The sequence below is a fragment of the Gigantopelta aegis genome, chromosome 8 (assembly GCF_016097555.1).
Source record: "Gigantopelta aegis isolate Gae_Host chromosome 8, Gae_host_genome, whole genome shotgun sequence".
Classification (NCBI taxonomy): domain Eukaryota; kingdom Metazoa; phylum Mollusca; class Gastropoda; order Neomphalida; family Peltospiridae; genus Gigantopelta; species Gigantopelta aegis.
This window is the reverse complement of record NC_054706.1, coordinates 52,963,419-53,024,366: the sequence shown is the minus strand read 5'-3', so window position 1 is coordinate 53,024,366 and position 60,948 is coordinate 52,963,419. Positions and strand designations below refer to the sequence as shown.

General features: G+C 39.0%; 3 protein-coding genes across 3 annotated transcripts; all 3 read left to right on the top strand.

Annotated features, from left to right (window-relative positions):
- Positions 1-588: 588 nt before the first annotated feature.
- Positions 589-14,046, top strand: LOC121378877. Its single transcript, XM_041507231.1, has 5 exons — positions 589-697; positions 3,003-3,264; positions 3,884-3,945; positions 11,444-11,569; positions 12,848-14,046. The coding sequence occupies exons 1-5, from the start codon at positions 650-652 to the stop codon at positions 14,012-14,014; spliced, it is 1,665 nt and encodes a 554-aa protein (XP_041363165.1). The 5' UTR covers positions 589-649; the 3' UTR covers positions 14,015-14,046.
- A 7,706-nt stretch (positions 14,047-21,752) lies between these two features.
- Positions 21,753-35,780, top strand: LOC121380115 (UPF0489 protein C5orf22 homolog). Its single transcript, XM_041508887.1, has 4 exons — positions 21,753-21,992; positions 26,289-26,350; positions 30,173-30,298; positions 34,613-35,780. The coding sequence occupies exons 1-4, from the start codon at positions 21,794-21,796 to the stop codon at positions 35,753-35,755; spliced, it is 1,530 nt and encodes a 509-aa protein (XP_041364821.1). The 5' UTR covers positions 21,753-21,793; the 3' UTR covers positions 35,756-35,780.
- Positions 35,781-44,557: 8,777 nt separating this feature from the next.
- Positions 44,558-60,138, top strand: LOC121379881 (UPF0489 protein C5orf22 homolog). The gene is made up of 4 exons (XM_041508546.1): positions 44,558-44,874; positions 48,076-48,137; positions 53,397-53,522; positions 58,691-60,138. Exons 1-4 carry the CDS (start codon positions 44,676-44,678, stop codon positions 59,837-59,839), a joined length of 1,536 nt encoding a protein of 511 aa, XP_041364480.1. The 5' UTR covers positions 44,558-44,675; the 3' UTR covers positions 59,840-60,138.
- Positions 60,139-60,948: the final 810 nt, after the last annotated feature.

Below are 60,948 nucleotides of genomic sequence, written 5' to 3'. Positions count from 1 at the left end.
TAAACTACTTTTGCTAAGTTCGTAGCTTAGCTTCACTTGAACACCAGACAGGATTTACTGGATAATGATGTTGAATTTGCTGCGTTATTTTGACTGTTTATCTGCTGCTGTAAATAAATCTGAAATGATGTTTTCTGCCATTCCTGACTTGTTCCTTTTATTCGCCGTTATGCTTGCAATACAGTATCGTTTGAAACGAGGAAGCAGATGATAGTGGTAAAGCGCTCGCTTAATGTGCGGTCGATCTACGATCGATCCCCATCGGTGGGCCCATTGGGCTATTTCTCGTAGCTCGTGCACCACGACTGGTATATCAAAGGTCATGGTATGTGCTATCCTGTCTGCGGGATAATGCATATAAAATATACCTTGCTAATAATGGAACAAATGTAGCGGGTGTCATCTCTAAGACTATATATGTCAAAGTTACCAAATGGTTGACATCCAATAGCCGATGATAAATACATCAATATGCTCTAGTGGTTTCGTTAAACAAAACAGACGTTATTGATTTCATTCAATATAACAAAAGCCCAAGCCCAAGGTGATAGATCCTTGATGCAGAGGTGTTGATTTGTCACGTGACAACCGGAACATGAGGAGCATGTATCAGCTGGTTGAGTATAATTACAGTTGATGTTTTTCTGTGATGACCGATCATATGCCAGTAACTTGTATAGGCAGAGTCAAACACGGGGTAAGTGTGTTGATCTTTTTAATATAATAATATATACCATACGAGTAGTGACAGTGATGCTCAAACGTCAGGGAGCATAACACAACTAACATGTCTCCTTAAATATATAAATATATTTCACATAATGTATATGTATGTGTATGTATATGTATATGTGTATGTGTATGTGTATGTATATGTATATGTATATGTATATGTATATGTATATGTATATATCTTTATTATACAACATCTAGTGAAATATCTTAAAATATCAGTAAAATAAAAGTGTTATCAGTCACTAAAATGTGTTATCGTCACTGTAAAAGGCATTTAAAAAATAAAGGTAAATTGCCAAAAGTTATATAATAAATAGAAAATTTCATGTTTGTGAAGTTTGCAATCATATCACACTCGTCGCGTCGTGAGATATGATTGCTAACTTCACTCGATGAGATATAAATCATATTTGACAAAAAACATGAACTATCCTCAATGTATATGTATATGTCACATTGTATGTGTGTGTGTGTGTATGTATGTGTGTATGTGTGTATGTATGTATGTGTGTGTGTGTGTGTGTATGTGTATGTGTGTGTGTGTGTATGTGTATGTCTATGTCTATGTATATGTATGCACATGTCTTTGTTTTTCATATATATTATTATGTATATATAGTGTGATCTGTAAATATGGTAATTCATGAAATACATATAAAAATAAATGTCTCTGATGATAGTGGATCATAATTTCACTATTATTATTACTAATAAGAGAAGAACAATTGATACGATCTAATTTGTTAAAGGTTTTGGGGTTTTTTTAAACATGAAAAACAACAAATAACTTAAAGGGACATACCCTAGTTTTTAAACACCAAGGCATATTTTTTACTATTGGAGCTGTTTTTGATAACGGAAATCATACTTTACATAGATTTTATTGTTTAGATTATCGATTTCCGTACATTCGAAGTGCTTTTGGTCATCCCGGTGTTTTTAATATCACAAAATGCATTTCTCATATTTTTAAAAACGCACGTGCGTCTGAGACAACAGTTATGGAATCGAGTTTTAGTCTAATTTTAGAGGGTATTTCCCCATTTCAAAGTCGCAGACTCATGTTTCACTCAGTTGTAACTTTATCCAAATATGTTACACGTTTGTAGATTAACTAAACGTAGTGTTAATTTTCACATGTTGAAACTAGGGTATATCCCCTTAAAAGAGATATAGCAATAATATAATATTACGTAATGTGTATACCACAAGGACTTAGATCACCCCAACTATATTCTAGAAATTAGAATTTTTGCGAAATGTTATAATTTTGTGACATTATTGTGGGGCGAGGCAGGGTGGGGTGGTGGCATTTTAAGTATCGGTTAATATAAGAGTGAAGAAAATGTATTTTAAATGCAAATAATTCTAAATTGTTTTTATGGAAGGACCTTCTTTAGGCACTGTCACTAACCCTAACCCTAACTCTGTTTATTGTAAGTATTTATAATGTTCTTTTATACGTGACAGTGCCAAAGGAAAGTTCTACCGTTTTTATTGTTGTTTCTGCCCAGCACCACTAACATTATAATCACTCATAAACAAGTCAAAACAGACCTTGTAAATCATTTCATCACTTTAGGAGGCACGTTGTACTGAAGGTAATATTGCTGCGTTCATTGGAAGTCTTGAATATCAGATATCAAAAGTTGTGAAGAGTGTTCGTTTGGCTTGTGAACTGGCGTAAGATTTTCTGTCTCAATCTTCACAACTCAATGACAAAATGGTGGTACAAACACATATCATTCGTGCAGTTATTAGTTGGGGTCTTTGCGATTGGAGTGACAGTGCAGATTGTCTATAAATTACATGAACACTCTCCCCTTGGTGAAGTCGTTTTGACAATTTGGAACTTGAGAATTCACGATCTTCACGAGCATCAAATGAAAGCTCTCCAATTGGTGAAGTCGTTTTGACAATTTGGAACTTGAGAATTCACGATATTCACGAGCACCAAATGAACGCTCTCCAATTGGTGAAGTTGTTTTGACAATTTGGAACTTGAGAATTCGCAATATTCACGAGCACGAAATGAACGCTCTCCAATTGGTGAAGTCATTTTAACAATTTGGAACTTGATATTTCATAATATCACTAGCACCAAATGAACGCTCTCCAATTGGTGAAGTCGTTTTCACAATTTGGAACTTGAGATTTCACGATCTTCACGAGCATCAAATGAACGCAGCAGACGTGTATGTCTGTTAATTATACCATCCCATTCTAATGAGACTCTACACGTGATTCGTCTACTTTGCAAACTGTAGATCTCTAACTGTCTTGGCCTGTGTGACAAGAAGATGAAGATTCGCAGTATCAGGATGGTGGAACTCTTTCTTATCGTTGTCCTATTATGGGCAGCTTCTTGGCTCTTCGTGCGGTGGAGACAGACGCCCAGCCCCTGTCCCGGTTCGTCTTCCGCCAATCTGCCTGTGGCTGGACAGTCACGTGTGGAAGATTTCCACGTAAAACAAGACAGCGGCGCCGAGCTGGAGATCCCAGTGTACATTGTGGAGGAACACCATGAGGGTGAGTTGTTTGTTTTTTTGGAATATTCGAGCTGTACATAAACAAAAGACATTTTTCACTAAAGGAGCCGGATTTAGCCCAGTCGGTTGATTGCTCGCTTGAGGTTCTTGCGTCGCAGGATCGAACCACCTCAGTGGATCCATTCAATTGATTGTTTTTTTCTCGTTCCAACCAGTGCATCACAACTGGTCAAACGCAGTGGTATGCGCTTTCCTGTCTGTGAGAAAGTACATATAAAAGATCCCTTGCTGTGTTAGGAAAAATGTAGCAGGTTTCCTTTGATGACTACGAGTCTGAATTACCAAATGTTTGACATCCAATAGCCGATGACTAATTAATCAATATGCTTTAGTGGTGTCGTTAAACAAAGCAAACACATTTTCCGCTGAATTAATAACCAATAGAGTCGGTATTTTTTCAACATTCATACTGAATAACACCTTGAATACTGGAATACCAAGTAATATTGGAATTTCAGTCTTCCTAAAGACACGCATCTGATAGTAGATCATGAATGCAATCATGACTTTGTCTAACGTTTTTTCTTGTGCATGGATACGATTTTGATCATGGAATACGGTTTTGTCATTCAGATTTATATTTGCCTTGTTTCTTTTAGTGATAAAGTACTGGTTTAATGCTGCTAATAAAGGTTACATTAAGAAGAAAGGAAACGTTCTGGTAAGTGTTAATTGCTACCAAGTATTCACAATGGCCGACTTAAACAAAATATCGCGTGATTGGTTCATTAATTAGCAAGTGAGTTTGAAAAGGTGCTCTTTACAAACAGGTAAAAAATGAAATTTTATGTAGAAGAAACATAATCGAAATGTCCTTTATATATATATATATTTGTTACACAAGATGCGTCTTAGGGGTGGGACGTAGTCCAGTGGTAAAGCGCTCGCTTGATGCGCGGTCGGTTTGGGATCGACCCCCGTCGGTGGGCCCATTGAGCTATTTCGTGTAATGTACCACAACTGTTGTAATGTACCACAACTGGTATATCAAATACCGTGGTATGTACTATCCTGTCTGTGGGATGGTGCATATAAAAGATCCCTTGCTACTAATGAACAAAAATGACCATATGTGTGACCATATATTTGACATCCAATAGCCGATGATTAATAAATCAATGTGCTCTAGTGGTGTCGTTAAACAAAACAAACTTCTTCAAGATGCTCTTTGGAACAGGTGTCTTTATATATACCTCTCATAGCAAACTTGATCTTTTAAAATAGGGAGAGGGACGTATCCCAGTGGTAAAGGGCTTGCCTGATGCGCCGTCGGTCTAAGATCGACCCCCGTCGGTGAGCCCATTGATCTATTTCTCATTCCAGTCAGTACACCACGACTGATATAGCAAAGGCCGTGGTATGTGATAGCATGGTTGTGGGATGGTGCATATTTTTTTTTAAACCCATCCTTTGCTATTAATGGAAAAATGTAGCGGGTTTCCTCTCCAAGACTACATTTTGTCATCCAATAGCCGATGGTTAATAAATCAATGTGCTCTAGTGGTGTCGTTAAAACAAAACAAACTTTAAGTTTTTTTACTTTTAAAATGAGACGAGGGGAGCGAACATGAGGTGAACGAGATGGGTTTGCTGTGGTTGGCACAACAGTACAGTGGACCAGAGTTGTATCAAATCTGACCTTTGACATGCAGTGTATCACTGTCCTACGTTTGTTGCCCTAACAGGACTTTTATTCAATAATAATAATGATATTGCCATATTTCGAAGACAAGATACACTAAACCAATAAAACTATTTTAAAAATTAATTATGTTGACGCTTTGCACATTTCAACAAGACAATGCATAACACAACAAACAATCCGATGTGTCCATTCATTGTCATCATTCAACTATCTTGTTATTCTAATAGACTAACTTGGGACGCCCAAGCTGTCAAACATTTGCAGGTAGGAAATGTCTTTGTCTCAGGTATCGTGTAACAACTAACTAAGACAGACCAAATATTACCATTGTGCAATTCAGCATAAGACGTGTCCTAAATGTACTGGGCACGAATCTTCTTGTGTATAAAATGGCAATGTGTACGAAACGTCCAGGGACAAAACTAAATGGGTACGAAACGTTCAGGGACAAAATTAAATGGGTACGAAACGTCCAGGGACAAAACTAAATGGGTACGAAACGTCCCGTGAAAGATAGCCATAAAAGATAATTCTATCATTCAGCTGATCCAAAACTGTCATCGGGTGTTAGGGAGAAAGTGTAAACACATGATGTTAGGATTTGCATGGCATATTAGTGTTCGAAATAAGCACATGTCCATTTGTCCTGACAAGTGAAAATGTGCTTGGACAAACGTATTTCATCCAGTCCCTAGTTCCATCCAGCGAAAATAAATTATAATTTGGTTAATCTACAAACCTGTAACACACTTAGATCACGTTTTTATCAAATGGGGTGAAAAAGCAGGTTTTATATCGATAAATATCATGGGAATCCCCATGTCCCATTTGCTTGAAATAATTTTGAAAGATAGTATTCTGATGTCACCGATAGATGTCGCTCGAAGCACAACAATGCCTACGTCACGACAAATTTCACAGTGGGCACAGACTTGGGGTGCGTTCTTTTCACCTCTCCTGGACACATTTATTGGTTTTAAGGGTTTGTAACGTTTTGTATTGAGACACTTACTTGTCTGAACTTTATTGTTACTGAAAATGTTCACGAACTGTGAAGAAAAATCTCACAAATGAACAACAACAAATCGGATGTTGATTGCGCGAACCGTGCACGAGAAAACAAACCGAACCAAAATGGCCTCAGACCACAATTAATTTCGCTATATGTTTCTATATAGCCTTAGTGGCTATAACATTTTTATTAATATCAGCAGGCCCGTGAAGTTTTGTATGTACCTTTGCCTGCATGGGGGACACATACCCTGAAAAGGACAACCCCTGTTGTCCAGCTCTTTCTCCCAGCATATTGGTTTAAACAGACACACCCTCTAAACCAGGCCGGAGTACACCCATTTTACACAAAAAGCACTACTTTTGCATGGGCCGGAATTACCACAAACAAGTCTTCAATGTCAGCAAGTTACACATGTTTACAAACTACATGCTATCCCCTGTCACTTCAGTCAAATAGTTGCCACTTCATAGCTGTCTGCCATGAAATAATCACAGTCAAACAGCAGACTACTTGCGCGGTGAAACTTCCGGAAACAACCAAATGGGAAGATAACTGTAATCTGAGGCCAAATGATAACGGTCACGTGGTATACCAACGTCTGTGACATTGAAATGGAAATATCCCGTCTAAAAATAGATTAGACCTTGTCTGCTAAACGTTTTTTTCTCAAAGATGCGTGCGTTTTTAAGAAATAAGAAAAATGCATTTTGTGGTATTACAAAAACCAGGATTACCAGGATTACCAAAAAACACTTCAGGTGAATGGAAATGTATATTCTAAATAATAAACGGTAAGTAAAGTGCAATTTTATTTGTGAAAAAATGGGTTTAATAGCGAAAAACAACGCCGTAATGGTTAACAACTAGCCGTAACTAGGGTGTGTCCCTTTAATGGTTGTCCTATGGTTGTAAAATGTTCAGTGCAGTTTCAGTTTAGCAGTAAAAAAACGTCATCCTTGCACTTGAATGAAGCAGATAACTTATTTGGAAAAGTAAAAATATTGGCAGAGAAGTAGATTTCTAGATGTACTTCTCTGGTGGACTAATGAACAGTTTTGCTTATTTCTATCACTGCATATGTACGCACTGTACATATAATAAAAAATAAATAATAAAACTTACCAATACCTTTCAGTTGATAAGGTTTATTATTATTTTATTATTACATGTACTGTGCGTACATATGCAGTATTATACCTTTCAGTTGATAAGGTTTATTATTTATTTTATTATTACATGTGCCGTGCGTACATATGCAGTTATTATACCTTTCATTTGATAAGGTTTATTATTTATTTTCGTATTACATGTACTGTGCGTACATATGCAGTTATTATACCTTTCAGTTGATAAGGTTTATTATTATTTCGTATTACATGTACTGTGCGTACATATGCAGTATTATACCTTTCAGTTGATAAGGTTTATTATTTATTTTGTATTACATGTACTGTGCGTACATATGCAGTTATTATATCTTTCAGTTGATAAGGTTTATTATTTATTTCGTATTACATGTACTGTGCGTACATATGCAGTTATTATACCTTTCAGTTGATAAGGTTTATTATTATTTTGTATTACATGTACTGTGCGTACATATGCAGTTATTATATCTTTCAGTTGATAAGGTTTATTATTTATTTCGTATTACATGTACTGTGCGTACATATGCAGTTATTATACCTTTCAGTTGATAAGGTTTATTATTATTTTCGTATTACATGTACTGTGCGTACATATGCAGTTATTATATCTTTCAGTTGATAAGGTTTATTATTTATTTCGTATTACATGTACTGTGCGTACATATGCAGTTATTATATCTTTCAGTTGATAAGGTTTATTATTATTTTCGTATTACATGTACTGTGCGTACATATGCAGTATTATACCTTTCAGTTGATAAGGTTTATTATTTATTTCGTATTACATGTACTGTGCGTACATATGCAGTTATTATATCTTTCAGTTGATAAGGTTTATTATTATTTTCGTATTACATGTACTGTGCGTACATATGCAGTTATTATACATTTCAGTTGATAAGGTTTATTATTATTTCGTATTACATGTACTGTGCGTACATATGCAGTTATTATACCTTTCAGTTGATAAGGTTTATTATTTATTTTGTATTACATGTACTGTGCGTACATATGCAGTTATTATATCTTTCAGTTGATAAGGTTTATTATTATTTCGTATTACATGTACTGTGCGTACATATGCAGTTATTATATCTTTCAGTTGATAAGGTTTATTATTATTTTCGTATTACATGTACTGTGCGTACATATGCAGTATTATACCTTTCAGTTGATAAGGTTTATTATTATTTTCGTATTACATGTACTGTGCGTACATATGCAGTTATTATATCTTTCAGTTGATAAGGTTTATTATTTATTTCGTATTACATGTACTGTGCGTACATATGCAGTTATTATATCTTTCAGTTGATAAGGTTTATTATTATTTTCGTATTACATGTACTGTGCGTACATATGCAGTTATTATATCTTTCAGTTGATAAGGTTTATTATTTATTTCGTATTACATGTACTGTGCGTACATATGCAGTTATTATACATTTCAGTTGATAAGGTTTATTATTATTTCGTATTACATGTACTGTGCGTACATATGCAGTTATTATATCTTTCAGTTGATAAGGTTTATTATTTATTTTGTATTACATGTACTGTGCGTACATATGCAGTTATTATATCTTTCAGTTGATAAGGTTTATTATTATTTTGTATTACATGTACTGTGCGTACATATGCAGTTATTATATCTTTCAGTTGATAAGGTTTATTATTATTTCGTATTACATGTACTGTGCGTACATATGCAGTTATTATATCTTTCAGTTGATAAGGTTTATTATTATTTTCGTATTACATGTACTGTGCGTACATATGCAGTTATTATATCTTTCAGTTGATAAGGTTTATTATTATTTTCGTATTACATGTACTGTGCGTACATATGCAGTTATTATATCTTTCAGTTGATAAGGTTTATTATTATTTTCGTATTACATGTACTGTGCGTACATATGCAGTTATTATATCTTTCAGTTGATAAGGTTTATTATTATTTCGTATTACATGTACTGTGCGTACATATGCAGTTATTATATCTTTCAGTTGATAAGGTTTATTATTATTTCGTATTACATGTACTGTGCGTACATATGCAGTTATTATATCTTTCAGTTGATAAGGTTTATTATTATTTCGTATTACATGTACTGTGCGTACATATGCAGTTATTATATCTTTCAGTTGATAAGGTTTATTATTATTTTCGTATTACATGTACTGTGCGTACATATGCAGTTATTATATCTTTCAGTTGATAAGGTTTATTATTTATTTCGTATTACATGTACTGTGCGTACATATGCAGTTATTATACCTTTCAGTTGATAAGGTTTATTATTTATTTCGTATTACATGTACTGTGCGTACATATGCAGTTATTATACATTTCAGTTGATAAGGTTTATTATTATTTCGTATTACATGTACTGTGCGTACATATGCAGTTATTATACCTTTCAGTTGATAAGGTTTATTATTATTTCGTATTACATGTACTGTGCGTACATATGCAGTTATTATACCTTTCAGTTGATAAGGTTTATTATTTATTTTGTATTACATGTACTGTGCGTACATATGCAGTTATTATATCTTTCAGTTGATAAGGTTTATTATTTATTTTGTATTACATGTACTGTGCGTACATATGCAGTTATTATACCTTTCAGTTGATAAGGTTTATTATTATTTTCGTATTACATGTACTGTGCGTACATATGCAGTTATTATACCTTTCAGTTGATAAGGTTTATTATTTATTTCGTATTACATGTACTGTGCGTACATATGCAGTTATTATATCTTTCAGTTGATAAGGTTTATTATTATTTTCGTATTACATGTACTGTGCGTACATATGCAGTTATTATATCTTTCAGTTGATAAGGTTTATTATTATTTCGTATTACATGTACTGTGCGTACATATGCAGTTATTATATCTTTCAGTTGATAAGGTTTATTATTTATTTCGTATTACATGTACTGTGCGTACATATGCAGTTATTATATCTTTCAGTTGATAAGGTTTATTATTTATTTCGTATTACATGTACTGTGCGTACATATGCAGTTATTATATCTTTCAGTTGATAAGGTTTATTATTATTTTCGTATTACATGTACTGTGCGTACATATGCAGTTATTATATCTTTCAGTTGATAAGGTTTATTATTTATTTCGTATTACATGTACTGTGCGTACATATGCAGTTATTATATCTTTCAGTTGATAAGGTTTATTATTTATTTTGTATTACATGTACTGTGCGTACATATGCAGTTATTATATCTTTCAGTTGATAAGGTTTATTATTTATTTCGTATTACATGTACTGTGCGTACATATGCAGTTATTATATCTTTCAGTTGATAAGGTTTATTATTATTTTCGTATTACATGTACTGTGCGTACATATGCAGTTATTATATCTTTCAGTTGATAAGGTTTATTATTATTTCGTATTACATGTACTGTGCGTACATATGCAGTTATTATATCTTTCAGTTGATAAGGTTTATTATTTATTTTGTATTACATGTACTGTGCGTACATATGCAGTTATTATATCTTTCAGTTGATAAGGTTTATTATTTATTTCGTATTACATGTACTGTGCGTACATATGCAGTTATTATATCTTTCAGTTGATAAGGTTTATTATTATTTTCGTATTACATGTACTGTGCGTACATATGCAGTTATTATATCTTTCAGTTGATAAGGTTTATTATTATTTCGTATTACATGTACTGTGCGTACATATGCAGTTATTATATCTTTCAGTTGATAAGGTTTATTATTTATTTTGTATTACATGTACTGTGCGTACATATGCAGTTATTATATCTTTCAGTTGATAAGGTTTATTATTTATTTCGTATTACATGTACTGTGCGTACATATGCAGTTATTATATCTTTCAGTTGATAAGGTTTATTATTATTTTCGTATTACATGTACTGTGCGTACATATGCAGTTATTATATCTTTCAGGGGGCAGGGCGTAGCCCAGTGGTAAAGCGCTCGCTTGATGCGCGGTCGGTTTGGGGCCGATTGCCGTCGGTGGGCCCATTGGGCTATTTGTCGTTCCAGCCAGTGCACCACGACTGGTATACCAAAGGCCGTGGTATGTGCTATCATGTCTGTTGAATGATGCATATAAAAGATCCCTTGCTACTAATGAGCGGGTTTCCTCTCTAAGACTATATGTCATAATTACCAAGTGTTTGGCATCCAATAGCCGATGATTAGTGGATCAATGTGCTCTAGTGATATCGTTAAACAAAGCTAACTGGTTGTTTGCATATGTACGCACAGTACATGTAATAATAATAATAATTAAAAAAACCCAAAAAAACTTTACCAATTGGATTATGCCTTTCAGCTTCACATAGACGGACATTCTGACGGTGGACCTCCTGAAAGGTGGATGCTCGGTCCTCTGTTTCGATACCCCGCCAGCAGCGAAGACATTACCGCCATGATGCAGCGAAACGACGTATTCATCTTAGTAAGAAAATGAGTCTCCATATATTATATTATATTACTCCAGTCACTTGGAGTTTTTCTTTCGTTTTGGTGGGTTTTTCTTGTTTCGATTGAAAATATATTTTATTGCATAAATAACAAAATGATTTGACACAAGTTTATCAACTTACTAGTCTCTCTCCTCTCCTATATAATGACGACAATTACTTAATTATAATATAATAGAAATGTATTCATATAAAATGTGTATACAAATGCATTTTAATAACAATCAAATTGAGAAAAAGAGGGTATTATTTTCTTGTTGGTTGTTTGTTTGTTGGTGGTTTTTTTAAATTAATTTATTTTTGTTTGTTTCTTAAAAGAGAGTGGGTTTTTTCTGGGTCGGGGTGGGGATTTTTGTTTCTTGGTAGATATGTGTGTGTGTGTGTGTGTGTGTGTGTGTGTGTGTGTGTGTGTGGTCTTTTGGGGTTTATTTTTCAGTTGTACATGTATATATATTATTTTCTAAATTCTTCAAAGCATTAACACTGGTGTGGTAATTTAAATGTGATACTTGTTCACATTACAGCAGACAAATATGTACGTAATCATGTAAAATTAACTATATGATAGTTGTATATTATGTGTATAAAACGTAGCATATATAATAGATGTTTTGTGGGTTTGTTAGGTCTCATGTACCTTTTGACTGACTTCCCACGAATTGACAGCGCTAGCGTTTAAATTGCAGACACGAGTTTAGAAAATAACAGCTAGCAGCTTAGGTATTAACCCTTTTTTAACCATGTAGACCATTTCCAACCAACAACCTTAACAAAACATAATATACATAGAAATCTAAGGGTGAAGTGGTTAATACCTAAGGCCTAAAGCATTGTGTTTCCGAAAACCTAGCCCTAACTAGAAAAAAGGGCCTACACTTTTCTTTCTTTTAAAATTAATATGTAGGTGAAAAGAATACATACATAACATTTTTGTTGACCCGCAGAGGTGATGCCCGATTTAAGGAAAAGAGGTTTGTCAGTACCTTAATAATAAAACAACCCAAGTCAATGGTAAATCAAAATAATAAAGTGCAATAATATATTTAATTATAGGCTATTGGCGATATATATATATATATATATATATATATATATATATATATATATAGACAACCACACATAAGCAAGTAACCATATAATGTCCGTACATATAACAGACGATTGTATAACAATATTTTTGTTTGTTTTGTTTAACGACACCACTAGAGCACATTTAATAACAATACACTAATGATTTTATTTATCTACCCCAGGCTGCTGTTCTGACGGGTTTAATCAACCGCTTCATCTGGGTGTTCCCCAACTGGAGCAACAGCGGCATGGAGGGATACAACGCAGAAGACTACGGATCCGTTCGGCTCCGCTACGGCTACCTGTACCGCCGGGATAACGACACGGGTCGACTAGGTCTCGAACTCTGTGCTTGTGCCACGTCAGTGGAATTTGAAATTGAAAACTACTGCTTCATGAATAACGCGCAGTTCTCCGAAGACCAGATAAATTCACTGCCAATCAAGGAATCCGAATGTCACATCAAGAACACGGGTCTGGTTGAGATCGTCCGCGAAAGCAAGGCGATATCTCTTATTAAGTCTGGGACCTGGATAACATCCGAGGACAGCGTCCTGTTGGATGTGGATGAGGACTTCTATGGAGTCGAGGCATCAATCAGGCCGCTGCTTGATGCTGGGGTCGGCGAAGTGGAAATAGAGACGATATCCTTCTGGGTGGAACGAATCGTCTGCGCGTTAAATACACATCAAGAAAGGCAGGTTGACTCGTTTTTCAATTACTTGATTCAAACCATTATCGATTTTAAGATCATCTGTTCGATGAGTTTAAAGGATGAAGATAGCATCTGTGTAAATTCTTCAAAGCTGGTCTCAGCCGCGAAAAAACTGCAGCCAGAGTTCATGAAGAATCTCCGAGAGAGAAATCTGGATCAGTATCTATGCGATCCCGTTAGAAGCAAGTTCGCACTGAACCAACTCATTTTAACATTTTGTAACATGAACGTAGATCAGTTGAAAGCATTATCAGAAGTTGGAATCTGCTTAAACGTGAGCCCCAAAACCATGGATTTTAAAAAGATGTGTGGGATGAGGGTCTGCTATGGCTACAACACGCCTAACGATACTATGGTGGAGTTCCATGTCCCGTCCCTAACAGAAATAGATCAAAGGACGGATACTCTGAAGGACATATTAAAACAAAAACAGTTTGTTCCCGGTGCTGTCACAATCTGTAGATCTACAAGAGATGGCTATACACCGAAGAAATATTTTACCAAAATAGAGTCAGACGTTAAACTTGTACTTAGAGACGCTTTCCCCAGGATAAGAGATGATTCGTTTTACTATGACAAGGACCTGTTAGGAGGACCTTCTGGTTGGCATGGGAGACACTATAGTTTTATGTAGACAAATTTTCCGATAATCCAAAAATAAAAATTCAAAGGTTTCAAAAAGAAAGAAAGTATAATAATCGTAACAAGCAACATTATCATTGTCCTGACTTTATGGCCAACGCTTTGTCGAAAAATATGTTTTTAGCTAACGTTACCACATCTTTGTGGACGACCACAGGGACGGATCCAGGAAATATGGGGGGGGGGGGGGGGGGTTATGGAGTAACCGAGTGAAAAAAAATCAGCCCTCCTCCGCCGTCAAAAAAGTAGAGGCATATCTTTCCAGAAATGTAACAAGAAGTGTACCTTTATGTTGCCACATTCATAAACGTGATGGATAGTTCAATTATCCTATCATTAACTTTATCCAGCTCTTTGGGATCGATCTCTTTCCAGCCAGTGCGCCACGATTGGTATATCAAAGGCCGTGGTATGTACTATTCTGTCTGTGAGATAGTGCATATAAAAGATCCCTTGTTACTAATGGAAAAAATGTACCGTGTTTCCTCTATGAGACTATATGTCATAATGACCAAATGTTTGACATCCAATAGCCGATGATTACTAAATTAATATGATCTAGTGGTGTCGTTAAACAAAACAAAACTTTTTTTATCCAGCTCTATTTACATTTTGACAAACGAACACGCATTTACTTTAGTTTAACATCCAATAGCCGATGTATGTTTTGTTCTGGGGTGTCCTTAAGCATTCATTCATTCATACATTCATTCATTCATTCATACATTCATTCATTCAAATGAACTAGGGGCGGGACGTAGCCCAGTAGTAAAGCGGTCGCCTGATGCTCAGTCAGTCCAGGATCGATCCCTGCTGGTGGGCCTAGTGGCCTATTCCTCGTTCCAGCCAGTGCATAGTAGCAAGGAATCTCTTATATGCACTATCCCACAGACAGGATAGCACATACCACGACCGTTGATATACCAGTCGTGGTACACTGAACGCGAAATAGCTCAATAGGCCCATTGACAGGGGTCGATCCCAGAACGACTGGACATCAAGCGAGCGACGCTTCACCACTGGGCTACGTCTCGCCCCGGCTGTAAATAAGTGGCAATAGTAATAGCATCGTATGTGTGGTAATGCAAGGGAAGCCACTCTGAAATGAGAGAAAGAATTTCAAAACTACTACAAAAAAAAAAAAACTGTTTTAAAATTTATTTATTTATTTATTAGATTGAGTAGAAATTTGCTTCAAGGACCACATACTATAAGAAGCAGCAAAGAAACATATGCGCTCAAGGGTCTTGGGTTGGCAACCGCTGTTCTATAGAGTTTTACTACTACAAAATCTCTAAAACGTGTGTCATTTATGGATTTTTTAAGTTAATCTGTCTACGTGTCATAACCTATTCTGTTGAAATTAATGTTCACGCTACTATGGACTCGTACAATAAATTAACATCCATATAGTGCTGTATTAACCGTATATAAATCGTAGAAGGCAGCGCAGATCTTATTCATGTCATGTGTCATATCATAGGGTTTTACGTGCACATTCAGAACAAGCTGTTGTAGCGCACGCCTGTCGTGGGCACAAGAGCCAGCCTTGGCCGGCTTCTCCGTCCATGACAGGAAAGGTGGGGGGGAGGGGAGAGGAGGGACCGCCTGCACTGGCAGGTGCAAGGGAGCACCAGCAGCCCGATCAAATCGGTAGCAGGCGGGTGGGGGTGGTGGTGGTGCTATGGAATTTGAATGGAGCCGTTAAATGCCAAAGAGAAAAGGGTGCGCAATTTTGATTGAGGGAATTTGGCGCAATTTTGAACGGTCGGTCGAAAGGTGAATGGCCGAGTTAATATAGGTTTTGATATTAGTGAATCGAGAGTAGCTCGTTAATTTTAGACCTTTACGATGCTGTGGTGTCTCCCTAGGTTGCCCATATGGCCCTTATAAAGGGCCTGACCGCTTCTGGTCGAGGCATCACCAAGTACCAAGTTATTACCAGCAGCAAGTATTGGGGGTTTGGGTGGGGGAGGCCGATATTCCATAGTAGGCTACTTTTATATGCACCACCCCACATTGTTACAAGGAAACGTTTTAGAAGGAGAACCGCGTTTTGATCGTTGATGGCGGGTTAATAATACATTTTATGTGAGCTAGACTACATTTAAGAATATTATTGAAGACTGGCGTGCCAATTGAAGATGAATAATATGTTTGATCTATACTAAATAGACGGCCTCGATGGAGTCGTGGTTAGGCCATCGGTCTACAGGCTGGTAGGTACTGGGTTCAGATCCCAGTCGAGGCATGGAATTTTTAATCCAGATACCGACTCCAAACCCTGAGTGAGTGCTCCGCAAGGTTCAATGGGCAGGTGTAAACCACTTGCACCGACCAGTGATCCATAACTGGTTGAACAAAGGCCATGGTTTGTGCTATCCTGCCTGTGGGAAGCGCAAATAAAAAATCCCTTGTTGCCTGTCGTAAAAGAGTAGCCTATGTGGCGACAGCAGGTTTCCTCTAAAAAACAGTGTCAGAATGACCATATGTTTGACGTCCAATAGCCGATGATAAGATAAAAAATCAATGTGCTCTAGTGCCGTCGTTAAATAAAACAAACTTTACTATACTAAATAGTTAAATAATATAATTAATATTGCAACTTTAATAAAACCATTGAGATGATTGGAGAGAGAGAGCGAGCGTTGTTGTCACATAAGCTACTTGTGCCGATAAATCTGCAAGGGGTTTATTTTCATATGCCCTTTGTCGTAGATAAGACAACACATACCACGGCTTTTGGTGTTGCACTACTTGGGATGACGTTTGATTCTATGATCCATCGTGCTATAGGTTGGGGCTATACCACCGAACTGCATCCCTGATAGGACTGACGAACTACAGAAGACAAATTTCATGGTGAGACAAGACAGAGTCCAAGGAAATTTTAATAAGGTGGTGACTGCTATGTCATTCCTACGGAAAAGAAAGAAAAATATTTTATTTAACGACGCACTCAACACATTTTATTTACGGTTATATGACGTCAGACGTATGGTTAAGAACCACATAGATATTGAGAGAGGGAACCCGCTGTCGCCACTTCATGGGCTACACTTTTCGATTAGCAGCACGGGATCTTTTATATGCACCATCCCACAGACAAGGTAGTACATACTACGGCCTTTGATATACCAGTTGTGGTGCACTGGCTGGAACGAGAAATAGCCCAATGGGCCCACCGACGGGGATCGATCCCACGCCGATCGCCCCTCATTTCTACGGATGATACGTCTTTCTTACATGTATTGAATTATTGGGACACCAAATCCAGTTTGGGTTACAGATATTAGGACGATCAGAAAAACATTGAATATATATTACAAAATTGTATTGGTCGAAAACTCAGGCAGCAAACTCAGGATTGTAATATTCCTTGTGGCAGTGAAGGATACACATACAATCTACAATCTGCTCATTTGTTTTGATACCTGTGTTGCCTCTATAGTGTCTGTAAAAACGTTTCCTCGGATAACGCCATCTTGAATAACTCACAGGCGTAGGCATACGTGCTAACTTTTTTTGTTGGAGTGCACGCTGGTTTTTTCCCCGAGTTTTAACAAAAATACCCGAATTTAGATAACAACGTTTATTCACATTAGCATATTACTGCCAAACAGCTATATATAGGCTTGCAAACGAATCACGTCTTTTTTCCTTCTATTTTTTGCATGTATTCAACTAATATTGTGGGTAGAATGGTGGAAATAAATGGTGAAAATGTTTCAGGCCAGCTCATTTTGCCCGAATTTGAGGATATGCTTCAGCACTGGGGTTGCTCTCTCATCCACCCCGTCCCCTGTCTCACAGGCTTATTCTCGCCGGGGATTGTCATGCATCAAATATGAATTGACAAGCGTCAGAAACGTTATATATAAACAGTCGTTTCGACTTCGAGCACAAAATAAATGGAAGGGAGGAAATGTTTTATTTAACAACGCACTCAACACATTTTATTTACAGTTATATGGCGTCAGATATATGGTTAAGGGACCACACAGATACAGAGAGAGGAAACCCGCTGTCGCCACTTCATGGGCTACTTTTTCGATTAGCAGCAAGATATGTTATATGCACCATCCCACAGACAGGGTAGAACATACTACGGCTTTTGATATACCAGTCGTGGTGCACTGGCTGGGACGAGAAATAGTCTAATGGGCCCACTGACGGGGATTGATCCCAAACCGACCGCGCATCAAGCGAACGCTTTACCCCAGGTTGGAGTGAGTCGACTACAATCTTAATCAGTGGTGTAGTATGAATCTGTCCCGAAGGCGGAATTAACGTCCGCAAATGGTCACATTTTATTTTAATTTCAAGTTATTTTCGTGCTTATATCCAATTAAGGTTCAAACACGTTGTCCTGGACACACACACACACACACACACACACACACACACACACACACACACCTCAGCTATCTGGGCTGTCTGTCCAGGATACCGGGTTAGTTGAGAGAGAAGAGGGTGTAGTGGTCTTACACCTACCCATAGTAGTTATACCCCTGCTCTGGGTGGGTGCCGGTACCAATCTGATTAAAATTAGCTCTACTGGTCTCACCAGTAGATCTAACAGCATTGCGTGGACTCCCACGGCGACGCGATCGTACAGAAGAAGAGGAGGAGATGGAGGAAGAGGAAAAGCGTGCCAGGAACGGCACGGGGGGGGGGGGGGCAAAACTGGCGGCTCAACCGCCAGCGGCGGTCCCTTCTGCGACGCCGCCCCCAGCCCAGCCTGAGTCGAGGAAACCTGCTACGCCGGAACCGTCGACCACCGAGAGGGACAGACTCAACACTCCATCGCCGACCACTACGTGGCCCAGACAGAACTGGCCGGTATCCCCGGTACTGCCAGTCGTCAAGCCACCGGCCCGATCAGCCGCCGTTGGAAAGAGGAAGGCCGTCGCTCAGCCGAGCGACCAACCTCACAAGGCCCGGCCTCCACCTTCACAAGCACCGTCCCCCTCCGACTCGGAAGCCGTCTGGAAAGTTCAGATCGGGAAAATCAGGTCCGGCTTCCTGAAGTTCGTGCAGGGGGACACCTCGGATCCGGCATCATTGATGGGCGGACTAGTGAAACCAGAACTGAAACAACTGCCTGATGGAAGCGCTTACGAGCTACACACCATCAAATCTACAGCCGGCAAGACGGAGTTGGTACTAACTCAGCGCCGAGAAGGAGTCTACCGACAAGAGGTCCTGGTTAGAGAGATGGATAGCCACACCATCCACAGGATCGTCAAGGCCCTTTTCGGCAACGACTACCGGAGTGTCATACCCATCCTCGCCGACCAGAGATGGAAGCACTTCATCCCCGCCTTTGCCGGTTCTCCGCTCATCGGTTCGCCGTAGGCCAACCTCCAGCGGCCTTAACGAGGCCACTCTGTGGACATATATATCGGACTTTAAACATTTAGTCCTTCGTTCAAAATTTTATTTCGAAATTACTTTTTTTTTTTTAATATTATTAAATAGTCCGATCCTCTCTTCTTTCTCTTATTTATTTTTGGACTGTCCTTCTAAAATGCTCCAAATTATATAAATATTCTATTAAGTTTTTACTAATTGCTATTTCCAAAATTCTGCCCATTTTCAACACTACCCCCCCCCCCCCCCCCCCCCCCCCCCGAGTCCGGCCACAGATCTTATCGGAGGTCAGACTCGGGATGGGCGTGTTCGAAACCCTAGTGGTATATGGGCACGTTAAACTAGTTATCATCATCATCAAATCACTGGCATGATTTTGCAAGTAAGGTTTTCATTGGTCGAATGAAAGGTCAACTGGACATGAGCTCCAACGGGCTGCTGTTAGATCCACATGTAATAGTGGAGCTAATTTTAATTAGATTGCGCCGGTACCGGGTTGCGAACCCTGTACCTACCAGTCCGATGGCTTAACCCACAACACCACCGAGGCCGGTAATGGTTACACACTACTCTGTTATCCTCTAAGTGGCTTTGCACCTGGCACCAATGGGCAGAACAAAACCGTGCCAGCTGCTTGCCTGCTACAATAGCTGATTTTGTATGATGACCGCTCACACGCTTGAAACTTTTATAACCAAAATCAAAACCGGGGTAAGTGTATTAATGTCATTTTGTTACATAGACCTAGAAACACATAAGTATATAAAATAATTTGATACAAGTTCTTATTTTTTAAACTTTTATTTTCACGAGTCCAAACGCGAAAACGAGGTACCGTAAAAACATTGTTATTCTGTTAGATATACATGTAAATATATAATTAGATGTAAAAATTGACACTACAGGTTTTTTCTTCAGCTTTTACAAGTCAAAATCCCCAAACGGATTAAGTGTATTGTTTTTTTTGTTTTTTGTTTTTTTTGTTAATCAACTGAATTTGATGATGTGTTTTGATAAAAGTAAGTATTCCTTTCTTAATATTTATATGTTGCTGTGATTTCGCCTAAACTGTTATAATGTTTGTTAGATTGTATGCAAGATTTACTGTGGTGAGGTAAACCTTCGATAGTATTTTAAAAGAAATTAAAGTGGACCTTCTTTAAAATCTTTATATTCGGGATTCCCTTTCACTAATTATTTCAAATTTTGTTTGGCAGTTTGAAAAACAATACATTTATTATTACGTGTAAAAATACATATTCAGTTACTGCAAACATTCCTATCGGAGGCCGGACTTGGGATAGGCGTGTTCGAAACCCTAGTGACATATGGACACGTTAAACCAGTTACTAAGCTGTAGCAAACATTTGGATATCCAGGAAAGCCTCGAATACTTTAGACGAATATTCACTGTGTAAACAAGAACATTTAAGTTCTTTGACATTACTGGCCGAAAACATGCTACAATGAAATTCATGATATTCCTTTTAATTGAATTACATGTATTTTTGTGCTGGGGTGTCGTTAAACGTTAATTCATTAATTCGTGGCAAAAAAGAGTATTTTTAAAAATCATGATAAGCAGACTACATTGGCCGAAAATATTCTACAATGACTGTAAATTGAATATATTCCTTTTAATTGAATTCATGGCAAAAACGAAAAAAAAAAAAAAAAATCATAATAAGCAGACTATATTGGCCGAAAAAAGGCCACAGTGACTGTAAATTCAAGATGTTCCCTTTAATTGAATTCGTTGCAAAAAAAAGAGGTTTTTTTTTAATCATTACAAATTGGCTGTATTGGACGAAAAAAGGCTACAATGACTTTAAAGGGACATTCCTAAGTTTGCTACAATTTTAAAGATGTTATCGACTAACAGAGACTTTTTAACGATTGTAATTACATATCAAATATATTTTCTGCATAAATTATAAGTGGCTGTTTATTAAACGTGTTTCTGATCGTTCTAACATTTGTATTAGGTTAAAGTTCATTTTATTTCCTAAAAAATATTTTTTTCGTGTATACGAAATTATTTGAAGACAAAATCCAGTTTGGGCTTCTTACAAATATTAAGACGACCGGAAACACATTGAATATACAGACAAGTTTAATCGTAGAAATATTGTATTAGTCGGAAACATTTTACAATGCAGCAAACTCAGGAATGTCCCTTTAAATTCAGGATGTCCCCCTTTTTAATTGAATTCGTGACCACAACCACCCCCCTCCCATAACAACAACAACAGAAACCCCACCAAAAAAAAACCCCAACACCATCATTAACAACAATAACAACTACAAAAACAGTTTCATTGAAATGAATCACTTTCTCTATAAATGTTTTAGATTTCCAACTTTCCACCGTTGTCTCGGATTGTGCATCAACAGCACGATGTTCCGCAAAGTGAGGTACGTTGAGATTACCGTCGCCGTGGTCGTCTTCCTGGCAACGTGCTGGCTGTTCACGTGGCGGATGCGCGACATCGGCAGCTGCTACAGTTCGTCATCGTTCACTAGTCTGGAGAGCAGGCATCTCAACCAGGAACGTGGGCCACCGATTCCTGTGTACATCGTGGAGGAACACCATGAGGGTAACTGAAAGCTATGCATGTTTCCGTGACAGTTTTGTTTAACCAGTATGAATGTTTGTTTTGTTTAACGACACCACTAGAGCACACTGATTTGTTAATCACCGGCCATTGGATGTCAAACATTTGATAATTTTGACATACGGTCTTAGAAAGAAAGAAAGAAAGAAATGTTTTATTTAACGACGCACTCAACACATTTTATTTACGGTTATATGGCGTCAGACATATGGTTAAGAACCACACAGATTTTGAGAGGAAACCCGCTGTCGCCACTACATGGGCTACTCTTCCGATTAGCAGCAAGGGATCTTTTATTTGCGCTTCCCACAGGCAGGATAGCACAACCCATGGCCTTTGTTGAACCAGTTATGGATCACTGGTCGGTGCAAGTGGTTTACACCTACCCATTGAGCCTTGCGGAGCACTCACTCAGGGTTTGGAGTCGATATCTAGATTAAAAATCCCATGCCTCGACTGGGATCCGAACCCAGTACCTACCAGCCTGTAGACCGATGGCCTACCACGACGCCACCGAGGCCGTACGGTCTTAGAAAGGAAACCCGCTACATTTTCAGTAAGTAGCATGGGATCTTTTATATGCACCATCCCACAGACAGGTTTATCAGCACTGAAATCAAACATTACTTATATTTTATTCTTTAGATTATCCATTTCCATAGAACCGAAGTGTTTCTGGTCTTGTGTTTGTAGTACCAAAAATTGCATTTTTGATATTTTTAAAAACGCACGTGCGTCTGAGAAGTAGCGCTTTATTGATTCGAGTTCGCGTCTGAGAAGTAGCGGTTTATTGATTCGAGTTCTAGTCTATTTTTAAGGATATTTCCTGTTTTAACGTCACAGCCTCTTCTTTCACTCTATTGTAACTTTATCCAAATGAGTTACAGGTCTGTAAATTAACTAAACTTAGTGTTCATTTTTCACGGGTTAACACTAGGGTCTGCGCTTTTAATATATATAAAACAATTTTGTAATTCACCGATTTGTTTACAGTCGTACGCTAATGGCGAAATCCATACCTGAAACTTGTTATACGCAAGATGAAGGAACGTAGCCCAGTGGTAAAGCGCTTGCCTGATGCGCGGTCGGTCTAGGATCGATCCCTGAAGGTAGGCCCATTGACCTATATCTCGTTTAGTCATTGCTCCACAGCCGGTGTAACAAAGGCTAAGGTATTTACCATCCCGTCTATGGCATGATGCATGTAAAAGATCCCTCGCTGCTAATCGGAAAGGGCAAGTTACCTCATTGCGTAGCGGCAGCGGGTTTCCTCTCTCATTATCTCTGTGGTCTTTAACCATATGTCCGACGCCATATAACAGTAATGAATATAAACTGTGTTGAGTGCGTTGTTATAAAATATTCCTTCCTTCCTTCCATACGCCAAATCTAGAACACAAAATCTATAACTCAAAATTCAAAGGTACACACACTGCTTTGCACAATCTTTGCACCATACCATCCCGAATCCGCCTAAATATTCACTTATTTCTAACTTATAAGAACTATAAAAAATAGAATGTAAATGACACAGCCAACGCACTTTTTCATCAACTCGGGGCGGGACGTAGCCAAGTGGTAAAGCGCTCGCTCGATGCGCGATCGGTCTGGGATTGATCCCCGTCTGTGGGCCCATTGGGCTATTTCTCGTTCCAGCCAGTGCACCACGACTGGTATACCCTGTCTGTGGGATGGTGCATATAAAAGATCCCTTGCTGCTAATCGAAAAGAGTAGCCCATGACGTGGCGACAGCGGGTTTCCTCTCTCAATATCTGTGTGGTCCTTAACCATATGTCTGACGCCATATAACCGTAAATAAAATGTGTTGAGTGCGTCGTTAAATAAAACATTTCTTTCTTTCTTTCTGAAGACCAAATGTCTGACAATCACTATTTTTCCAAATGCCCGTTCGATTTTGTATTGTGCAGAGATACGACCTAGATCGCGGTTAACGGTTTTTGTAGTTCGGATGATTTATTTTACCAATATGCTCAAGTGGTTTCGTTAAAACAAAAACAAACGCACGGGCGTCGGAAGATGCCAAAAATGGTGTGGGAGGGGCGCGCGCGCGCACACACACACACACACACACACACACAAGCCCGCCCCCCCCCCCCCCCCCCCCCCCCGCGCGTCCCTCGCTTCTACGCCAGTGGAAATGTAACGTTTTAACTTGTATCGATTACAGCATCGGTATTTGACTTATTTATGAAACTGTGACTGACCTTAAAGCTTGCTTGACCAACTTCTAGCAGATGTGAGCTAAGTATGAATTGAGTGGATGTAACAGCAGGTAACTGTGTGTTCAAAACACTGATACAGAAACCACGCCTATAATGACCAGGATAGGCAAATTATGGATTCCCGATAAACACGAAGACGGAATGAATTATCTGTATTGGTAACCGACAACAAAACTGCTTAGTTAATTCTTAACAATGAATATGTTAATTATTTGGAAACACATGTTAACAAAGTCGTTAAAATTAATTTTCTTGCGTTAAATCCTTGAACAAGGTCAAGGATTTATGTCGCCCCGATTTTATGATGCTATTGATCTCAGGCTGTAAAGGGGCCCTCACATATCAGCCGGCGTCCGCCGGGGGATTTAGAGCCCGTGGATGAATCGGGCGAATTTCATGTCTGCGATGTGTGCCCTCACATATTAGACGGGGCCCGGGCGGTGCCCTTTGAACATTGGATCGCATTGGAGACAGTGCGGCCGCCAGGGCGTCGGCCGGACGCCGCTAGATAATCTGGCGGGCGCCGGCTGATCAAAGAACAGGTCGGTAGGCGTCCTGGCGGAGTCCGGCCGGGCGACTGGCGATTGATGTCGGGCTTCCCCCCGGCCTCCGCACCTAGAGTATATATAGATGCGTTGTATAAAGTTGTGGGGGCCGTTTAGAAGCCGCCGGGAGGGGTGGGGGGGGGCTGTTGGGACCAGCGGGGCGCCCGGCCGATGTTGTACAAATCGCCCAGGATCCGTGAGGGGGCCGTGAGGCTATCGTAGGGTGGCCGTGAGGGGGCCGTTAAAATCCCACGGCGCCCGGCGGATTTGTTTTCCGCAATAATTTTCGTCAAAATCTTTAGGCGGTCGCCAGATCACCAGAGGCTGGGGGGAAGCCCGACATCAATCGCCAGTCGCCCGGCCGGGCTCCGCCAGGACGCCTACCGACCTGTTCTTTGATCAGCCGGCGCCCGCCAGATTATCTAGCGGCGTCCGGCCGACGCCCTGGCGGCCGCACTGTCTCCAATGCGATCCAATGTTCAAAGGGCACCGCCCGGGCCCCGTCTAATATGTGAGGGCACACGTCGCATGTTTTTTTTGTTTTGTTTTGTTTTTGTTTTAACGAAACCACTTGAACATATTGGTAAAATAATCATCCGAACTACAAAAACCTTTAACCGCGATCTAGGTCGTATCTCTGCACAATACAAAATCGAACGGGCATTTGTAAAAATAGTGATTGTCAGACATTTGGTCTTCAGAAAGAAAGAAAGAAATGTTTTATTTAACGACGCACTCAACATATTTTATTTACGGTTATTTGGCGTGAGACATATGGTTAAGGACCACACAGATATTGAGAGAGGAAACCCGCTGTCGCCACGTCATGGGCTACTCTTTTCGATTAGCAGCAAGGGATATTTTATATGCACCATCCCACAGGCAGGGTATACCAATCGTGGTGCACTGGCTGGAACGAGAAATAGCCCAATGGGCCCACAGACGGGGATCAATCCCAGACCGATCGCGCTTCGAGCGAGCGCTTTACCACTTGGCTACGTCCCGCCCCGAGTTGATGAAAGAGTGCGTTGGCTGTGTCATCTACATTCTATCTTTTATAGTTCTTATATGCTAGAAATAAGTGAATATTTAGGCGGATTCGGGATGGTGTGGTGCAAAGATTGTGCATATTAAATTAAGTTTCTTATTACCGGACTCGGTGGTGTCGTGGTAAAGTCATCAGACATAACGCTGGTAGGTAATGGGTTCGCATCGCAGTACCGACTCCTACCCAGAGCGAGTTTTAACGAGTTTCAATGGGTAGGTGTAAGACCACTACATCCTCTTCTCCTCTCTCACTAACCACAAACAACTAACAACTAACCACTGTCCTAGACAGCACAGATAGCGGAGGTGTGTACCCAGGACATCGTACTTGAACCGTAATTGGATATAAGTACGAACATAAGTTGAAAGAAAGAAAGAAAGTTTCTTATTTGTTCAAATTGCTATGTTCACATTTCAAATTGTCCGTTTATGTTTATTGTAGTGGTAAAGTACTGGTTTGATGCTGTTCGTCAGGGTTATATTCCGAAAAGAGGTAATGTTTTGGTAAGTACTGACAGCACAGTCATTGTAAAACGTTGTTTAGGCTAATTTAATTCACGAACTAATCACTAACGATTAACTTCCGTACCATGTGTTCATGAGGCCGAGCGCTCACAAGACATTTTGGGAGGCTTATTATGTTAAATGAACGTGATATGATGTCATTTTGGGAGGCTTGTCATATTAAATGAACGTGATATGATGTCATTTTGAGAGGCTTGTCATAGTAAATGAACGTGATATGATGTAATTTTGGGAGGCTTGTCATGTTAAATGAATGTGATAGGATATAATTTTGGGAGGCTTGTCATATTAAAAGAATGTGATAGGATATTATTTTGGGAGGCTTGTCATGTTAAAAGAATGTGATAGGATATTATTTTGGGAGGCTTGTCATATTAATTGAACGTGATATGATGTCATTTTGGGAGGCTTGTCATAGTAAATGAACGTGATAGGATATAATTTTTGGAGGCTTGTCATATTAAAAGAATGTGATAGGATATTATTTTGGGAGGCTTGTCATATTGAATGAATGTGATACGATGTCCTTTTGGGAGGCTTGTCATGTTAAAAGAATGTGATAGGATATTATTTTTGGAGGCATGTCATATTGAATGAATGTGATACGATGTCATTTTGGGAGGCTTGTCATGTTAAAAGAATGTGATAGGATATTATTTTGAGAGGCTTGTCATGTTAAATAAATGTGATTGGATGGCATTTTGGGAGGCTTATCATGTTAAAAGAATGTGACATGATATACATTTGAGAGGCTTGTCATGTTAAATGAATGTGATAGGATATTATTTTGGGAGGTTTGTCATATTACATAAATGTGATACGATGTAATTTTGGGAGGCTTGTCGTGTTAAAAGAATGTGATAGGATATTATTTTGGGAGGCTTGTCATGTTAAACGAATGTGATAGGATATTATTTTGGGAAGCTTGTCATATTGAATGAATGTGATACGATGTCATTTTGGGAGGCGTTTCATGTTAAAAGAATGTGATAGGATATTATTTTGGGAGGCTTGTCATGTTAAAATAATGTGATAGGATATAATTTTGGGAGGCTTGTCATGTTAAATAAATGTGACTGGGTGACATTTTGGGAGACTTGATGTTAAACCAATGTGACTGGATGTCATTAGAGGAGGGGGTGGCTTATTGTTACATGTTTGTGATAGATACCATAGAACAAGATAAAAACCAGTAAAACAGTTCGTGAGCGCTTCCTTCCTTACTCGACACATGTTACTTAAATGTCTGTAAGTTTGTTTTGTTTAATGACACCGCTAGAGCACATTGATTTATTAATGATCGCCTATTGGATGTCAGACATATAGCCTCTATTAGAAACATACTTATCTACCCTTGATTTGCATAGCACTAAGTGGCCCGAATCAGCCCCTACATTTTTTCATTAGTAACAAGGGATCTTTTATATGCACCATCCCACAGACAGGATAGCACATACCACAGCCTTTGATATACCAGTCGTGATACAGTGGTCGGAACGAGAAAGGTCCAAATGGGCCCACCGACAGGTATTGATTCCTGACCGAACGCGCATGAAGCGAATTTAAATTAACATCTAAAATTAACATCTTTATACAAAGAAGACTTCAGTGGTAATTTTCACAAACTTTACATTACTTTTATAGCATTTGACGTGACTGTATTCAATCAAGGTTCAGGAACACTGTTCTGGAGACTGGCACTCCAGGATATAATTTTCATAAAGGCATGACATAATATAAATGTAATCTCTTTTTTTTAAAGAATTACAAATGAATAGTCATTAAAGATAAAATAAAAACATACTCTCATAATTTGTTGCACAATTAGTGAACTGAGTACCAAACATAATTAACAGTCTTAAGATTTATGAAATTGTGCTCATTATAAGTTTTGATTTATTGAGGTTATCCCGAGTACTCTAACCGTAAGGGCAAGACGGACATTTGGACAGTTACAAGTTAAAGTTTGTTTTGTTTAACAACACCACTAGAGCAAATTGGTTTATTAATCATCGGCTATTGGATGTCAAACATTTGGTAATTTTGACATATAGTCTTAGAGAGGAAACCCGCTACATTTTTTTTCCATTAGTAGCAAGACATCTTTTATGTGCACCATCTCACAGACAGGATACCAAGATTCACGTACGCTATCCTGGGTACACATATGGGACGGTGGCGGGACGAAGCCCAGTGGTAAAGTGCTCGTTCGATGCGCAGTCGGTCTGGAATCGATTCCCGTCTGTGGGCCCATTGGGCTATTTCTCGTTCCAGCCAATGCACCACGACTGATATATCAAAGGCTGTGGTATGTACTACCCTGTCTGTGGGATGATGCATATAAAAGATCCCTTGCTGCTAATCGAAAAGAGTAGCCCATGACGTTGCGACAGCGGGTTTCCTTCCTCAATATCTGTGTGACGCCATATAACCGTTGTCACGGGGATCCTATAATACCCGTAACTGAATGAAACACGATTGTCCAAATATCCCTCCTAACTGTATATCTATTAGATCTCTCTGTAACGGGCGGTTATACCCTAATGTGGCTCGTCTAGGTATAATCAGAGATAAGATCTTATATAAAGTATATATTATTATAGCACGTTTAGTTCACTAGAAAACACAACAAAACACAATACACTTTGGAATCTGTATTAACCTACGCTGACAAATGTACTGCCGCAGTAGTTAATTAACAACAACAAATAATAACAACCCTGATCACTTAGTTAATCTCTAGGTGTCTAGTTTACACAATATGCTAATCACTTCACTGTGACACAACACCCACACGTGTGATAATTGAGAAACGCTTCCAGGAGAACTTAATTAATAAAGGAATTACACTCTATTCCTAACTGGTTAATTTTTAATTAACCCTTACTACTCGTTCAATAACCTTGTAATACAGAATTAATACTGGTATCTATCACAATAAAGACAATAACCTACAGTTTACCTAGGTCCTCTAGGATGACTGGTTAAGCTTTTTATAATTATTTAGGACAGTGAGCCTACAGATTACTGCGTCAGATGACCGGCAGCACCGTCTAAATAATATTGGTATAATACAGTATTAAAATATTTAAAGTCACATCAATCACATCAAGGTTATACACAGAGCAGAAATGATATTTACCAAGACCAAACGGACGAACGTTCCCTGGAGCCTTCCAATATGTTTCTCCGATATATCTAAAATCCTAGCTATTTATTCAAAACTCTCAGAGACAGCGAATATCGCCTGGGGGTACAACGCGATACCTCACCTATCATCTGATATTTCCACCTCTCCCAGAGTCGGTATATTTTCTTAGATCGTCAGACTGGCTGTCGCCAGTTCGCCAGAAATCACGGTTGTAAAAACCGCACTTGCGGAGGTATTACGTAACTACTGGCCACCTGGGCTCCGCACCTGGGCTGGGTGTGTATTAGACGACCGTCGCGCAAAGGTATCACGTAACAAGTTGCCCATCTGGGCTAAGTGCATTTGGAACTGCACACGGTCCTTTAAAACAATTAATATCGCCACAGGCGAAAAGAAATTAAGAGCATGTACCGTCACAACCGTAAATAAAAAAATGTGTTTAGTACGTCGTTAAATAAACCACTTCCTTCCTTTATCTTACCGTCAGGGTACTAGAGCTATATTCTGATATACTCTCGGCTCCATACATACACACATACATTGACATACCTATATATATATATATATATATATATATATATATATATATATACACACACACACACACACACACATATATATTTATGTGTTTAATCGTCAACAACTTTCAGATTCATATAGATGGACATTCTGATGGCGGAACTCCTGAACAATGGCACACTGGACCTCTGTTTCGATTTCCTGTTACCCACCACGACATTACCACGATGATGCAGCAAAACGACGTCTTCATTGTAGTAAGAATAAAGAATATAAACGTCTTAAGAAAAATCGTTATTCGAATTTAAATAGCAGCCAGTATATACATATATATATATATATATATATATATATATATATATATATATATATATATATATATAGTCAAATTTCGATCACTCCACCTTCGATCTCTCGAAAACTTCCATCTATCGATCTGAAGCGACGGTCCCGGCCGAGATGCTATACAAGCTAGTAATAACGACCTTCGAAAACTCGATAACCTCAATCTCTCGACCTAATTCTTTGGTCCCGCCATACATATTTAATAGAGTATGCACCTCTAAAACTCGACGCGTGTGGGTTGATCAAACTATCGTTGCCGATAGTATTTTAAAGACGAATGTTTTGTCAATCATGTCAATCAAGCGAAGCTCAGCGCCCGTCTCGGGTGGTCTGGGCTGTCGAGGAGTAAGGTGATAATTACAGAATAATAGATCGCCAACTAAGCGGAACGAAATGATCCTTTGTTTGGTAGTCGGTGTAGGTCAGTGGTGGATAGCCTCGCTACGAAATACATAATTACAGACACGGTCTGGTGAACTTCAAAGAGCATTTGTAATAATTGTTAGCGCTGTTTGTTTTCACTCTCGAACTTTAGCTTTTCTATTTATGTATCAGTTAATGTTTATCAATTACCAGTCATTTAGTTATGTTAAAAATTGATACATCACAGATCGAGCAATCTGGGGAAGGTCCCGATAACATGGGGTTTGCCAAATCGGTTTTAAAAGGTTCTACTTGTCATCCAAGCAGTTTTGCATAGGGCCCAGAAATAGTGGTGGATGGCCAGATTGGAGAAAGAAAGTAGAGGTGTGAAGCGTAAATAATTTTGTGTAAAACAAATGTACTTATAGTGTTAATCGGCATTCAGTGTTTTATTTGTTAGTTACGTTCCGCCATGTTTTGACACCTGTAAAATATGTCAACGTTACTTTCTGTTATTTATATATGTATGTAAATGCCTTCTTTTGGGTGGGGGTTTTTCTGTCAATAAATACATGTAGCCTATATCCCCAAACATATATTTCAAATTCATATGGGTTATCTTTTTTGTTTTATTTACTTACTTTTACAATATACGCAAAATGAATGTATCACAGGCGTCGAAGATGCCAACAGCTGGAATATATATATTCTCGCTCTAGCCAGTGCACCACGACTGGTATATCAAAGACCGTGGTATGTGCTATCCTGTCTGTGGGATGGTGCATATAAAAGATCCCTTGCTACTAATGGAAAACATTTTGCGAGTTTCATCTCTATGACTATCAAAATTACCATATGTTTGACATTCAATAGCCAATGATTAATAAATCAATGTGCTTTAGTGGTGTCGTTAAACAAAACAAACTGTTTTCTTACACCAAATTATTTATATCTCACTGTAGTGGCGGATCCAGAAAATCCATTGGGGGGGGGGGGGGGGCAATGACATGAGGCGGAACGCCAAGGGAACTTTCGGGGTGGTTTGGAAATGGATCGTGAAACAAAAAATTAATATGTAATAAAATTACACTTGTCGCCACTTCATGGGTTACTCTTTTCGATTAGCAGCAAGGGATCTTTTATATGTACTACTCCACAGACAGAATAGCACATACCACGGCCTTTGATATACCAGTCGTGGTGCACTGGCTGGAACGAGAAATAGCCGAATGGGCCCACCGATGGGGATCGATCCCAAACCGACCGCGCATCAAGCGAGCGCTTTACCACTGGACTACGTCCCGCCCCTTCATTAGCTTATGGATGTCAAACATTTGGTCTTTTTTATGTTCAGTCTTAGAAATGAAACCCGCTACATTTTTTTTAGTAATTCAAGGGATCTTTTATCCGTTTATTTTTACCATCCCACAAGTAACATAGCACACGCAAATATACAGCCTTTGTTACACCAGTTGTGGACCACTGTTTGGAGCGAGAAATAGCCCAATGAGCCCGCCGACGGGGGTCGATCCTAGACCGACCGCGCATCAGGCGAATGCATTGGCACTGGGCTATGTCCCCCATCTTTTTTCTCTTTTTTTTTTTCTCTTTCACAATTTAGACCAATAGTCCAGTCTGTAAGATAAAATGAGCTGTTTTTTCCAGTTCGCCTCTCTTTCCATAGAGTTTGGTGTGTATGGCAGTTTCGATTGGCCACTCAGCTTGTCTCAGGTCTTGATGAATTGGACACGCCTGTAAGATGTGTTCTGCTGTTTGGTCTTCCAGGCCACAACTGCAGGTTGGTGTTGCTGCAAGTCCCCCATCTAAGCCTACTTGGATAGATGCACAGAAATCAATTAGTTTGAACGATAAAAACATTACGTTCATAATCGTATCTATGTACAATGAAGTGAAAAGGAATTCTTTATGAGACATGACTGCTAAATAATTCATCAAAATGTATACTATACGAGCATATCACGGATATCTTTCAGCTACAGCCATATTTACAGAAACATATTTTAGCCAAATATAGATATATTCTAACCAAATATCGAACACACTCTCACTCTTTAAATGTTGAAACCGAAAGATATTCTGGCCTGGATAGAAATGATCGCATATGTTCATTATGTAATATTCCCAGTCTGCAGATCGTCGCGGTAAGACATATTTGTGCACACTGCACGTGCTTTCGCGGCTCGACTTGGGGATCCTTCACTTTTGTTGTTTTTGTCAGCGAAGTGAAGTTTTCTACTGGGATGTATGCGGCCATTGGAACTGACTGAACGCTGGAACGCTTCTCGTTTCGACAGTCTGCACCACCAGGTTGGATTCTTTTTTAGCGAGGTTCCTTGCCTCCACGTCATTTCTCCGTCTGACTATGTTGACTTGTTTTTTTTCGTGACTCGTATGACGGTCATTCTGCAGAACGCCACGGTTGTTCGCGTTTAGTCTCTACACGTCCGAGCCTGTCCTAGCAGCATTGGAAGATTGATCACCCCATTCTAAGAAGAAATAGGAAGCGGGGTCGGCCCCTACTACTCTTTTGTAGACTTTACTTTGTGTTATTGTGATACCATCTTGTATCCTCCGGAGTCGGGCCCGTCCGCACCACTATACCAACCCATGACGACTGGACTATACCCTAGTCTGATTCTCTCTCTCGTTCAGACGGATCCGGCTTCTCAAGATCTGTATTTTAGCACAGTACTACACCTTCAACGTCTATTGACTGTCAAATTAGGTTTTTTTTGACGGGATGCAACCCATCTCGTCCCTACAAGCTGTGCACCCTAACGGCCTTAACGAGGCCACTCACGTGGACATATAGGACTTGTAACATCTTTAAAAAAAAAATTCTATTAACTCTTTTACTAATTGCTATTTTCAAAATTCTGCCCATTTTCAACTCTTTGTTCTTATGTGCCGTAAGGCATACGGAAAATAAATGAATTGAATTGAATTACTCCCATCATGAATCGTTGTCAAGTGTTTCGTCTCTGGGATGGCGATGACGTCACTTTCAATGATGATATTTCCCCCTTACTTTGTCTTTTTGGAGGATCCCAAGGCTGGTTTGACCAATGTATAGTCCCACACACGACAGAGCCCAATGGACAATATTGTGTTCCTAACTGGAGTTTTCTTAAAATATACAAACTATTGTACATGCTTTTGTGTCGTTTAACATTCATTTATTCATTGAGAAAAAACTATTTACCTGTACTAGTGTTGAATATACTGACTAGGAGGTCCTTATACTATTTTAGCAAGCACGGCAGAGTTGGGGTGGTGGTGTTGGGGAATAAAAAATCAAAAATAAGATTGGTAGTAAATCTTAAGGCAGATATGAATTTTACTTGTAGAATGCAGGAAATTTCAGGACATGCCGAATGCCCTAGAAACTTTGCTTTGCGCCCTCAAACTCAGTCAGCCCCCCCCCCCCCTTCCCCCGCCTCACGATATCTACTTGCTTCCGCCGTGCCTGTTTAGTATTATAGCTTTTTTTTTCTTTAATAAAGTGTATTGACCCCAAAAAACAAATATAGTAGTGCCAGGGTTGGGGCCCTGGTATCGCTACTTTACAATCATTTAGCATGTTAAACATTGTACATATATATATATATATATATATATATATATATATATATATATATGTATGTATATGTATATATGTATATATATATATATATATATATATATATATATATATATATATATATCACATTAATCACAGTAATAATGGACATAGATACATGTAAAACATAGTTCATAGTTTTATGGGGTTAACAGAGAAGCTAGAAATAATAGAAATAAAGAGAGTATTATAACTTTTGTTCTTGGTGTATTTTCTTCCACAGGCTGCTGCTCTGGCCGGTTTGATAGACCGATACATCTGGGTGTGGCCCGCGTGGAACACACACAGCAACGAGGGACAGAGTGACAAAGAGTACGCCGCGTTTCGTGTGCGCTACGGCTCCCTGTACCACAAGGATAACGCGACGGGCGAACCCGTGCTGCAGCTGTGTGCGTGTGCCACGTCCAGCGAGTACAAACTGGACAACTACTGCTTCATGAACAACGCCTCGGACGACAGCGAAGAAATACCAATCAGAGAATCAGAATGCCACATGAAGTACACGGGTCTGGTCGAGATGGTCAGCGAGACAAAGGCAATATCTCTGATTTCGTCTGGAACCTGGATAACGGCCAAGGACAGCGTCCTGTTGGATGTGGATGAGGACTTCTATGGAGTCGAGGCAGCAATCACTCCTCTGGTCGATGCCGGGGTCAACAAAGAAACCATAGATACAGTAGCCCACTGGGTCAAACGATTGGTGTGCGCTTCGGACGTACGACAAGAGAGGCAGACGGACTCGTTTTTTAACTACTTAGTACAGACCATTATCGATTTTAGAATTGTCTGTTCCATCAATGAAAAGGCTGATGATAGTGTGTGCAACAGTCCTGAGAACCTGGTCTCTGCCGTGAGCACCCTGCAACCAAAGTTCTTAGACAACATTCGAGAGAGAAACTTGGTGCAGCACCTGTGTGACAACGAAAGCGAGGATGCTCTGAAGGAACTCATTACAGAACTCTGTAAACTGAACACAGATCAGCTGAAAGCTTTCGCAGAAGTAGGAATCTGCCTATACGAAAGTCCGAAAACCACGGACTTTGACAGCGAACGTAGTATGCGAGTGTGTTACGGATACAATACTCCAAACGAAACCGTGGTCATGTTTCACATCCCGTCCTTCTTGGAAATAAAACAGAGGACAGAGAAACTGAGGGACATCCTGACACAGAAACAGTTTGTTCCCGGTGCAGTGACTATATGTAGATCAACTAGAGATGGCTACACGCCAAGGAAATTATTTAGCAAAATTGAGTCAGACATTAAGCGTGTACTTAGAGACGCTTTCCCCAGGATACGAGAGGATTCGTTTTACTATGACGAGGACCTGTTAGGAGGACCTGTTGGATGGCATGGCAGGCACTGAAGTCTTGTTAAAACAAAATATAGACAATCAGAACCAATAATTATAAATAAATTTGTCTAAAAAAAAAATGTCATTCTATTTAAAGGTTTTTGACAAATAAATCAAAATAATAATAATATAGTAAATAAGGTCCTGTAACTAATGTGTCTGCGTGCGTACGTGCGTGCGTGCGTGTGTGCAGTTTGCTTCAAAACTACAAATGTATGTTCAGATTTATCATATGTTGTTTTTTATTTTGTTAGTAATATGATTTTGACACTATTAGCTAGTCATAATTAATTTTGTGTCTTGGTAATAGACCTCTTCGCAGAGTCCTTAGTGTCAACTGCATAACTATATGAAAACGAGTCTGGGCGGTGTAAACAATGTTTGCCATTGATTAACATGGCTTTGTAATAATCCATGTAAATATGCGTAGTGATTGGTTTCTAATCCTTTAAAGCCGGGCGGGACGTAGCCCAGTGGTAATGCGTTTGCTTGATGCGTTGTCGGTATGGGATCGATCCCCGTCAGTGGGCCTATTGGGCTATTTTCACTCCAGCCAGTGCACCACGACTGATATATCAAAGGCCGTGGTATATGTTATTCTGTCTGTGGGGTGGTGCATATAAAAGATCCTTTGCTGCTAATTAAAAAGAGTAGCCCATGAAGTGGCAACAGCGGGTTTTCCTCTCTCAATATCTGTGTGGTCCATAGGCATATGTCCAACGCCATATAACCGTAAATAAAATGTGTTGAGTGCGTCGTTAAATAAAACATTTACTTTCCTTTCCTTTATAGCCGGTTCGCAGTAATGCTGTCATGAATAAATATAGAATATCAGGTTACTACGTTTTGATATCGTGGTTATTTGGCGAGGTTTAGATAACGGTTATCAAACCGACACAAATACCCACGAAAGCATCTTGGGAATGGCATGGCCAACCAAACAAGTTATGTGTCTCCAAATGTATCGTGGCCCCTGCATGTCCTCTTCTTCATCGTGGTGCAGGGCTGGCAACATTTTCATGTGCTTCTTTACAATAACAAATGACGTTACGCAATTGTTTGAAGCAAATGTTGTTTTCTCTGTTCGTCAATGACATGGGAATGGTGATGATAGCTGAAAACTGTCAAAGTTATCAAATTTAAATGATGAATATTTTTCTTCTATTATATGCTGACGATACACTTATATTTTCAGAAAATCCAGACGACCTACAACACATGTTAAATGTTTTATATAATTACAACAACAACAACAACAACAACAAAAAAAAAAAATGGAATCTCACTGTGAATGTTGATAAAACAAAAATTGTGGTGTTTAGAAAAAGAAAGCAGATAAACCCAAACGAACAGTGGTATTATAAAGTTTCACCTATAGAAACTGTCGACAAATTTTGTTATCTTTGACTTCAGTTCTCCTACAATGGTAAATTTACGGACTCACAAAAGTCACCTGCCAATCAGTCCAGGAAAGCAGTCTTCGTGTTAACTAGGAAAATGAATGACTTTATGCTTAACATTGAAACTAAACTTCCACTACGTGATACTTATGTGCAGCCTATTATGAGCTATTCTAGTGAGGTTTTGGGCTTCTGTATTTCACCAGATATAGAGCAAGTTTATTTACAGTTCCTAAAGAGACTACTTTGTGTGCGAAAATCTACCTCTTCTGCTATGGTTTATGATTATAAGGAATATTAGTATTATTAAATATTGGGTGTTGTTATTTATAACCAATAATTGTATACTCCAAGCTTGTTACAAGGAACTTATTGATCTACTACGGAGTAAACCCAATTGTAAAATGAATTGATTGTACCATGTGAACAAATTACTATGTGAAAATCGTTTTCCTTATGTATGGGAAGCTCAGTATGTCACAAATGAAAATGCTTTCCTACATCAATTTAAACAACGTCTTCAAGACAACTTTATACAAAACACTGCTGCTGTACTTAATAATTCATCAAAATGTATACTATACAAACATATCACGGATATCTTTCAGCTTCAGCCATATTTACAGAAACCTAGTTTAGCCAAATATAGATATATTCTAACCAAATATCGAACACACTCTCACTCTTTAAATGTTGAAACCGGAAGATATTCTGGCCTGGATAGAAATGATCGCATATGTTCATTATGTAATATAAGAGAGCTAGAGGATGAATTCCACTTCATACTCGTTTGTCCATTGTTTATTGAATTGCGTGTGAAATACATCAAGAAATATTATTACATTAACCCTTCAGTTTTCAAACTTATCCAGTTATTGCGCAACCCTAGCGTCAAAGTTATTAACAATATCTGTAAATTTCTTTATGCTACTACAGCTAAGCGTAGAACTTTACTCTAACTATACTCTACTGTGTCCCCCACTAGAATCAATCGTCCTATACATATATACTACTCAAAAGAATTTAAGGGTCAGACGATATTTTCGACATTATTTTCTGAATGTCAATTATATTAGCTAGACCATAATGTCACGCATGGTATTGTTCCATTTTGACGAAAGTGGGTCTAAGCAACCCATAAATGAATTAAAATCCACTGTCATTGACACTGTCGACTAGTTCTAATGGCGAAAACATGCTTACATTTGCACGTAAATTAGGGCGAAAGTGAAAGGTCTGCTAAGTGCCCATAACTTGCTTTTTCACAAAGCGCTTCATTTGCACGCTTTGCATGTGTATTCCATGTTCCCAATGCTGAATTTCCGTATAATTGGAGCTTGCGTTCGTGTACGGTGCACACTCCAAATTCGACAATGGTACGACGTCAACTGACTATCGAAGATCGAGGAAGGGCTATTGCTTGGCTTCAGGATGGCAATACGCAAAGAAATGTTGCTCTGAGACTTGGTGTCAGTCAGAGTGTCGTTGGCCGACTGTGGCAACGGTACCAAGCAACGAATTCTGTTCGAAATCATCCACGTTCGGGAAGACCCCGAAGCACTACAAATAGAGAGGACGCTACATCACCAATATGGCTCTACGTCAACGCACAACCACTGCACGCCGATTACGTGACAATCTGGGGACTGCGACTGGAACTCGAGTGTCTGATCAAACCATACGCAATCGTCTGAGAGCCAATAATCTACGCTGCCGTCGCCAGGCTGTTCGACCACCACTCCTACCACGTCACAGAAAGGCCAGACGTCACTGGTGCACGCTTCATCTGCGGTGGCAACGTGTTCGGTGGGGTCGAGTGATGTTCACTGATGAGTCCAGGTTTAGTCTCCAGTTCAACGACGGTCGGGTTCGTGTCTACAGACGTCCTGGGGAGCGCTTCGCTGACGTTAACGTTAGACAACGTCACCGGTTCGGTGGTGGCAGCGTCATGGTGTGGGGCGGCATCTCTATCCACCACAGGACCCCCCTCTATGTGGTGGATGGCAATCTGAATGGAATCCGCTATCTGAATGAGATTATCGGGCCGTTGGTTCTCCCAGGCCTTCAGCAGATTGGCGGCGGAGCAGTTCTGCAGGATGACAATGCCAGACCCCACCGCGCCAGGGTGGTAACGGACTTTCTCAGACAACAAGGTATCGCCAGGATGGATTGGCCAGCATATTCGCCTGACTTGGCCCCAACAGAGCACGCCTGGGACGAATTAGGCAGGAGAGTTCGGGATAACCATGCCCCTCCGGACAACCTTCATGATCTGGGTCAACTTCTTATGGCAGAGTGGCAGGCCATTCCCCAAGAGTTCTTCAGACGTCTGACCAACAGCATGAGGCAACGATGTGTCGAGTGTATTCGCGCCAGGGGTGGATTCACACACTATTAAACGAATGTTCTAATGTGTAAAATCCATGTTTGACAACCTTCAACTTTGACAGCATGTCATGTGACTTTCTTGTATACAGTGACGTTTATTTGTGGGTTTTTTGTAAATATGGAACAATAAATTAAGTTTTTGGTGTAGTTTACATCATCAATCTAATACACTCTGAAACTTATTTGGTTATAAATTTTTGACCCTTAAATTCTTTTGAGTATCTCTACATGCATGTACAAAAAGTATTTACTATTATGTCTTATAATTATAGTACTGTATTGTAGTTACCGTTATTGTTTAAATATTTACCACCTTTCCAAAATCTTGTTTATGTTTCTGATTTAAATGTGTATTTTTTTGTTCTTATTTGCCGTAAGGCATATGGAATATAAATTAATTGAATTAAAAAAATAGTAACTGTTTCTGATCGCCCTGGTGTTTGCACAAGGTCATACTTCATTTTCTATCCTACTATATATTTTTTCATACGTACGGAATTATTGGGATACCAAATCCAGTTTGGGTCACTTACAAATATTAGGACGATCAGAAACACATTGAATATACAGACACTGACTTTCTAATACTACTTATCATGCAACCATGCTTCTTATGCTTCCTACCTGATAATTCGAAGTGTTATCATGTCACTAGGAAATGAATTGTGCGCATGACGGATGTTTGCTAAATTTTCAGGTAGGTCGTTTTCTCATTTTTCAAACATCCATTTACAGCAATAATTGTTGAACTGCATAAATAAACATAACATTTACACTTCCTGTAACGTCAAATTACCTCTTATTTTTCAATTCTCCATTATTCGTTTCCATTCGGAACTAGCCAGCAGTTTTCCAAATTAAAGGGTGCCAGTGTCTTTTGAATGACGTAACGTTTATGTTCTTTTTGGTCTACAGAGAGGCGCCTCGGATCTTCACTCACCAAGATACGTTTTACACCCACGACTTGCCGGACGTGCGGATTGTTCTATTTTTTTATTTTTTTTGGTGTTCCTCTACTAGGAGCACCATTTATTTTTAAATGCCAGAGGTGTTTTTTATTTTTTTTGTCCCTCTCCTAGGGACACCACCGCTAAATAAATGGAGGATGCCGATTTTGGAGGGCACGACGGCTGGGCGGGGTGGGGGGTACTTGTTGGGTGGGGGTTGGGGGTGTCCCACCGGAGGATAGAGTTAGGCGCCTAGGCGTAGGCGGTTTAGGTAGTAGGGAGAGATAGGTTTGTCTGGGGGCTAGCCCCCTCCCCCCCCTGTTCTGTGCCGTCATCCTTCCCCCCCCCCCCCCCCCCCCCCATCCAGCCACGCTTTAGTTACCAATATCTTCGGTACTCCTATTTAGAAATATAATATTAAAAAATTGGCTACCCAGTCACCAATCCTCTCCAGACAAGGGCTTAAATAATTAATGATAAGTAGACTATGAGATGTTTTGGTTGCCCGTTCAAAAATTGGTGTTCAATTTATAGGTATTTAATTTTATATTATATGTAATTAAATTAAAGTTTTGGGAATACACCAAATAAAATTTATATATTTTTGTAAAGTTGTTCCCATAATTATTTTATATTTTGAGTAAATATCTAAATTGTCCGTTAAATTTCTGGCCCGGAGCAGACCCCTGGCTATCCAGGACTCGGCCCCGGGGCAGACATGCTTGAAGCTCTAGTGGCATATAAGCATGTAAAAATTTACAACCAACCAGCATTTTGAATTAAACATTTTGAATTAAACATTTTGAAAAAAAAAAAAAGCATGTAGCTAGCAGCCAGTGAGTTTATTTTCACAGAAAAAGGTAAATAAAATGGTAATGTGACACTGCAGACTTTGAAATATAACCAAATTATTTTATTTAAAATACCTTTTAGGCTGGCTATGCCATTCCCAAGATGCTTTCGGGCACTTGCTATTTTCGGACTTCCGGTAGTAGTTTCTACACAATAAAACTAATAGTTTCTATACCGCTTTTGATTGAAACATATTGCAAAAATATAACTTAAAAGGGGTTGCATGATAAAAAAAATATCAGGATGATAAAAAATATATCAGGTTACTACGTTTGATATCGTGTTATTTGGCTCGGTTCGATAACGGTGTAACACCGGTGTAGCTCGCCTGTTACACCGTTATCTAAACCTCGTCAAATAACCACGATATCAAAACGTAGTAACCTGATATTTTATATATTACAATAATTGTATTAGTCCAAAACATCTCACATCAGCATATTACTGCCAAACAGCTACATATAGTATTGCAAACGAATCACGACGCGATTTGTGCATGGATTTCAACTTGTGGGTGGAAATAAATGGTAAAAAGGTCTCAGGCCAGCTCATTTTGCCCGAATTTGAGGATATGCTCCAGCACAGGGGTTGCCCTCTCACCCACCCCGCCCCCTGTCTCACAGGCTTATTCTCGCCGGGGATTGTCACGCATCAAATATGAATTGCCATGCGTCAGAAACGCTATATATACAGCCATTTCGACTTTGAGTACAAGACAAATGGATAAGCCGGTGTTGCGAAATACTCGTATATCCGTCCCCCATCCCCGTAGAAAATCGCCGACCGGCGATTCTATTTAGAAATAAAATCGCCCCCAGAGAGGGGTTAGGGTTAGGGTTAAGGTTAGGGTCAGGGTTAGGGTTAGGGGAGGGTTTATTTCGTATGTCGGGGCGATTCTATTTTAAGGGGAGGGGGAGGTTTTATTTCGAAATAGATTCGCCGGGGGAGAAAATGAACAGAATCTGGTCGGACTGAGTCGACTACAACCTTAATTGGCGGTAAAGTATGAATCTATCCCGAAGGCGGAATTAACGTCCGCAAATGGTCACCTTTCATTATAATTTCAAATTATTTTCGTGCTTATATCCAATTAAGGTTCAAGCACGCTGTCCTGGGCACACATACACCTCAGCTATCTGGGCTGTCTGTCCAGGACACTGGGTTAGTTACCAGTTGGTTAGTGCTTAGTAAGAGAGAAGAGCGGTGTAGTGGCGTTACACCAACCCATTGAGCCGTTAAACCCCGCTTTGAGTGGGAGCCGGTACCGGGCTGCGAACCTCATACCTACCAGTCCGATGGCTTAACCCACGACACTGGATACACACAACTATGTTATCATCCAAAGCGGCTTCGCACCTGGCACCAATGGCAGTACAAAAACGTGCCAGGTGCTTGCCTGCTACAATAGCTGATTTTGTATGATGACAGCTCACACGCTTGAAACTTTTATAACCAAAACCAAAACCGAGGTAAGTGTATTAATGTTATTTTGTTACATAGACCTAGAAACACATAAGTATATAAAATAATCTGATACAAGTTCTTATTTTTTTAATTAATTTTTTTACGAGTCCAAACGCGAAAACGAGGTACCGTAAAAACATTGTTATTCTGTTAGATATACATGTAAATATATAAATAGATGTAAGAATTGACACAACAGTTTTTTTCTTCAACTTTCACAAGTCCAAATCCCCAAACGGATTAAGTGTATTGTTGTTATTGTTTTGTTAATCAACTGAATTTGATGTTGTGTTTTGATAAAAGTAAGTATTACTTTCTTAAAGGGACATTCCTGAGTTTGCTACAATTTTTAAGATGTTATCGACTAACAGAGACTTTTTAACGATTGTAATTACATATCAAATATATTTTCTGCATAAAATAATAATAATAATAATAGATTTTTATTTCAGATCAGAGATCCATAGAACATATATAAACATCACATACAAAACTGATTACATAATATACAGCAGCTTGTGCCAGCGATTTACACATACAGATTTGACGTACACAGTTGTACAGCGCAGGTGGGCAAGTAGGTCGTTTGAAGTTGTTTCGATTCTGCTCTTCAGCGAATATGCTGTTGAGCGAAGTAAAGCGCCAAAGCTTTTTACTCGATGACTGACAAACATCTTGCTGGCACTGTATGGTCGTCGTTGTCCGATCATCCATCGGTATGCATTATTATAACATATGTTAAGATCCTTCATGGTATCCTATGTACATTTCACCCATATAATGCACCCGCGTACAAATTACTACAATAACTCACAAATAATTGTGTTTTAACAGATTGTGAACATTTTGCAAATCGCCACAACAACATGTTTGCGCGTATACAAAGGGCTCTATCCTGTCGTTTAATGTCTTTATCGTCTTTCATGCTTTTGCATATAATATGACCTAGATATTTATAGTTGTCAACAAATTTCAGTACATCACCACACAAATATATCGAAGGCACATTGATCAACTTCAGAGTTTCTGGCTCAATACACATACAAACAGTTTTCATTGTATTATATATAATATCATAATCTTCTGCAAATTTCTCGCAAATCGTTAACATTTTTCTTAATGCAGAAATAGATGGGCAAAGAAGTGACGTATCATCAGCAAAACTGAAGTTATTTAGAAACACCCCACCAACATTACACCCAACTGCACATTTTGACAACTGTAGGTTAAGGTCATCAATATATATATTAAATAATAATGGTGACATTACCCCACCTTGACGGACGCCATTTGTTACATTAAACTTACAGGAAATATATGCACCCCATTTTATACTAAACAATTGGGTTAAATACCATACTTTGAGAAAGCGAACTATAAAAGTAGGCACATTATCAGTGGCTGTTTATTAAACGTGTTTCTGATCTTTCTAATATTTGTACTAGGTTAAAGTTCATTTTATTTCCTAAAATATTTCTTTTTCGTACATACGAAATTATTTGAAGACAAAATCCAGTTTGGGCTTCTTACAAATATTAAGACGACCAGAAACATATTGAATATACAGACACTGATATTCTAAACAAGAAAAAATTAATTTAATATGTAAGTTTAATCGTAGAAATGTTGTATTAGTCGGAAACATCTTACAATGCAGCAAACTCAGGAATGTCCCTTTAAATTCAGGATGTCCCCTTTTTAATTGAATTCGTGACCACAACCACCCCCCCCCCCCCCCACAACAACAACAACAGAAACCCCACCAAAAAAACTCCAACACCAGCATTAACAACAATAACAACAGTTTTACTGAAATGAATCACTCTCTCTATAAATGTTTTAGATTTCCGACTTTCCACCGTTGTCTCGGACAACAGCACGATGTTCCGCAAAGTGAGGTACGTTGAGATTACCGTCGCCGTGGTCGTCTTCCTGGCAACGTGCTGGCTGTTCGCGTGGCGGATGCGCGACATCGGCAGCTGCTACAGTTCGTCATCGTTCACCAGTCTGGAGAGCAGGCACCTCAACCAGGAACGCGGGCCACGGATTCCTGTGTACATCGTGGAGGAACACCATGAGGGTAACTGAAAGCTATGCATGTTCCTTGACAGTTTTGTTTAACCAGCATGAACGTTTGTTTTGTTTAACGACACCACTAGAACACACTGATTTATTAATCATCGGCTATTGGATGTGAAACATTTGATAATTTTGAAATACTGTCTTAGAAAGGAAACCCGCTACATTTTCAGTAAATAGCATGGGATCTTTTATATGCACCATCCCACTGACAGGATAATATAACCACGGCCTTTGATATTCCAGTTGTGGAGTACTGGCTAGAACGAGAACTAGCCCAATGGGCCCATCGACGGGGATTGATCCCAAACCGACAGCGCATCTAGCGAGCGCTTTACCACTGGGCTACGTCTCGCTCCTTGTTACTAAAAGGTTACTTGAGATTGCACATCTGAACTCTCGGTGGCGGGACGTAGGCTATTTCCCGTTCTAGCCAGTACACAACCCTTGGTATATCAAATGTCGTCGTATGTGCTCTCCTGTCGTCTATATGGATGATGCATATAATAAATATAAATGATTCCTTGCTACTAATGGAAAAATATAGCAAGCTTCCTCTCTAACACTATATATCAGAATTACCAAATGTTTGACCTCCAATAACCGGTGTTTAATAAATCAATGTGCTCTAGTCGTGTCGATAAACAAAACAAAGATTAGCTTTGTATATTGAAGCTTTAAGAGAGTTACTTCTTGAAAAGGTATATGTTAATGTGGAAACACGTGTTCAAAACGTCATACCTGAAACTTGTTATACGCAAGATGAAGGGACGTAGCCCAGTGGTAAAGCGCTTGCCTGATGCGCGGTCAGTCTAGGATCGATTCCTGAAGGTGGGCCCATTGGCCTATATCTCGTTTAGTCATTGCTCCACAGCCGGTGTAACAAAGGGTATTACCATCCCGTCTGTGGCATGCTGCATGTAAAAGATCCCTCGCTGCTAATCGGAAAGGGTAGGTTACCTCATTGCGTGGCGGCAGCTGGTTTCCTCTCTCTCATTATCTGTGTGGTCTTTAACCATATGTCCGACGCTATACAACCGTTATGAATATAAACTGTGTTGAGTGCGTTGTTAAATAAAAATACCCCTTCCTTCCTTCCATTCGCAAAATCTAGAACTCAAAATTCGAAGGTACATACACTAGTTCGGTCATTCCCCTTATAGCCTGAGATCAACAGCACGATAAAGTCGGGGCGACATAAATGCTTTGAACAAGGATTTAACGCAAGAAAATTAATTTTAACGACTTTGACAACATGTGTTTCCAAATAATTAACATATTCATTGTTAAGAATGAACTAAGCAGTTTTGTTGTCACTTACCAAGACAGTTAATTCATTCCGTCTCGTGTTATCGGGAATCCATAATTTGCCTATCCTGGTCCTTATAGGCGTGGCTTCTGTATCGGTGTTTTGAACACACATTTAGTTACCTGCTGTTACATCCAGTCAATTCGTTTTTGTTTTAACGAAACCACTTAAGCATATTAGTAAAATAATCATCCGAATGGGCGAAATATCATAGTTTACCATTTTGCTCTTTAAAAGACCCAACGCTGTGGTGGTTTCAGTACCAGATTTTACATAGAATTATACCAACAAATATCTTCTTACATAAAATAAAACTGATTGATTCTAGTATGTGTAACTTTTGTTCACGTGAACCAGAAACACTGCAGCATCTATTTTATGACTGTCCTAAAGTCGTTGAACTCTGGAGTATTATAGAAAAATGGTTATTACAAAAAGGTGATTATACCCAGTTGAATACGAACACAGTCTTATTTGGAATTATAAATAGTAAACATATATTTGTAAACTGGTTAATTGTTAACGTAAAATATTACATATACAAATCAAAATTATAAAAGAGTACACTAAATGAAACTGGTATCAACAATTTTATTAAAGATAAGTTACAAATAGAAAAATACATATATTACCAAAACTGTTTACATACAGAATTCGACGGCAATTGGGGACCATGGTTAAAAGTTCTAGAAGGCCACAACTGAGACACTTAATACTTTTGTTATGTGTATAATTTTAAGTATGACGCCAGTTTGGAAGTATATCTTATAACTTCCTTTTATGTTTTCTCTTTTCAATCTTCGTTTTATTTCCACTTTTGTCACTGGTCCTTTTTTATATATTAGTATATTGTTTGCTATGTACTTTGTAAGGTAGTGAAATCAGGGCCCCAACCCTGACACTATCATAACATATTTCTGGGGCAATAAACTATTAAAAATAATAATAATAAAAACAATAATAATAATAATAATCATCCGAACTACAAAAACCGTTAACCGCGAAATTGATAACAGAATGAATGAATGTTTAACGACACCTAAGCGCAAAAATAGAGATGGGCTATAAGGAGATAATGAAAGAAGGAAGGAAATGTTTTATTGAAAGACGCACTCAACACATTTTATTTACGGTTATATGGCATCAGACATATGGTTAAGGACCACACAGATATTGAGAGAGGAAACCCGCTGTCGCAACGTCATGGGCTACTCTTTTCGATTAGCAGCAAGGGATCTTTTATATGCATCATCCCACAGGCAGGGTAGTACATACCACAGCCTTTGATATATCAGTCGTGGTGCATTGGCTGGAACGAGAAATAGCCCAATGGGCCCACAGACGGGGATCGATCCCAGACCGATCGCGCATCGAGCGAGCACTTTACCACTTGGCTACGTCCCGCCCCGAGTTGATGAAAAAGTGCGTTGGCTGTGTCATCTACATTCTATCTTTTATAGTTCTTATATGCTAGAAATAAGTGAATATTTAGGCGGATTCGGGATGGTGTGGTGCAAAGATTGTGCATATTAAATTAAGTTTCTTATTACCGGACTCGGTGGTGTCGTGGTAAAGTCATCAGACATAACGCTGGTAGGTAATGGGTTCGCATCGCAGTATCAACTCCCACCCAGAGCGAGTTTTAACGAGTTTCAATGGGTAGGTGTAAGACTACTACACCCTTTTCTCCTCTCTCACTATCCAGAAACAACTAACAACTAACCTACTGTCCTGGACAGATAGCCCAGATAGCGGAGGTGTGTGCCCAGGACATCGTGCTTGAACCGTAATTGGATATAAGCACGAACATAAGTTGAAAGAAAGAAAGAAAGTTTCTTATTTATTCAAATTGCTATGTTCACATTTCAAATTGTCCGTTTATGTTTATTGTAGTGGTAAAGTACTGGTTTGATGCTGTTCGTCAGAGTTATATTCCGAAAAGAGGTAATGTTTTGGTAAGTACTAATAGCACAGTCATTGTAAAACGTTGTTTAGGCTACGAACGTTTTCCAATCTGATTTAATTCACGAACTAATCACTAACGATTAACTCACAAGACATTTTGGGAGGCTTATCATGTTAAATGAACGTGATATGATGTCATTTTGAGAGGCGTGTCATATTAAATGAACGTGATATGATGTAATTTTGGGAAGCTTGTCATAGTAAATGAACGTGATACGATGTCATTTTGGGAGGCGTGTCATGTTAAATTAATGTAATACGATGTCATTTTGGGAGGTTTGTCATGTTAAAAAAATGTGATAGGATATAATTTTAGGAGGCTTGTCATATTAAATGAACGTGATATGATGTCATTTTGGGAGGTTTGTCATATTAAATTAACGTGATATGATGTAATTTTGGGAGGCTTGTCATAGTAAATGAACATAATATGATGTCATTTTGATAGGCTTGTCATGTTAAATGAATGTGATAGGATATAATTTTAGGAGGCTTGTCATATTAAATGAATGTAATACGATGTCATTTTGGGAGGCTTGTCATGTTAAAAGAATGTGATAGGATATTATTTTGGGATGCTTATCATGTTAAAAGAATGTGATAGGATATTATTTGGGGAGGCTTGTCATGTTAAACGAATGTGATAGGATATTATTTTGGGAGGCTTGTCATATTGAATGAATGTGATACGATGGCATTTTGGGAGGCTTGTCATGTTAAAAGAATGTGGTAGGATATTATTTTGGGAGGCTTGTCATGTTAAAAGAATGTGATAGGATATTATTTGGGGAGGCTTGTCATGTTAAACGAATGTGATAGGATATTATTTTGGGAGGCTTGTCATATTGAATGAATGTGATACGATGGCATTTTGGGAGGCTTGTCATGTTAAAAGAATGTGGTAGGGTATTATTTTGGGAGGCTTGTCATGTTAAAAGAATGTGATAGGATATTATTTGGGGAGGCTTGTCATGTTAAATAAATGTGATAGGGTATTTTGGGAGGCTTCTCATGTTAAAAGAATGTGATAGGATATTATTTAGGGAGGTTTGTCATATTGAATGAATGTGATACGATGTCATTTTGGGAGGCTTGTCATGTTAAACGAATGTGATAGGATATTATTTTGGGAGGCTTGTCATATTGAATGAATGTGATACGATGGCATTTTGGGAGGCTTGTCATGTTAAAAGAATATTATTTTGGGAGGCTTGTCATGTTAAAAGAATGTGATAGGATATTATTTGGGGAGGCTTGTCATGTTAAACGAATGTGATAGGATATTATTTGGGAGGCTTGTCATATTGAATGAATGTGATACGATGGCATTTTGGGAGGCTTGTCATGTTAAAAGAATGTGGTAGGGTATTATTTTGGGAGGCTTGTCATGTTAAAAGAATGTGATAGGATATTATTTGGGGAGGCTTGTCATGTTAAATAAATGTGATAGGGTATTTTGGGAGGCTTCTCATGTTAAAAGAATGTGATAGGATATTATTTAGGGAGGTTTGTCATATTGAATGAATGTGATACGATGTCATTTTGGGAGGCTTGTCATGTTAAAAGAATGTGGGGATATTATTTTGGGAGGCTTGTCATGTTAAAAGAATGTGATAGGATATTAAGGCTTGTCATGTTAAACGAATGTGATAGGATATTATTTTGGGAGGCTTGTCATATGAAATGAATGTGATACGATGGCATTTTGGGAGGCTTGTCATGTTAAAAGAATGTGGTAGGGTATTATTTTGGGAGGCTTGTCATGTTAAAAGAATGTGATAGGATATTATTTGGGGAGGCTTGTCATGTTAAATAAATGTGATAGGGTATTTTGGGAGGCTTCTCATGTTAAAAGAATGTGATAGGATATTATTTAGGGAGGTTTGTCATATTGAATGAATGTGATACGATGTCATTTTGGGAGGCTTGTCATGTTAAACGAATGTGATAGGATATTATTTTGGGAGGCTTGTCATATTGAATGAATGTGATACGATGGCATTTTGGGAGGCTTGTCATGTTAAAAGAATGTGGTAGGATATTATTTTGGGAGGCTTGTCATGTTATAAGAATGTGATAGGATATTATTTGGGGAGGCTTGTCATGTTAAACGAATGTGATAGGATATTATTTTGGGAGGCTTGTCATATTGAATGAATGTGATACGATGGCATTTTGGGAGGCTTGTCATGTTAAAAGAATGTGGTAGGGTATTATTTTGGGAGGCTTGTCATGTTAAAAGAATGTGATAGGATATTATTTGGGGAGGCTTGTCATGTTAAATAAATGTGATAGGGTATTTTGGGAGGCTTCTCATGTTAAAAGAATGTGATAGGATATTATTTAGGGAGGTTTGTCATATTGAATGAATGTGATACGATGTCATTTTGGGAGGCTTGTCATGTTAAAAGAATGTGGTAGGATATTATTTTGGGAGGCTTGTCATGTTAAAAGAATGTGATAGGATATTATTTGGGGAGGCTTGTCATGTTAAACGAATGTGATAGGATATTATTTTGGGAGGCTTGTCATATTGAATGAATGTGATACGATGGCATTTTGGGAGGCTTGTCATGTTAAAAGAATGTGGTAGGGTATTATTTTGGGAGGCTTGTCATGTTAAAAGAATGTGATAGGATATTATTTGGGGAGGCTTGTCATGTTAAATAAATGTGATAGGGTATTTTGGGAGGCTTCTCATGTTAAAAGAATGTGATAGGATATTATTTAGGGAGGTTTGTCATATTGAATGAATGTGATACGATGTCATTTTGGGAGGCTTGTCATGTTAAAAGAATGTGATAGGATATAATTTTGGGAGACTTGTCATGTTAAATAAATGTGATAGGATATACATTTGAGAGGCTTGTCATGTTAAAAGAATGTGATAGGATATTGTTTTGGGAGGCTTATCATATTAAATAAATGTGATACGTCATTTTGGGAGGCTTGTCATGTTAAAAGAATGTGATAGGATATTATTTTGGGAGGCTTGTCATGTTAAATAAATGTGACTGGGTGACATTTTGGGAGGCTTGATGTTAAACCAATGTGACTGGATGTCATTAGAGGAGGGGGTGGCTTATTGTTAAATGTTTGTGATAGATACCATAGACAAAGATAAAAACCAGTAAACCAGTTCGTGAGCGCTTCCTTCCTGACTCGACACATGTTACTTAAATGTCTGTAAGTTTGTTTTGTTTAATGACACCGCTAGAGCACATTGATTTATTAATGATCGCCTATTGGATGTCAGATATATAGCCTCTATTAGAAACATACTTATCTACCCTTGATTTGCATAGCGCTAAGCGCCCCGAATCAGCCACTTAGAGAGGAAAACCGCTACATTTTTCCATTAGTGACAAAGGATCTTTTATATGCACCATCCCACAGACAGGATAGCACATACCCCAGTCTTTGATATACAAGTCGTGACACAGTGGTTGGAACGAGAAATGTTCAAATGGGCCCACCGACAGGTATTGATCCCTGACCGAACGCGCATCAAGCGAATTTAAATTAACATCTAAGTTAACATCTTTATACAAAGAAGACTTCTGTGGTCATTTTCACAAACTTTACATTACTTTTATAGCATTTGACGTAACTGTATTCAATCAAGGTTCAGGAACACTGTTCTGGAGACTGGCACTCTAGGATATAATTTTCATAAAGGTATCACTACACAGATCACTTCCGAGTTCATTGATGACAGTCCACTATAGTTCCTAATTGTGACACATGCTATGGTTCACATATTCACTTCTAGGAAATGGTGAATAATTAAAACAATATTTATGTTTAATGGTAAGCCTTCTGGCTGTATTTTGCCCATGTTATTTTGTAATATTGTGCATCGACCTTTTAGGACATGGGTATATAGCGCAAGTGACAGCCGGAGTGAATCGGTTAATGAACCAAATGTTCGGACCGGTACTACAGCCAGATGCGGTCATATAGCAAAAAACTGAGACGGAAATGTTCTCAATCTTGGAGTGAAAATAAATGCTTATATAATGTATGTTCGCAATGGTGTATGTTGTTAGTGCCAACAAGAACCCGTTCTATTGGCAATCTTCGTTTGAAGTTGAGCAATTTAACATGGGTTTCAATGGCAGATAACATCTGTGTAGTGAGACCAAAGGCATGACATAATATAAATATAATCTCTTTTTTTTTTAAAGAATTACAAATTGATAGTAATTAAAGATAAAATAAAAACATACTCTCATAATTTGTTGCACAATTAGTTAACTGAGTACCAAACATAATTAGCAGTTGTTATCTTATGAAATTGTGCTCATTATAAGTTTTGATTTATTGTGGTTATCCCGAGTACTCTGACCGTAAAAGTAAGACGGACATTTGGACAGTTACAAGTTAAAGTTTGTTTTGTTTAACAACACCACTAGAGCACATTGGTTTATTAATCATCGGCTATTGGATGTCAAACATTTGGTAATTTTGACATATAGTCTTAGAGAGGTAACCCGCTACATTTTTGTTCCATTAGTAGCAAGACATCATTTATATGCACCATCTCACAGACAGGATATCAAGATTCAAGTACGCTATCCTGGGTACACAGGGGCGTGCGCAGGAAATTTTGCAGGGTTGGGTCGAGGTGTCTGGCGGGGGGTCTGGGGGCCCTCCCCCCCCCCCGAAAATGTTGAAAAATTGACCCCTTCTAGGGCTATTCTGAGGTGTTTTTTGCTGGCTAGCCGAGCTGCTTTCTGACCACATTCACAGGAATGTAAAAAATCGGCATATGAAAACAAATTTCGCCTTGAGCAGGGGGGGGGGGTTCGACCCCCAACCCCCCCCCCCCCCCCCCTCTGCGCACGCGCCTGGTACACATATGGGACGGTGGGGGACGTAGCCCAGTGGTAAAGTGCTCGTTCGATGGCCATTGGGCTATTTCTCGTTCCAGTCAGTGCACCACGACTGGTATGTCAAAGGCTGTGATATGTACTACCCTGTCTGTGGGATGGTGCATACAAAAGATCCCTTGCTGCTAATCAAAAAGAGTAGCCCATGAAGTGGCAACAGCGGGTTTCCTTCCTCAATATCTGTGTGACGCCATATAACCGTAAATAAACAAATGTGTTTAGTACGTCGTTAAATAAACCACTTCCTTCCTTTCTTTTACCGTCAGGGTACTAGGGCTATATTCTGATATACTCTCGGCTCCATACACACATGTTTATATTTATTTATTTATGTGTTTAATGGTCAACAACTTTCAGATTCATATAGATGGACATTCTGATGGCGGAACTCCTGACCAATGGCACACTGGGCCTCTGTTTCGATTTCCTGTTACCCACCACGACATTACCACGATGATGCAGCAAAACGACGTCTTCATTGTAGTAAGAATAAAGAATATAAACGTCTTAAGAAAAATCGTTATTCTAATTTAAGTAGCAGCCAGTATATATATATATATATATATATATATATATATATATATATATATATATATATATATTCTCGCTCTAGCCAGTGCACCACGACTGGTATATTAAAGACCGTGGTATGTGCTATCCTGTCTGTGATAAGAGATGAATAACGAATAGGTAATGATATAATAATACGCTCTGGCCATTCCATTTTACCACGGATTATATGACGAGAATACAAACTCGGGGCGGGACGTAGCCCATTGGTAAAGCGCCATTGGGTGAACCCATTGGACTATTTCTCGTTCCAGCCAGTGCACCACGACTGGTATATCAAAGGCCGTGGTATGTGCTATCCTGTCTGTGGGATGATGCATATAAAAGATCCCTTGCTACTAATGGAAAAAATGTTGCGAGTTTCATCTCTATGACTGTTAAAATGACCATATGTTTGACATTCAATAGCTAATGATTAATAAATCAATGTGCTCTAGTGGTGTCGTTAAACAAAACAAACTGTTTTCTTATACCAAATTATTTATATCTCACTGCAGTGGCGGATCCAGAAAATCCATTTAGGGGGAACCCCAATGACATGAGGCGGAATGCCAAGGGAACTTTGGGGGAGGTTTGGAAATGGATCGTGAAACAAAAAATTAATATATAATAAAATTATAACCCTGCCCCCCCCCCCCCCCCCCCCCCCCGATCCGCCTCTGTCTCACTGTATAAGAAACAGCGATTGGATCGATGGTTATGTCATTACATTCATGTCTTGTGAGTACTGGATTCGTACACGGTCACACACCTCATTAACCACGAATTAACACATCTGTCCTAAACAGACAGCCCAGATACCGTCCCATATGTGTACCCAGGATAGCGTACTTGAATCTTACTTGGTATGTTGAAGTTCGTTTTGTTTAACGATGTCACTAGAGCGTATTGATGTATTAATCATTAGCTTATGGAAGGAAGGAAGGAAATGTTTTATTTAACGACGCACTCAACACATTTTAATTACGGTTATATGGCATCAACCATATGGTTAAGGACCACACAGATATTCAGGGAGGAAACCTGCTGTCGCCACTTCATGGGCTACTCTTTTCGATTACCAACAAGGGATCTTTTATATGCACCACTCCACAGACAGAATAGCACATACCACGGCCTTTGATATACCAGTCGTGGTGAACTGGCTGGAACGAGAAATAGCCCAATAGGCCCACCGACGGGGATCGATCCCAAACCGACCGCGCATCAAGCGAGCGGTTTACCACTGGACTACGTCCCGCCCCTTCATTAGCTTATGGATGTCAAACATTTGGTCTTTTTTATGTTTAGTCTTAGAAATGAAACCCGCTACATTTTTTTTATTAATAGCAAGGGATCTTTTATCCGTTTATTTTTACCATCTCACAAGTAACATAGCACACGTAAATACACAGCATTTTTTACACCAGTTGTGGACCACTGGCTGGAGCGAGAAATAGCCCAATGAGCCCGCCGACGGGGATCGATGCTAGACCGACTGCGTATCAGGCGAATGCATTGGCACTGGGCACGGATATCTTTCAGCTACAGCCATATTTACAGAAACCTATTTTAGCCAAATATAGATGTATTCTAACCAAATATCGAACACACTCTCACTCTTTAAATGTTGAAACCGGAAACTATTCTGGCCTGGATAGAAATGATCGCATATGTTCGTTATGTAATATAAAAGAGCTAGAGGATGAATTCCATTTCATACTCGTTTGTCCATTGTTTATTGAATTGCGTGTGAAATACATCAAGACATATTATTACATTAACCCTTCAGTTTTCAAACTTATCCAATTATTACGCAACCCTAGCAACATCTGTAAATTTCTTTATGCTGCTACAGCTAAGCGTAGAACTGTACTGTAACTATACGCTACTGTGTCCCTCACTAGAATCAATCGTCCTATACATATATCTCTACATGTATGCAGGCGCGGATCCAGGAATTTTAAATAGGGGGGGGGGGGGGCCGAGGGCGCGAAGCGCCCGAGATTCCTAGGGGGGTCCGGGGGCATGCTCCCCCTCGAAATTTAGAAATTTAAGTGGCCTGAAACGCGATTTCCTCGCATCTGATTTCCTCGCATTTCCTCGTATGTTTTTGGTACTGTCATACTGTTTTTGTTATCTTCAAAATTTCATAAACTCTGGTCTCTTCTTTTTTTTAAAGTTAAAGTGGTCATCTCTCCTTCCCATATTAGGCTGGTTTTCCGTTGACTGCGGCTGCCGGTAAATGGGAAGAAATATCGAAACAGTTGTTTCAGTAATATACATTGCTTTGAACAACTGGGCCAATGTGTATCAACAGCCATGGTGTATGCTATAGTAAAAAAAAAAAGAAGAAGCTTGACCCCCAAAATAGGGGGGGGGGGGGGGGCCGGGCCCCTTGGGCCCCCCACTAAATCCGCGCCTGGTATGTACAAAAAGTATTTACTATTATGTCTTATAATTATAGCAGGGCCGTACCCTGACCAAAATCCATGGGGGGGCACTAAATTTTATAAATAATTTTTAACATACTATAAAGATTAAACATTTCTATGCTATTACTGGAGATATATAAATAAAAAAAAAGGACAAGATTCTCAGGGGGGGGGGGGCAGCTGCCCCCTGCCCCCCCCCCCCCCCCGGAGGGTACGGCCCTGTATAGTACTGTATTGTAGGTACCGTTATTGTTATAATATTTACCATCTTGCCAAAATCTCGTTTGTTTCTGATTTAAATGTGTATTATTTTGTTCTTATGTGCCGTAAGGCATACGGAAAATAAATGAATTGAATTGAATTGCTACCATCATGAATGGTTGTCAAGTGTTGCGTCTCTGGGATGGCGATGACGTCACTTTCAATGACGATAGTCCCGCTAAAGCCTACCGCACACGAGAGCTATCAGCTGAGCAAAACGTTACTGGAGACTTTTTGCTCAGCTAACAGCTCTCGTGTGCGGGCAATTTTGCTGAGTATTTTCGTTTCTCGTGGTCGTGAGAAAAATATCTATAGTGTTTGATATTTTTGACCACGCGTGGCAAAAATCTCACCGTGTGCGGGCTACGTGAGTTATCAGCTGAGTTGAATTTGCTAACTGACCAATGGAAACACGGACATTACGTTAGAGTGACGTCATCGCTGGTCGTAAGCACAGTAGCTCAGCACTTAGCTCATCGTGCGGTGAAATTGTTCAGAGCTATCAGCTGAGAAAAAAGTCTGAAGTAACTTTTTGCTCAGCTGATAACTCTCGTCTGCGGTAGGCTTTACTTTGTCTTTTTGGAGGATCCCAAGGCTGGTTTGACCAATTTATAATCCCGCACACTGCAGAGCCCAATGGACAATTCAATTTCAATTGATTGCAAATGACCAAACAAGCTGGTGTCAGCAAACAGATAAAAAAACCCGAAACAAACATACGACATCTATAACAACAATAACAATTAATAATAATAATAACAATATTAATGTACATGCCAGACGGAGAAACAAAGTTTGTATTATATTTGTAGAAATAAAGTTTGTTATAAAAATAAATGGTTAAAGTACTGGGAAATAATTAAATTAAATGACTGCCCCACTGATAGCTGGAACAAGAACTTTACGTTTAGAAATACAGCCGTCAATAAATGTTAATACATATTTAAGAATTTCAATGTCACCATTATTGCATGACATAATAAATCTAAATTGTAAATTGCTATTTAGAGTAGAGAAGTCGGAAAAGGAGTTTAACTTATCAAGTAGTTGTTACCTTTCAACATAATAAATAGGGCAGTCTAAAATAAAATGTTTTCATCTTCCACTGCTTGAGAATTACAAACAAAACAAGTCCTCTGTTCAATTAGTTTTTTTTACGTTTACAGAATCTTCCAAGTTCAATATGAAGATTGTGCGCACTGATTCTCATTTTAGTAAATTATCTGCGTTTTTTGAAGTTTGATGTGCAGAGCAGGTAGTTTTCTAATTTAAATAGGCTGTATGTTCTGCGTTTAGAATCATTGTTTTGAATAGTATCTGACCAGAATTTTATATATTTCGACTCGAGTTCTTGTTTCAAATTATGTGTATCTCTGTGAGGGTATAAAGAGCATTGGTTGTCCCATATTTGACTAAAGCCCAAATTGATCCACATCATTCTTATATAAAATGACCAGTTTAAATTAGATGAGTTGTTATAATAATATAATTCCAAGTACTCCTTATGCACTATTGACGAACAATCATGTGTTCCCAATCTAAACCAGTATTTTGCTGCAAGGGGTAAGCATGTAATAAGAAGTGGGTGCTTGCCAAGTCTACCGCGTATACCATCATGGGCGCTTCTTTTGTTAACACCAAGTAGGTATTTATAGAATTGTATTTGAACACTTTCGAATGGAGTATTGTCACATATATTTTTGAAACCCCAACGGTCTACTCCTTTGGGACACATTAAGCACTGAAATAACTTTAAGGCTGCCAATATATTGTTTCTAACATCAGTTTGTTTGAGTTTAAAGATGGCTTTGCTAGCCTGATCACAAAGTCTGTCACACGCGCTCTTAAAATTGCCAGAGGCAGTAAATAATATACCTAAGTAACAATAAGACTGAACAATGTTAATAGCAATATTGTGTTCCAAACTAAAATATACAAACTATTGTACATGCTTTTGTGTCGTTTAACATTCATTTATTCATTGACAAAAACTATTTACCTGTACTAATGTTGAATATACTGACTAGGAGGTCCTTATACTATTTTAGCAAGCATGGCGGAGTGGGGGTGGTGGTGCTGGGGAGCTCTACTCCCCCCCCCCCCCCCCAATTCTGAATAAAAAATAAGATTGGTAGTAAATCTTATGGCAGATATGAATTTTACTTGTAGAATGCAGAAATTTCAGGACATCTAGTTTTTACGGAGGAGCATATCACCGAATGCCATAGAAACATTGCTTTGCGCCCTCAAATATATATATTAATCGCACATTAATCAAACAGTAATAATGGACATAGATACATGTAAAACATAGTTCATGGTTTTATGGGGTTAACAGAGAAGCTAGAAATAATAGAAATAAAGAGAGTATTATAGCTTTTGTTCTTGGTATATTTTCTTCCACAGGCTGCTGCTCTGGCCGGTTTGATAGACCGATACATCTGGGTGTGGCCCGCGTGGAACACACACAGCAACGAGGGACAGAGTGACAAAGAGTACGCCGCGTTTCGTGTGCGCTACGGCTCCCTGTATCACACGGACAACGCGACGGGCCAACCCGTGCTGCATCTGTGTGCGTGTGCCACGTCCAGCGAGTACAAACTGGACAACTACTGCTTCATGAACAACGCCTCGGACATAGACGACAGCGAAGGAATACCAATCAGAGAATCAGAATGCCACATGAAGTACACGGGTCTGGTCGAGATGGTCAGCGAGACAAAGGCAATATCTCTGATTTCGTCTGGAACCTGGATAACGGCCAAGGACAGCGTCCTGTTGGATGTGGATGAGGACTTCTATGGAGTCGAGGCAGCAATCACTCCTCTGGTCGATGCCGGGGTCAACAAAGAAACCATAGATACAGTAGCCCACTGGGTCAAACGATTGGTGTGCGCTTCGGACGTACGACAAGAGAGGCAGACGGACTCGTTTTTTAACTACTTAGTACAGACCATTATCGATTTTAGAATTGTCTGTTCCATCAATGAAAAGGCTGATGACAGTGTGTGCAACAGTCTTGAGAACCTGGTCTCTGCCGTGAGCACCCTGCAACCAAAGTTCTTAGACAACATTCGAGAGAGAAACTTGATGCAGCACCTGTGTGACAACGAAAGCGAGGGTGCTCTGAAGGAACTCATTACAGAACTCTGTAATCTGAACACAGATCAGCTGAAAGCTTTCGCAAAAGTGGGAATCTGCCTATACGAAAGTCCGAAAACCACGGACTTTGACAGCGAACATAGTATGCGAGTGTGTTACGGATACAATATTCCAAACGAAACCGCAGTCATGTTTCACATCCCGTCCCTCTTGGAAATAAAACAGAGGACAGAGAAACTGAAGGACATCCTGACACAGAAACAGTTTGTTCCCGGTGCAGTGACTATATGTAGATCAACTAGAGATGGCTACACGCCAAGGGCATTATTTACCAAAATTGAGTCAGACATTAAGCGTGTACTTAGAGACGCTTTCCCCAGGATAAGAGAGGATTCGTTTTACTATGACGAGGACCTGTTAGGAGGACCTGTTGGATGGCATGGCAGGCACTGAAGTCTTGTTAAAACAAAATATAGACAATCAGAACCAATAATTATAAATAAATTTCTTTAAAACAAATGTCATCCTATTTAAAGGATTTTGACAAATAAATCAAAATAATAATAATATAGTAAATAAGGTCCTGTAGCTAATGCGCCTGCGCGCGCGCGTGCGCGTGTGTGTGTGTGTGTGTGTGCGTGCGTGCAGTTTGCTTCAAAACAACAGACATAAATTTTCGTGCAATTACTGGATTTTATGTTACAAATAAAGAATGCATTTGGAGGTAACTGTTCAATATAAATGTATGTTCAGATTTATCACATGGTTTTTTTTGTTTTTTTGTTATTAATGTGATTTTGACACTATGGTATGGGATCGATCCCCGTTAGTGGGCCCATTGAGCTATGTTTCGCTCCAGCCAGTGCACCATGACTGGTACATCAAAAGCCGTGGTATGTGCTATCCTGTCTATGGGGTGGTGTATATAAAAGATCCCCTGCTGCTAATCGAAAAGAGTAGCCCATGAAGTGGCGACAGCGGGTTTCCTATCTCAAACTGTGTTGCCCTTAGCCATATGTCCGACGCCATATAACCGTAAATAAAATGTGTTGAGTGCATTTCCTTTCCTTTATAGCCGTTTCGCAGTAATGTTGTCATGAATAAATATAGAATATCAGGTTACTATGTTTTGATATCGTGGATCACATTGCTTTTCCATTACTGCAGTTTGACACCCAATAGCCGATGTATTTTTCGTGCTGGGGTGTCGTTAAACATTCATTCATTCATTCATTGATATCGTGGTTATTTTGCGAGGTTTAGATAATGGTTATCGAACCGACACAAATACCCACGAAAGCATCTTGGGAATGGATGGCCAACCAAACAAGTTATGTCTCCAAATGTATCGTGGCCCCTGCATGTCCTGTTCTTCATCGTGGTGCACCCCTGCGCGTGTTGTAACCTCACCGTGGTGCAGGGGTGTAACATTCTCTTTGAGAATGGCCAATGCAGCACAAATTGAAGTTTTGAGTAAAAGTCAGCATCTATCTGTGATATTTGTATTTGTATTTTTGCACAGTTCTTTACACTGTTTTTATTTATATTTTGAATTTTTATAT

Coding starts and splice junctions, on each gene's coding strand:
- LOC121378877 (XM_041507231.1), top strand. CDS start 650: ATGACCGATCATATGCCAGTAACTTGTATAGGCAGAGTCAAACACGGG. Junction 3,946..11,443: donor AGAAGAAAGGAAACGTTCTG/GTAAGTGTTAAT, acceptor TATGCCTTTCAG/CTTCACATAGACGGACATTC. Junction 11,570..12,847: donor GAAACGACGTATTCATCTTA/GTAAGAAAATGA, acceptor TATCTACCCCAG/GCTGCTGTTCTGACGGGTTT.
- LOC121380115 (XM_041508887.1), top strand. CDS start 21,794: ATGTTCCGCAAAGTGAGGTACGTTGAGATTACCGTCGCCGTGGTCGTC. Junction 21,993..26,288: donor CGTGGAGGAACACCATGAGG/GTAACTGAAAGC, acceptor TGTTTATTGTAG/TGGTAAAGTACTGGTTTGAT. Junction 26,351..30,172: donor CGAAAAGAGGTAATGTTTTG/GTAAGTACTGAC, acceptor AACAACTTTCAG/ATTCATATAGATGGACATTC.
- LOC121379881 (XM_041508546.1), top strand. CDS start 44,676: ATGTTCCGCAAAGTGAGGTACGTTGAGATTACCGTCGCCGTGGTCGTC. Junction 44,875..48,075: donor CGTGGAGGAACACCATGAGG/GTAACTGAAAGC, acceptor TGTTTATTGTAG/TGGTAAAGTACTGGTTTGAT. Junction 48,138..53,396: donor CGAAAAGAGGTAATGTTTTG/GTAAGTACTAAT, acceptor AACAACTTTCAG/ATTCATATAGATGGACATTC.